We start from the raw sequence: 72,089 nt of genomic DNA on the forward strand, positions 1-72,089 counted from the left end.
TACGACGTTGGAAAGGTATTGAAAGAGGAACTGGAGAAGTCGAAAGCTTCGTCGGCGTGGGAACCGAGTAGCTGAAATGAGGAACTGGAAGTGACAAATGCCACCCTAGTTCCCTCTTTTCCTTTTTTTTCATCCTTCCCAAACAGTCGGTGGCGCTGGGTATTCCCCAGATCTACTTCGGCACCCTCGGACGCCCAGTTTCCAAACATGGCCTTATTTTTTTTTTCAAAAGAAATTGTTCTCATGCACATTCTGTTTTGATCTTGTGGTCCATTCCATTTGAATGGCCCATATCCTTTTACAAGCATTTCTTTTGCCGAAACCTTATTGCATTAGTATGTCAGTTAAAACACCGGTCAGACTGTGCAAAAATGCTGTCCATAGGTTGGGTTACTCTGATTTAGGTGTGGAAAATGAGATAAGTGGCTCGTGGTTTCGGTCATACTCGGCTCATAATGAGCTCATTCAAACTTGCAAACATAGGCTCGGCAAGCCAAACATAAACAATAGGTGTTCAGCTCAGCTCAGCTTGTACAGGCTCGTCAAATACTGATAAATTTTTTCAAGATATATTTTATATCATATAATGTACTGTAAAATAAATAGTTGAAGTGTTTGTGGCTTGCAGTCAATGAGTATAGATTTCAAATCTTATTGCTTTCAGCTTTAAACAATGTATTTCTTTTTTTGTGAACGAGTCATCTTGAGCTTAGCTCAACTAGTCTAGAGTTCAATTCCTACTCATTCCCATTTTGAAACAAGATATATATATATATATATATATATATATATATTAACAAGCCAGCTTAAACTCAGTTTTTTTTAGCTCAAGCTCGGATCACATTCACAAAAATGCGCCGAGCTTGATCACCTCATGTTCAGTTCATTTGGCTCATTTACCAGCCCTGCTCTGATTGCCTCAAATAAGAAAACATGAAATTAGCAGTTAAGATGGGAGCACCCTTGATCATGTGATACGCAATTTCTCAAAGAAAAGAAAAGGAGGCACAGTTTACATCTACAACTCATGTTGCTAGGCCTTGCAGAGTCTCATAAATTGGTTAAAAGTCATGTAGCCCAGTCCTATATCGAACAAACTGTTGCATAAGTAGGTGTTGCATCACATTTCTTTGTGAAATCACATATAATAAAAACCGAACATTTTTTTTAGACCTTTGACCTTGTAATTTGGTAGTGTTTCAACTCGCAGTAGTCAAGTCCTTTTCATTACCGAAACTATCATACTTGGCACATGCTACTTCAAAGCAATTATTTCGTCAACTTCTCACAGAGCTCTTTGGGAAGAAACATGCCCTCATGCTTATGCTGGCCAGCCTGCCTAAAGCAAATCCAAATTCACTTCTTTCCGCACAGGCATAAGAACAAGGCCACCCATGGCCAAGACAAAGTTTATTACTCTCTCTCTCTCATACAAACATAAAACACCCAAATCTTGCATTCACAAAGGGAGATGCTACATTGGCGAGGATCACTTCTTCTTAACAGCATTATGTTCGGGATCACGTAAGGTGCCAAACAGCCAGTCATTGAAAATGGTGTAGTTGCCAAAGTTGTAGCTGTTTCTGCAGTGATGGACCATGTGATACTCTGGGCCCATCATAGGCCATACTTCTGCTTTAATGCTGCTGTGGATATTGATGGCCCAGATGCACTCCCAGAAGAGCAGCAGCAGGTGTGTCAGGAAATGGGTGGGAACCAGGAACAGAGCCAAGAAGAATGGCAAAGCATGCAGAACGCCATCCATCGGGTCTACAGCTAAACCTGCAGTATAAGACAAGCACCACATAGGTTGGCAGGAACATGACACTAACAATATTTATCAGCAACCATATTCTGCTTTTGTTTAGTTAGGATGCCTTTTAGTTACCATTCGGGAAGGTGTACCTTGTCACCTCTTTTTTATTTATTTTTAAAGAAAGTTAACTTTGTTTAGTTAGGATGCCTATCTAAGAAGTTCTAACATCATTTGTTTTTTGAAAGAATTTTTTTTCGAAAGAAAGAAATTCTAACCAGCGTTACGGGAAGCGCCATAGGACCTGAAAAAGTGTGCTTTCTCAGAATGTGTTTCTGAAACGCGCTGGGAAACACCATAATTAAATGGGAAGCATGCTTCTGCTTCTTTTTTCTGCTTTTTATTTATTTTTATTTTTTTCTCTTTTTTCTCTTTTCCTCGCTTCCTATGTTACTTTTGGTCCACTTCTTTTCAGACGATTCCTAATTCGCTTTTAAGTTGTACTGTGCTTTTCACTTTCAAAAAAAATTGGAAATGCCTCGCTTCCTGCTTTCACTTCTCAAATCGCTTTTCGCTCGCGCTTCTCCGACTGACAACTTTGATTTTAATTTCAATTTAAAAAAAAAGTCTTTATTAATGAGGAAAAGTGAGATCCTAAGTTCTTGGTTATTCAAATAGGGATATCACTACTGTCCTGTCAATCAAATCTAACATCCACTCACTAAAATGAAAAAACAAGAGCAAAAGAAAAGGAACTTTTTCAAATGCTAATGAGTGCAATCTTATTAATCAATCACATTATAAGAAAGAACTAATGAATTGCAAGAAAGTATATTGAAGTTAAAAGACTGACAGTAGGGCCAAACCAAATGGAACAATCATAGCTTCTAAAGCATATCTAGTTACCTGCAAATGGAGAAACTTTGTCTTGTTTGTTGTATATGTGATGTTGTGCATGAATAAGCCTGTACAATGGCTTTATGTCATGCAACCCTCTGTGCACCCAATAGATCCCAAGCTCAACCAGTGCCAAGTAAATGAGCATGTGAGCAACATACATGGGCCACCCAACTTCCCCTATAGTTGAATAACACCTCGTCCAGCCCTTCTCCACCATATATTCTGATAGACTCGAGAGGAGAACGTACGCGGGCATAGCCTTAAGAGATTGCCATATATGCATCACAAAGAACTTCTTCTTCGGTATTGAATCTATTGGAGAAACATAACAATCACTTTTTTAGATATCTAAATTGATAACCACAATCCAACTATTGGAAAAATAATTTACATCCAGATTGCTAGATTCAAAGATGCAGTCCCATGTATTGCAAGTACACGTGTCAGATGTACTTAGGGCTGGTAATCAAGCCCAACCAATTGAACAGAGGGCATTCAAGCTTGGCTTGTTTCTTGTGTCGGGCCCACACGAGCTTGAGCTCATGAAAGCCCAAGCTAAATGAGCCAAGCATGAGCTAGCCTAAACTGGCACATTTACAAAATAAATAATTGTGTCAAACTTGCAAGCAATAGAATTTGAACTCTTAACTTATTTCTTGCAAGTCAAACACGTCAACCATCTTCACTCTATTATATAAAATATATGTAAAATGTGTTTGTAATTAATTAGCTAGCTTATACGAGCTGAGTTAAGCCGAGCACTAGTTGTCCATGCTCGAGCTTGCCAAGCCTATTTCATGAATTAGAATGAGATCTTTACGTGCTAAACATGAGTCGAGCCATGACTAGCTCATTTCATTTCCCAAACCTAGATGTACTTCTACTTATATATATATATATATATATATATATATATATATATATATATATATATATATATATATATATATATATATATATATATATATATATATATATATATATATATATATATATATATATATATAGTAATGGGTAAGTGCCTAACACTTTTTTATGCCTACCATTTGCCTATCGACCTTTGGAAAGATTATTTCTATTTTTTTCAAAATCTGACCATGCAGATGTGATCTACATGCTTGATTTTGTGGGAATCAACTTTTGGATCTGATTCCAACACCAAGTTAAGTTTTTATAAGATTCAAAAATAAATGGTTTGTAATTTTAAAAATTATGCAATGCTTAAAAATCATTTTTTTTTATAAATATATTGATCCAAGTGTGATTTTCTAGCAAATCGATCATGCAGAACACATTTGTTGGGTCAGATTTTTGAAAAACAACCTGAAAACCCTTATCCAAGCTCCATAACCATGCGGTAGGCACAAATACAAGGTAAAAAAAAAATAATTACTTACAATATGTTTCTTTTTTTAGGGAAAATTATTAACAATATGCTTCAAAAAGCCAAATCAAAATCTGATTTTCTACAAACATCATAAATGGTTCATTTATGCTAGATAAAAAAACCATAATATTCTAACCGAAATCAAATCACAGAATATTCATGGATTTGTGTCGAATGAAAATAAAAACAAAAAAACAAAAATCTTAAAACTATAAACTAAACATTTATATCATTCTAAAAAAACAAATCAAAACCAATCACTAGAAACAACATAATTATGCATTTATGCTAAGTGATAAAAAAAACACTAATATTCTAACCAAAATCACATCTTGCAATATTCATATATCCAAACCTAATGATAATTGAAACAAAGCACAAAGAAACCCTTAAACCATATATAAATATTTATGTCATTTTAAAAAACAAAACAAAACCCTAAACCCTACAAACATTAGAAATTATGCATTTATGATTAATTAATAAAAAATTCTTAATATTCTAACCAAAATCAAACCACATAATATTCATGGATTCATGCCTAATGGTAATTAAACATACACACACCTTAAAACCATAAACTAAACATTTACTTCATTCTAAAAAAACAAATAAAACCTTAAATCTTAACAAACATCACATTATAAATATGCTAATTAAAAAAAACTAATTAAATAGTTATATCACTTGAAAAACCAAAATAAAAACATAAATCCTAACAAAAATTAAAGATTTAGGGGTTTGATAAACAAAACCAAACATTTATTAATGGAATCATGCTTAATTATAATTAAAAAATACCAAAAAAAACCCCTAAAACCTTCATTATATATTCACGTTATTTTAAAAAATCTAAATCAATACCCAAAATCCTAAAGGAAATCACAGATTTATTCTAACTGAAAAAGGAACAAATAAAATCCTTATTACTCTAACAAAAAAATTAAGCATTCATTATTCATGCTTAATGCTAATTAAAAAAAATATGCACACATACAAAACCCTAAAACCCTAGTTAAAAGTTCATGCTATTTAAAAAAATATCTAAATAAAAAACCTAAACCATAACAATACATTATGCTAATTTAGAAAAAAGTAAAACTCCTAAATGCAAAAGCCTTAAAATTAAGACCTATTAAACATTTTGAAAAAAATAATTAAAAAGAAGAAGAAAAAAAAGGAGACCTAGCGACCACGGCCAGGACGTGCATCAGAGAGTCAGTGGTGGATGGCCAGTTCGAATCCCGCAAAGTTTCAGGCGAGCAGAGAGAGAGAGAGAGATGGGGTCGTGGACTCGGGGGTAGAGGGGGAAATGCATGGGTCGGTCAGAGTGTGCCCATCCTGACCCGACCTTTCTGAGGGTGAGGATGGGCACTCACTGACCAACCTGTTGGGTCAGGGTGGGCCCTGCCCACCCTGATCCGAAAACCCCAATGGAGAAATTCGTGTTAGGGTGGGCACGTGCCCACCCTAGCCCGAACGTGGCTCCACCCTTGGAGCTGTGTATCCTCACTTAATAAGCAGGTGAGGACCTATATGTTGCCATGATTTTTTATAGAGAAATACCAACTTACATGGCCATACGTATATATTAACAACTTCATCACAAATTTTTACTCGATATATTTTAAAATAACAAGCTGAGGTGCATTAGTTTTCACCATTATATTTAATTAATTTTATGAGTTAAAAATGAAGCTTATGATTAATCAAATATCCAATGTAGCAACAATATCCATTGTAGCAACAACTAATGCATGAAATGTCGTTTTTTTTAAAGGCAAGTTGGGGTTAGGCAGACCCCCACCAGTTACTATTCAACGTGCCACTAGGGTTTGAACCTGCAACGTCCCACCACAAGTTGACGTGCACTGACAGCCCCTACCAACCACGCGGAGCCCCCGTTGTTATGAAATGCCAATTTTGAAGTCTCTTGGTGGTATAAATTTGTACTGAGCTTGTTAATGTATACTGTGGACGTCTACATTAACAACTTATCATAAATGAAGAGCAATTGGTTGATGCTTCTGTCAACAAACAAGAAAGAACTGATCGACACTAAACATTTGGAAAGTGATGCATCAAATATTTAAGCACATCAAAGTTTATATTTGTCAAATACACAGAGGAATGTTCGGCTTGACTCAGCTCATGTCTGCTCTTAACTAGTACAATATACACATTTTTTCCCTATATTTTATACCAGAGTATAGATGGTTGAAGTGTTTGACTTGCAAGAAATAAGTTTAGAGTTCCAATCATTTGGCTTACAACTTTTAAAAAAATGTTTGTATTTTGTAAATGAGCTAGTTTGACCTTGGCCCAGTAGGTTTAAAGTCCAAATTCTATCATTTCCAGTTCTGCAAAAACTAATTGTTTGTAAAAAAAATCAGCTTGAGCTCAACCTACTTAACTCCAACTGGCCATGCCTGAGATCGCCTCTGCTCATCACAAGAACAAGCCAAGCTTGAACATCCTATGTTTGGTTCGTTCAGCTCATTTACTAACCTTTCACACACACACACACACACACACACACACACACACAGCGAGCGAGAGAGAGAGAGAGAGAGAGAGAGAGAGAGAGAGAGAGAGAGAGAGAGAGAGAGAGAGAGAGAGAGAGAGAGAGAGAACCTTTCAGGGAATACACATGTGGCTTCAGGTAGTAGGTATAGAGACTCCAAAGCCCAGCAGAAGCAAAATACAAGATGATTAGAGCAATATAGTTCCTAAGCCATGACTGGCAGAAGCGAGGCAAAGCCTTCCATGAATCATAGGGAAGAAGGCTTCCAAGTACAACCTCGTTGTACCACTCTGTCTCCCTCACAAAGCTCAAGGAGTTGCCCTCCATAGTCTCTCACACAGTTCCCTTGAAGCCAAACACACCAAAGATAAGAGTGGCCAGCTGATACATATCTATATATAGCCCTTTGGCCCTGTGATTAAAAGGTTTAAAATATTCGAAAATTTACTGCTACTCAAAACATTTGGTGGGCTCAGAAGTGTAAGAACATGAATTCTGGTCCTAATGACTTTCCAGGCTCAGGCTCAGAAGTCTGTCAGCTTCGACCTGGCCTGACCGTTGGACCCTCCAAAGGATGGCGTTAGTTGTAACAGTGATTTTTTATTTAGAAATCAAGCCACCAATGAACTGATGACAAAATTATATGGCAGTGTATCGGGGACAGCTCACAAAGGCTCTGCACACCTAACCAGATGGATAGCCTTTAGGTGTTCAAATCGAAAACTGTCAAGAGTTCAGCGGACCTACTGACCCGGAAATCCCAAATAAGGGGGTGAGCAAGTACCACCCTAACCCAACCCAAAATGCTATGCCCCCACTAAACCCACCGCCCTCTCTCTCTCTATCTCTCTCTCTCAGCTGGTCCATTGCTGTACACTAAGAGTGTCAACGGGTTGGATTTGGTTCAGACCCAGGTGAAACCAGACCTGGACTCAATTTTCGAGTATGGTATCGGGTCTAGACCCAGGTTTAATCAGGTCCAGTATGAGAGAAATCATACCCGAACCCGATAAGAACTACATGAATCAGATGCGGATCATACCCAGTAAAATAATATTTTTTTATCATTTTTGCAATGAAAAACTGCGGGTCTTAATCGAAACTCGGGCCGGACCCAAGTTTGGTATAAACCCTAAACCCTAAACCATATTTGAGATACATCTTGTAAGATATAAAGTGCAGTGTAATTACACACTTTTAGTGTCCTGCACCTCATCACCCACCATATTTGAGATACATCTTGTCAGCTGTGGGGCGCAACATCAGCACACTTAAAGTGTGCAATCAAATTTCAACTTATCTCAATTTCCTGAAGCATGTGTGCTTTGTCTTAAGGCCACAGTTGAGATTTTATCCTTTGAGTATCCCATAACCTAAACTAGAGGTGGGCAACAAGCAGGTCATATATATATGCCCACGGCTCAGTTTGGGGAGAGCTTCAACCTCAAGCCTGGCCCGTTGCCCACCCCTAACCTAAACCACTGTTTTTCCTTGATAAACATTAAAAAAAATTTTGCAGAGAGAGAGAGAGAGAGAATTTGTTCTGCACATGAGATGGTGGGGAGAGGGGAGTTGAAGATGACATGATTAATGTGGGAGCCTAAATACTGTAGGCCCCATGGGCTCTGTCAGTGAACATGATCTAAAACTAAGCAACTAGCCATGAATTGCTACCGCAGTTAATTCTTTTGCGGTGGAGTCACCTGACAAAAGAAAATGAGTCCCAACCTATAGTCTTTAACACAAAAACTTGGAAACAAATTAAAAAAAACTTTTCATATTTACCAGATAAATATGTTCCAAAACCTCTGTCCAAGTACACTTCTCGAGTCCTTGTTATATCAACACGGGTAGACTCCTTGTAAAATTAGTTGACTCCTATTTAAAAAGGCATTTCTCCTCTATATTTTATATTTCAATCAATAAAAAAGAAAGCTCAGTGCTATCATGGACATTGGCAATTTTTGTCCAACCATGTAAAATCCTTGTTTTCATGTGGCTGTTTTTTCTCCTCCTATTTTTTTTTTACTTGTTTCTTTGATCAATCAGTAAGTCAAAGAGTCATTCCCTAACAGAATGCACATGAACCTCGCTTTCCAACCATTACAGTAAACCACTCCATGGAGTGTGCCCTTAAAGCCAGCGCCCAAGCTTAGGTTTGGGCTTCAAAGGTGGAACGTTGCCAAAATTTAGTCAGGATCTGCCTAAAGCTAGTCATATGTTCAATATTATTTGGATTCACCACAAGCTGAGTTGAGCTAAGGTTGCCTGTCCATATATGTATTGACATTTTTATACTTTTGACCCATTGGAAGAATCAATCATGTAAAATGAAAATGGGTTATGATGTTATTTTATTCTCAAGCTTCCAAGCTTAGGGATCCACTCTCCTTAAATACTACAAGTCCCAAGTCTCTCTCTATATTTATATATACATATATATATATAATAAAATAGAATTGCATACTAAAACCTTATATCTAACTCTACAAGAAAACTCAAGAGGCGTGGCATAGCCACCCAGAAGAGGATAGACTATCTTTTTCAGATAATCCAAGAGAAAAACCCATATTTTATCGACCACACATTGTGATGCAGTGAACAGGAGGGTCTCTCCACAGCCCCACAAGATTCAATATCGAACTATGCCTGAAAAATAACTGAAAACAAGAAAATAATAAAATTTCATATTTCAACTTCACTTTTTGACTATTCATCTACATAAATAGATGAGATATTCCTTAATTCTAATCCAAATAAACTTCCTAATTCGATAACCATCTAAAAGATAGAACTTATCCTAATCTTATAAAATATGGATATTGGATCTACTACATAATCCACTATCTATTACAAATGAACCAAAAATAAAAATGATCCAAATAACAAAAAAATATAAATTATAAATAAGATCCAAATGGATCCTTATAGACCTGTGTCTTCTGCTTCACTCTTGCATCATTCTCCCCTGGTTGGAGAAAGACTTGCCCTCAAGTCCAGATTTGGCTTGCGCTTTTTTCAATCCTGCTCCACCTTATGGGTTATGAGCCCACAATATGGAACCAAACATTTTCTTTGCAACAAATAAAAGAGACTTATAAGATTTTGTCCAATATGTGTTACAAGGCCTAGAGTATTTTTTACAAACCATCCATAGTCCACTAGATCCTTCTGTTGACATGAATCAAATGAGTCGAATGATTCTAGTATAGGCATGATCCAATGTGAAGGGGTCTATGAATAGAGAATTTGGACCTCTTGCTCCGGCATCTCGCATTCCATAAGTTGTTGTCGATGTACTCCCAATAAGTTAAAGGCTTGGGGTAAGTTTGGTTTATGTCATTTGGGGGTAGATAGGTTTTGGATCTGGTTAAGAGGCTTTTGATATGGATATGATTTAGTCTTGAGGAGGTCTACTTGGGATTGAATTAAATGGACCTGAGTTTAGGTTCAAGTTAAGGTTTTCAGATGTTGAGATATGTGGATCTAAAATGGGTTCAGAAGGATCCAATATAAGATATTTGGATTCAGAATATGAATTTGGGTGCAAATCTTTTTTAATTGGATTTGGGTCTTTAGGAGTATATTGGATGGGTTTTATGCAATAATTATCTAAATTGGATACTAATATGGTTTCATCTACTTAGGTTTGGGCAGAAGTTTTGGTTTCACTTACTTGGGTTTGGGTAGAAGCTTTAGGATCAAAAGGGTGCCACTTCCCAAACGTGACTTGCATCAACTGCTTCATCTTGCCCCAATCTTGGATCGACCCAAGTCCATGGTTCTCATAGTTTGTTTGCAACTGATCCCACTACACATGGACCCAACTCCTCAATTGTGATGAAGCCATCAGTGTCTCTCGATGCCCTGAGATGCAATACAGCTTGAAGGATAACTTCATTGAGTAAATCCATCTAAAAAGAAGTTTTGCATCAAATCTACCCATGAATTTAGGTACACCCAACTCATATGCCTAAACTGATCCAAAATTGGGGTTTGGGCAACATAAGTAGGCCTAGGTAGGTCGTGATGGGGTAAAGGCAAGATAGGATCTATGTAGGACTAGTTTAGATTGAGGTTGGTCTAGATCTGGATTAAAGTGGAGTCCAAAATTGAGGTTTGGGTTTGGTAAAAATTTAGTTGGATTATGACAAGATTTGGCATCAGATTAGTCGTAAGACCCAGATAAGAATGGGTTAGACCATGTATTAGATCTTGAGGTACATGGGCATGGTTTAGACCCAATTCAGATCCATAATGTGCATGGATCTAGTCTTGACATTGCCCAAAACATTAATAAAGCTAGGTCTGGATCTCATAAGGTTCGGTTTGAGTTGGATTTAATGCATTGAGACCAAAATAACTGGGTTTGGGTGGATCTAGACTGAAAACCGAATTAGACTCCAAAAGAAAATGTGGATTTTTGGACAAAACTGAATCTCAAACCGTGCAAAATGGTTTAGAAAACCCCAAAATTGATCTAACCCATTACAGGAGGGGAGAATCGATTCTTGTTGGTGCGAACCATCGAGGGTGACCCATGCTCTACGCGTCGCCATAGGTGAGCCTTCCGTAGGGAGCAGGGCGGCCTTCTCGACCAGCCTTTGTAGGCGGAAGGACGGTGGTAAGAGTCATCAAGGCCAGCCAACGATGGGTGGGGGTGAACCCCAACCGCATCCTGTGCGCAACCCTCAGTGGCCCAGCCACAGCAATGTCATACTCTATCTCTATCACCTCAGTTAGCGCATATCCTGCTTTGGCATATCTGGCAATAACAAAACCATATCATGGTTCATCTAGCTGTAATAGCAATCCTCGCTCACTGTATCTTCTCTTGTTGTATTTTGATTGTATCGACATCCTTTGAACTTTTATATACCACTGCTTTCATCAGTGAAGATAATAACAAGAATTCTGAGCTATATGTCTCATTCTATATGGTATCAAAGTCAACCATTTCATCTGCTACAATCTTTCATCAACTGAATCAGCCTTTTCAATTTGTTTCAATTTTTTTTCAGTTATCCTAACTGACCGTGTCAGGGCTTGACACTATTCAGAAACATATAGTTGATCCCCATTTTTTTTCTCATGGCTCAATCAACTCATACTGAAATGCACACTTGTTGCACCATTCTAACAATCCTGGAACCATGCTTGTTTCCTCTGTACTTATAGGCGATAATTACTCAACTTAGCGGCGTGCTATGCGGATGGCCTTGAGTGCCAAACACAAGTTTGTATTTGTCGATGGCTCTCTCCCCAAACCAATAAGTTTCTCACCCAATTTTTTGTCTTGGTGTCGATGCAATGACATGGTGCTATATTGGCTCCTCAATGCTCTCTCCAAAGACATCGCTAATAAAGTCATATATGCAGACACAACTCAAGATGTTTGGGTGGATTTAGAAGAATATGTTTTTCAAGAAAACGCTACTCGGATTTATCAATTAAAGAAACTTATTTTCGACCACCGCTAGGAGCAAAGTTCACTTGATACTTATTTCACCACACTCAAGACGCTCTGGGATGAACTTGGTTCGTATTCTACCCTTTCAACATGCACATGTGGTGCATTCAAAGATTTTAATACTTGCCTTGAGCGAGAAAAAGTATACCAATTCCTCATGGGGTTGAACGATACATTTGCCGCAATTTAAAGTCACATTTTGACTATCGAACCTCTTTCAAGTATTAGCAAAGTCTATTCCATGATTCTTCAAGAAGTCACATTTTGACTATCGAACCTCTTCCAAATATTAACAAAGTCTACTCCATGATTCTTCAAGAAGAAATTCAATGACTTCTCATGCACTTAGTGGGGGCACTAATGATAATCTAGCACTTTCTGCCAATATCATTCATCTTGTCCGATGGTCAACCGTTTTTCTAAAAACAGTAAGCCCCAACCAAAATGTGACTATTATGGGTTATTAGGTCACGTCAAGAGTTGCTGCTACTCACTTCACGGCTACCCGCCACACCATCCAAAGGCAAACCCCAACAGTAAAGGTGCAAATCATGGATCGGTTAATGCAACCTCTCAACAAGAGTATGCACCACTTCTCAATCCCCCTGAGTTCAAAAATTCCTCCATTCTTTCACAACTTATGGAGGATCAACTTGGATAAATCGCTTCTTAGCTTAATGTTGATTCCAAACCCGCCTCTGCCAATCTGACAGGTAATTCATCCTTTCATAAATTTTTCCTGGGTCATTGACAAAGAAGATTCACATCACATGACACCCCATATTCAACTTCTTTCTAATATTACTATGTTGTCTAAATCACGTCCTATTAGTCTCCTTAATGATAAAATTTTGTTACCCATATAGGAAATATCAACCTTTATTCCGATCTCAATCTTGTTAATGTTTTATACATACCTAATTTTCATTATAACATTTTATCTATTCCTAAGCTAGTATCCTCCATTCTTTGTATAGCTACTTTATTTTCTTTTCTTTTTGTCTTTTTTAAGACCCTTTGAAGAGGACAGTGATTGGAGCGAGTAGATTATGTGATGGCCTTTATCATCTCATCCTTCCCAACACACTTCATGCTTTGACAACCTTCACACCAAATAAAGGCATTCTTTGGCATATGTGAATGGGTCATCCTTCACGTGACCAAAGTTCTATATTGAATAAATTTGTCTCAGATTTTGTTTTTGATCACAACCATATTTGTGACATTTGTCATCATGCTAAGCAAACACGACTTCCATTTCCAACTAGCTTAAGTCGACGTGCTCACCCCTTTGATCTTGTTCACTATGACATTTGGGGTCCCTATAACACACCTTCCTATTCGGGTGCTAGGTTTTTTTCTTACCATTGTCGACGATTTTTTTCGCTGCACTTGGATTTTTTTAATGTGATACAAATGTAAAACTTTTTATTATTTTCAACGCTTTTGTGCTTTAGTTGGCAATTTTTTTCAATCTTCAATTAAGTGTATCCGCAGTGATCATGTCACTGAATTCACCTCTCGTTCTTCCAAAATTTCCTTTATCAAAATGGCATAGATCATAAAAAATCCTCTGTCAGAATGCCTCAACAAAATGAGTGGGTTGAATGTAAGCATCACCACCTCTTAGAAGTGGCCAGAGCTTTACATTTACAATCTCATCTTTCGACCTCTTTTTGGGGTGAGTGCATTCTCACTTTTGTTTATTTGATCAATTGTCTTTTCTCTTTGCTTTTGAACAATAAAACACCCTACGAATTACTTTTCAGAAACAAACCTCAGTATCATCATTTACGAGTGTTTGGATGCCTATGTTTTGCGAAAAGATATCCATACTTATCACAATAATTTTTTCTCTCGCACCAGGCGTTGCTTATTTGTTGGATATTCAATTGACCAAATTAAAACGGATATCAACTTTTTTATCTTGAGAAAAAACAACTATTCATTAGTCGCGATGTAAGATGAAAGTGTCTTTCCTTTCCAAGGTCACATTGAAAAAGATAATATACCCATTCTTATGCCTTTCCCATTGCTTAACACTGACGATCCGGATTCAACACCATTATCTCATGATCATGCTCACACCCCAACTACCAATCCACCACCGCCCACTGAACCGGTTCTGACTGATTCCCAACCCATGAGGCGTTCTCAACAAGTTTGCTATGCACCATCTTACCTTAAAGATTATGTTTGTTCGGCCCTCACACCAGAATCATGTAGTCTATCGTCTACTCCAACACCCGCTTCTTCCAAATGTCGATACCCCATTGATGTTTATCAACTTTTTCATTCTCCATCCCATGTTGCTTTCTTTTCATCTCTTCTTTTTTATGAAGAGCCTAGACATTTTGGCGAGGCAGTCAAACATCCAAATTGGCGCGATGCTATGTCCAATAAAATCCGTGCTTTGGAAGATAATCACACCTGGTAAATAGTCACATTACTGCCTGACAAATACCTTATTGGTTGTCATTGGGTATATAAAGTCAAACATCGAGCAAATGGATCCATTGAGCGCTACAAAGCGCGACTTGTGGCCAATGGATACATGCAAATTGAGGGATTCCACTATCATGACACATTTGCACCTGTAGCAAAACTCGCCACTGTTCGTTGCTTATTTTCTTTAGCAACCATGAAAGGTTGGTTCCTCTATCAACTTGATGTCAGTAATGCATTTTTACACGGTGATTTACATGAAGAGGTTTATATGCGGCTTCCTCCTGGTTTTCAAGTTAAAGGAAAAAATCAAGTGTGTCAACTTCATAAATTCATTTATGAATTGAAGCAATCCTCAAGAAACTGGTTTATGAAGCTTACCTCTGCTCTTAAAGATGCTCATTCCATTCAATCTCGAGCTGACTATACTTTATTTACGTGGCAAACATCCAATAGTTTCATTCATATTCTCATCTATGTTGATGACATTATTATTGCTGGGAATAATGATTTGATGATCACAAAAATTAAGAATTTTCTCCATACCCAGTTTCATCTTAAGAACTTAGGTGAACTTAAGTATTTCCTTGGTATCGAGGTAACACGTACTTCTTTTAGAATTTTTCTCAATCAGCGAAAATACATTTTGGATATTTTGACTAATGTCAATCTTCTTGAGACAAGGCCCACAGACTTTCCTATGGATCAGAAATATCGACTTACACCTGATGATGGAGACCCATTACCAGATCCAACACCATATCGACGTTTGATCGGGAGACTCATTTACTTAACTGTGACATGACCAAACATTGTTTATCTTGTTCAGCTATTAAGTCAATTTATGCAAGCCCCATGCACGATACATCAAGATGCAACTTTCAGAATACTTCAATATTTAAAGTCTTGCCTAGCAAAAGGGATTTTTATGTAGTCAAGCAATCCACCATAACTATCGGCTTATTGTGATTTGAACTAGGCCACCTGCCCCACAACTCGTCATTCAGTTACAGGCTACCTCACTTTTCTGGGTCGAAATCCCATCTCGTGACGATCTAAAATGCAAAATACGGTATCCCATTCCTCTGCCAAGTCAGAATATCGAGCTAGGGTTATAGCCACTTGTGAGTTCATTTGGATACGCATGTTACTACGACATCTTGGTTTCTCTTATGTCCAACCTATGGAGCTCTATTGTGATAACCAGTCTGCCCTTCACATCGCTGCCAACCCTATTTTTTACGAACGTACTAAACACATTGAAATAGATTATCATTTTATTCGTGAAAAACTATAAAATGGGTTGATCTCTACACATCACATCTCTATCAAAAATCAACTTGCCGATGTGTTTACTAAGCCACTTAAAAGAGACAAAATTCATGAGCTTATTTCCAAGTGGGGCATCATGCAACTGCCGACTCCAACTTGAGGGGGGCGTAATGGCATACTCTATCTCTATCACCTCAGTTAGTGCATATCCTGGATTGGCATATAGCATAACATTGAATCACTGTATATCACAGTCCATCTGGGTTACCGCATATCACGATCCATCTAGTTGTAATAGCTATCCTTGTTGTATCTTCTCTTGTTGTATTTTGTTATAGCATATCACAGTTCATCTAGCTGTAACAACAATCCTCTCTCACTGTATCTTCTCTTGTTGTATTTTGATTGTATCGACATCTTATAAACTTTTATATACTGTTGCTTTCATCAGTGTAGATAATAACAAGAATTCTGAACTATCTCTCGTCCTATATACAGGGAGCGGTAAAGCCTGTATGGCCAACCTCCTCCAGTGTGTTCTCACCAACGGACAGGAGGTAGGTAGGTACTGGGGCACCGATGTTAGGTGTGGGTGAACCCCACCAGCTTTCAATGTGCCACCATCCAAGGGCCAAACACAGGGGACTGAAAGGTTTCGACCAGCCTCCACCTATGGTTTGTCGTCGATGGATGGACGACAGGAGCCACCCGACGAACCTATGTAGGCAGTAGAACTCATAAATCGACTTGTCCGCTATCGGGTTCTATCAAGGGCCCAACCACCATGGAACAGAAGGCACAACCATTGGATCTGGTTGGGAGGAGTTTATCGGTGGTCTGATGATCGAGGACACCCCTAACCGGTGCTCTCGAGGTGTAGATTAGGGAAGAGGTAGAGGAGGTGCTCCAACAAAGTTCAGTAGAAGAGGAGTGGTATGCCGCCAAGAAGAAAAAATGGGCGAAAGAGGGAGGAGTTCAGGAAGAAAGAGGGTGGGAAGTGTGAACACCCCAAAATTTTCAAAATTTGCAAAAAAAATCTTTTTTGCCCTTGACCCCCATTTCTGAATAATTGAGTTAGTTTTTTATCAAAAATCCATTTATTTCTTGGATTCACTGGAATCCAAATCTATTTTCAATATCTGACCCAATTTCAGATCCGGATCCGATATCAAAATCCAAACCTGAGCCTCGTTATCCAATTTTTAAATCAAAATTATAAAAAAACCAAAAATAGTTTCTGAATGGCTCAATCGGTTCATCCGGTATCCATTTGGATTCATTGCTCTGTATTCCTCAATTCGAGATCCAAAAACTCAAATATTTTCTCAAAATTTTGAATCCAAACCCGTTTTCTAAAGAAATTTTCAAAGAATAACCCTGAATCCTCAAAAAACCCCTTTTTGTAAATATTTTTTTAAATTTTTACAAAATTTATTTTATTTTCCCATAATTTTAGAGTTTTTATTTCAAAAACACAAAAAATGTAGAAATTCTAAGAAAAGAATAAAAAAATAAAAATAGAAAAGAAAAATACAATTTTTTTTTTGGTTTAGAAGCACCTTTTATGAAAATTGTTTTTAGTAAAACTCTTTTTGAGAAAGCTTTTGGAAGGATCCACCTTTTTTAGAATTTTTGAAAATATGGTGGACTCAATTCATAAAATTTCTAATGGTTTCCCGTTACAAAAAGGGAGTCGCAGGGTCACCGAGATCCCATCCGCCATTCACCTCCCCATCTTCCTCTTCTCGATCGTTCTCCTTCCCCTATTCTTCTTCAATAGAGGATTCTCTACGGTAGAACGAAGAAGGAACTCCCTTCTCCAGAACTTCTGCAAACCAGATCCTCCATCGAATCATGGTAAGAACCTCCCCCCTTCACTTTCTTTGATTCACTTTTGATTTTTTTGGTTTTTGCTCCATTAAAGCACCATTGGTGGTGTTGAGTTGCCTGTGCAATATCAACCCATCCTTGTGCAAGAGCAACATAATATTTATTCCTACATTTCCTTTTTATGTTTATTGAATTTTCTCTGGTTTTCGATCAAATATCTGTTTATACCCGATTTTCTTATTTTCATTTTCATTATCTGATTTCCTATTTACGCTTTTAGATTTCTCATGTTTATTATGATTTTCAATTTATGATGAATTCCTGTTTTATTTTGATTGTTTATTGATTTTTAGACTTCTGTTTTCACTTTGATGGCCTATTGATCTTGATCGTCATAGTGAGTTTAAGTTCCTGTTCACATCAGATTCCTTATTTTATAATCGGTGGTGTCCTGTGAGTGCATCTTGAAATTCATTCACGATACTCCCCTTTATTTCATGTTTTCAATTACATTTTAATCACTCTGCTGATAGCATTTAATGATGCTCAATCATTTTTACTGTATTTAGTTTCATTGAACCTTCAAGCATCTACTGTAATGTCAATCTGCATACAACAACATTGAGTTACGGATTGCAACATTGACAGAACATGCATTCCAACATTTTTTCTTTTGCTTTCTCTTCTTTTCGAATTTCAGTAGTTTCTATATATATGCACATTATAATTCTGATTTATGTCCTGTCTTATTTTAATTCCTCTTCCTTATTTCATTTTCTATGCCATATCTTGTAACGACCCCAACTAATACCTTTGAAAAATGCGGATTTTTTTTTCTAAGAGTTGCGGAAAACTTCCCAGAGACCCGAGGTCCTTACAGTTCCAATTTCAGTTGGATAACCACACACCACAAATAAACTTGCATTTATAATCCATAACCAACCAACTAAATTCTTTTATTAATGAATCAATAAGAGTCTCATACTCAATGTCAAAAGTGAAATAACAACTGCAGGAAATAAGAAGAACTAAAAGAAACAAAAGTAGAGTCACTCTGTTCGTAAGTGAAGCAATCTAAAACAAATGTGACCCTCGTATCCCCTCAGAAGCGAGTCGATTTCACTGATCACCTGTGTCTGAAAAAAACCAGTAAAAGAAGAGGGTCAGAAATCCGAAGAATTCTGCGTACAGGTTTCCCTAATGAATCAAATAAGAAAAAGAACATAAATAAGATCCATGTAATATTTTAAGGAATACGGTTATAATCAAATCATAAGACAATTAACCATTCATGCAGAATTAAACATTGAACATGAGGGAACACAAAGTAAGTAACATTGATCACAATTTAATCAATAAGGCAATTAAATGCAAAAGAGATTAACATCATGCAATAATCAACATATAACAACCAAGTAAACAGGTAAACATGCATGAATTAACGCATAACAAGAACATGCATGATTTATTTGCAATGCATGAACCCTTTATTATTTTTCATTTAAGATCCTCTCTTTCCATATGCATGTTCTATTAAATGCACACAACTTTAAATTCCTCTTTTTAATTTACCATTGCCCGCGGATACACCAAACGGGTACAATCCCCGAGGTCAAGTAGGGTTTCCGAGGTAACTTAGCACACAAATTTATATTTTATTACCGGGTTCTAAACTTAGCCCTCGACCGATATCAGGAAACAACACCATCCATCAGAACCTTGGAAAACAGCATTCAAAGTCGGAGACACCAGGGAAAACAACATCCACTGGCGCCACTTTATTGGTATACCAAAACAACAACAGCAGTGTCAAATTACACCACCCCCAGAAAAAGTGGCGGACTCTCCCTAAAACCGTGCCCAGGAGAAGAACCTCAATATCGGGTTCAGGGGCAACAATACGCACACAGAGTTTTTTTGTATCCTCACGGTTTCCCCAAAACTGCAACATCCCAGATTCCCACACTAAAGTAGGGACACCAAGGAGAATATGAATTACACTGTTCTTTACTTCCTTTTATCCGGTTATTAATTCATTTCTTTTACATTTGCAAATTAACGTGCAGAATTAATAACATAAGCTTGCACATCAGCATGCTAAGTTTTTCACGGGATCACAGCCCGTGACAACATAGAACAGTGCGGTAAAACAATAATATCACATTTGATTTGTTGCAATGCATCAAAACAACTAAAACAGAGAACAACTGGTTCTCGAGGCCCACCCAGCCCCTGATGATCCAATTGACCATCAATGCATTCATAAGCAAAAATCATCAATCGCATGCCTCCATGCATTATTTTTCACATGTCTTTCAGTGCACATTCGTGTATGCAATTTTTTTTGTGCATGAAACAATAAATTTATAAGCATATGCCTGAGTTTGCACATATCCAAGTAAAAAAAAATGCATGCTTCCATTCAATGCTCACATTCATGTCCAATGCCTGTATTCACGTCAAATGCATGCTTTCATTAATGAATCATTTAAATTACAACATATAGATTTCACGTATGCACATGTATGTGGAGCAGCCGTGCCATAACATTTGAACTAAGCATGGTCTTTTAAGTATAAGCATGTGATTACCTCATTCTTTGCATAGCCTTGTGCATAAAAGAAAATCACCCGGTAAGCATGACATAAACCAAACATGATGTTGATCGACAAGTCAAACATGTTGTTGAACCATCAACTGGGCTCTTAACACATGAATATATATATCCATGCCAAAAGAACTCAGTATACTCCAACAGAAAACAAAATTGAACCATGAAGCCAACAACACCCAGTCCAAATGGCTTTCACAAAGAATCTTTGTGACAGATCTCATGCATGTAATTTTCTCCTTTAAATCGACGCTAACCAGAAAAAGGATTAACTCTGAGGCTCTGAAGTGCAAACCAATAACTAGGAGAAATCAAGGATTGTAAATGCATGATTCTACTCATAGAACAGTATGCAGTTATTGGAAGTTTGGTTACATGAATCCCTTTAAAGCACTCTAGAAGAACAAGGTAAGTGTAGAAGGACAAAGTAAGTGGGAAAGAAATAAAAAGGCTTAACAGCAGAAGCACTCAGATATGGAGCCCCTGGTAAGTAAAAAAAAAACAGTAAACCCAGTTACTGAATAACTTCGTTATCATAAAAAGGATGAAGAAAAGTAACTAGTTAAAAGGTTTTATTTTCACAAAACCACAAAGAAGCTTAAACGGTGGTTACAGTTGTATATTGTAAAAATTTCCTCAATTAGTCATCAAAACTACCACCAGAAGTTATTACAACCGCCAATACATAATCTGCCAAGGAATATTTCTATGTGTAAGATAACACCAAATCATACAAGTCTTTATGGATCTTAGGGTTCTTATCTATACACCCCAGAAAAAGTGACAATATGTGATATTGTTAATCATTTAAACCCATGGTTTAGGACTCCAGTAACTTAATTCCCCTCCCCCTTCAGCATCCATGTATCAGGGGACATTCAAACACAATATCCAAAACTAAAAAGAATTTCAATAGCAAATTAATAGATAGCTCATGTGCCAATAAAGAAACTGAAGGGAATGTGGAAATTTGTGACACCAAACTCTGGCTTGGCAACGAATGGGACACACCATGCATGTTAATGTTTATCAATAAAAAAAAACAAAAGGAACAACCTGCGTACCAGCTTCTGCCAATTTCATCACGCACTCATAGTAGATACCAAAAATTAAAATCCAAGCAGGAGGGGGTCATTATGGGAAATAGATGGGTCACATAAATGAGGTTCAGTGAATAGCAAATGTGGCATCCTGACATACAACAATGCCACCGTCGATCAAGACATGAAATGCACATACATTAATAAACCGAACCTTCCCATGATTTCAGAAAAGATTTATAGCTGAAAAACAACAGGAAGAACCAATTACACCCACACTATAGAAGATATAGTTTTCCCATAGCTCAAACATAGAAAACAAGTATTCATATATATATATATATATATATATATATATATATATATATATATATATATATATATATATATATATATATATATATATTCTTGGATTCCCTAAAAACAATACCTAAATCGAATTTAGGTTCTTTTTCCTATTCGAGCCAAAAGAAAAACTCGTACCTCTTTCGACGTTCGGGGCTGCTACTATGAGGAGGCGGTATGATTGCTCTCGCTGCTCCTACCGCTGTGAAGGCACGATCGGGAAAGCACGAAAGTCATCGGCTGTTAACAGGGGAGTTTGAGATGGTGTTGTCGGCAGCTAGCCGAGGAAACACATGGAAGAGGGAGAAAGACAAGGTTCCTACCTTTTTTTAGGTGGGAGGAGGAGGTGTCTGCCGCTGCCGAGCTCAGGCCGAGAGGGATAGGGAGAGAGGAGAAACAGGGAGGCCCCTTTTTGTAGAAGGGAGTCGCCCAAAAAGGAAGGAGCTCCCCTTCCATCACCCGGCGGCTACGCCCCAGCGCCCCTCCCCTTTGCGATTTTGCCCAGCGGGGGTTAGGGTTCACTCTGAACCCTACCCCTATTGTTTTTATCGGGCAACCCTTCTCGGGTTGCCTTAAAAGTTTTTTTTTTCGCTACTTACCTGCTACAGGGGCGTGGCCCGGGTCCGAGACCGAGACCCAAGATCCAGACACAGTCTGGATCCGCGACACCCCATTGCGGTGGATCTGTGTCTTACCAACAATGTGGATCCACAAGTTGGATCCAAATGGATCCAACTGTGGATCCCTGCACTAAACTTTTATATTTATTATTTATTTATATATATCTATATATATATGATACTAACTAACTAACTAACTAACTAACTATATATATATATATATATATAGGGCCCCCTTATGGGTCTTGGATCCGAAATATGGATCCTAGGCCCATTCGCACATTTCGCATTATTTTATAAAGGAAAAATACCCGAAAAATTTCGGTTATTACATATCTGATTTTCAGTTTTCCTTTTTCTTTTATTTTTCCTCTGATTTCCCCCTTTTCTTAGTTTTCCTGTTTTACCACCCCATTGAAGCACTCGTGGAAAGGTTGATCTGCTTATAGCAGATCAGCCTACCTCAATGCCATATTAACAGGAATGAACTGATTCCGACATTGTTATTGCTTTTCTCTTCTATTATCATTTCAGTTTCGATGGCAGATTTAATTTTCGATTACATTTCAGCAATCGATCTTTGCGTTGGTCGCCTTCTCTTGAATTCCTCAATTTCTTATTTCATGTTAATAACCTGTTACACCATTTAGTTGATGATTATGCATTTTTATCATGAATCTACCCACCTAAATCCAGTGTAATCGACCCCTGTTTTGGGATCATTAATCGATGGATTGTCTGAGATTGGACCTGTAAATCTCTTACACTGGAAGGATCTTGATAAGTGGGTTAGCATCATACCGAGATATATCACGACAGAGGCATACCGATTCTGAGGATATTACTTCAATGTACATTGATTTTTGAATTATACCTTAAATTTTGGATTCCATGCAAAGGGTAAAAGTTGATCTGAAGATAGGTGTTTGATTTACCTCAAATGACGTTCCAGCCTCCTAACATTTGAATATCTCTCATTATACTTTATGCTTTTGTGTTGCATTGTGTTTCATCACCTCACCTCATCCATCTCTGTTGCACTTGGCATCTCGAGCTTTTTGACAAATTTGCCTTTAAGATTGAGGCGATTCCCTTCTACCAGATCACGTGAGGATGCCCAAGGCTCATGACAATGATAGAGGAGGCATTATGGTTGGCTTTTGAGGTAACAAGTAACTCATCAGGTTGCTGCGATGAAATGAATTGACCTGAGAACCTGAGTGGTTATGGTCATTCGCAGCTTACTTGTTTTCTTTTCATTTGTTGTACAATGCTTACACACTGTATATTATTTCTATCATCAGTACCTGTCATCCCAGCATCATTTCTCATCGCATCTCATAACAATGTGCCATGACCATGGGGGTTCGGTCTACATCAAGGGTGTCATGTTTTAACTTTAAAAAAAAAAAAACTTTTTCTGCATTTGTTATCCTTCAGGCTATTATGGATTTTCTCTTTCTCTATGTCTTGATTCCCATTTCCCTGTGTTGGTTTCCTGTCATTGCTAATCTTCATCCATGTATTGATATCATAGCAATCAAGTTGCCAGAATTGATTGTTTAGATTGATCTATGAAGATCAAACTCACTTGCGCAAATTTCTTTGGCTCTCGTCTCAGAGTGATAGCGAAGCTATTGTGACAATTACTGTGAGGGCCTTTCAGACCACCAACTATAACATTTAATGCTACAACTTTAACAAGCAGCCTGGCACCTGGGACTCCTGTCAGAGCTACAAATATATTAGTTGTTGGGGTCATTGGAACTTTGAGACGTCAGGTGGTTAGGAGAGCACTAGATGAGGGCTATGATGTTAGGTGTCTTGTAAGACCTCGACCAACTTCTGCCTCCTGCTGACTTCCTTCGTGATTCAGGTGCAACAATAGTGAATGGTGACCTTAGCAAGCTAGAGACAATATCGGCCACACTGGTAGGTATCCATACAATAATAGATTGTGCAACAGACATACCAAAAGAACCAATATGAACTATATGTGTAATTCAAATCTTCTAGTTTAGTTCTGTTAATTTGCTTAAATAGCTGGATCTATTGCTTTAAAACTTAAAAAAAAATTTATGTTGTGCATGGTGGCTCACTGTTGGTTGTATTTACTTCCTGTGGATCTGCCTCATCATTAGAAAACCTCTGCAGCAATAACTTTTCTGCAGTTTCATTTTGGCTAATTTGTGAAAATATAATTGATCTTGGTTGCCTATTAAAATCTGGGTTCATTCTAAAACAGTTGAACTCTTTGAGTTGAGTCAGGCTATTTTCTTTGTTCACATAGGTATGTCTTGATATGAATAACTGAAGTATGTTAGAGCTAATGTCTACTATCAAAAGCCTCAATATTTGATATCTTGCAAGGAATATTTTGTGAAATTGTCATCTGGCTAGGGATAGTTCTTATTCATCTTACCAATCTAAAATTTATTTCATAATTTAGGCAAGTGTTATCTCAACTTGGGATTTGGAGCACCCACATGTGCACAATTTACTTTAGTGGAAGGCTAATTATCTGTGTCTTTGATGGAAGAGGTTTCTTAACTGCAGGCTTCTCTTGAAAGGCTACTGATACAGTCAATAGGACCCTAGATACTCCATTTTACAACCTGCACCCCCTGCAGCCCGGCCACCATTTATGATTTTTCTGCCATTGTACCTGCAGCAGGTTCACTACCACTGTACACCCTGAATATCTTCTTCAGCACCACCTTGTGCCATCTACTGTTTTCATTACAACACCTTCCCCAGTTGCACCATTGCAATATCATTGCTGCACAACACATCCATTACCTGCATCCCATCATTTTCACAGCACGTGCACAACTTCCAGCAGTTGTGTGCTGCCACCACTTCCATCTCTAGCCTCCATGCCCACTATGCTATAGTTACCCTACATTCACTCACCTGTCACATAACATCCACCTAACATTCCACAACATGTTAACCTTCATTCACTGTCAGCACCTCACTTACCATGCTGCCATCATTTCCAGCTTCACACACAACTGCACGACACCTTCACAACCTGTCACACACTTACTCACTGTAGCTTCCAGCCCCAGCATAATACTCACTGCTATTTCACTGCAATACATTTTTTCATTGCTGCAATTATATCCAATACACCTCACAGCCCATGCACAATCTTTCCCTGTTATACTGCAATATTGTATCTATATTCGTTTTGCATTTTCACTATTGCTATACCCACCTTATGCCTCCCTGCTGTCACATATCCACTTCCAGCATCATCAGCATCCACCACTTCACTTTAGCCATTGCATCACATTACACTCCATTATACTATACTTAGATACCATCTGTATTTTGCAAAATAGTTCACTTTCATGCAATTAGCACTTGTCCAAATGTATTTTTCCCAAGGTTGCAGGTATATAGGCATTCTTTTCTTTATCTAAGCGTTATATTTAGGAGCATATATATATATGCATTTCAAATTTTCCCATCAGTTTAGAATATTACATGTGAATTCAAAGATGTATCTTCTTATTACTATATGCATTCTTAATCCCAATATAGCATCTTAGCTTCCTTCCCTGTTTTGTATTTTACTAACCCTGTTTCGTAGGAAATACATGAAAAGTGTTATTTTCCTTCCTAGAATTAGAGACTCTTGTAATTTCAAATTCAAGTCAAAAACTTGTAATAGCTAGATGATAATGAGAAACTTTACTTTCAGTTTTAGATTAGAATGTATGAGCATGTAAATGTCATAAATTATTTGTTTTCATTATTCTTTTATTTCAAAAATTCCACAATGGTGAAACACGAATGACACGTGCACCATTTTAATAAAAAGGTAATTAATCCTAAGTAAATGATTCACATTGATGGCCATAGTCAAAATGTGGACAATGCTTAGGATTTTTATCTTTTATGGAATAACATTGGATCCACACTGAATCTCCTTTAAAAATCATCATATTTTTCTGAATTTTTCTTCCTTTATCAGAGTTTGATTTGTAAATTAACTTAAAATATATATCAATGGTCATAGTCAGGATATATTGAAAGTTAATTTCATTTCAAATTTTATAAAGACACCAAAATATATTTTATTCTTTATCTGAATTTAAATACAAATTATTTTATAATACATTTGTGACCATAGTCATGAATGTATTATATCTTCAATCTTTTTTAATTCTCCTAAAAGAATAAAATATGCTTTTCAAATTCAATTTTCAACATTCTTTTAAGTCATTCATCATTTAGGATAGAATTGCATCATTCTTTCAAATTATTTCAAGTTATTTCCAAAATCCAAGTGATTTGTGATAATTTTTTAAAAATATTTTCCTCATTTCTCAAATCAATCTTCAATTCTTATTTATAAATTCAAATTCATCTTGCTATATCCAATTCTATCTTATTTTCAAAGTTCAGACTTCGATTTCTCAATTTCAAAGTTCAATTCAACTTTGAAATTTCAAATTCAATTCTAGATTCAAAATTCAATTTCCAACTCAAATCAAATTTCAAAGTTCAATTCAACTTTGAAATTTTAAATTCATTTCCTGGATCAGGATTCAATTTCAAAATTAATTCAATACTCCAGATCAAATTTCAAAGTTCAATTCAACTTTGAAATTCCAAATCATCTTTTGATTTCAGAATTCAAGATTCAAGTTTTATTCTTTATTTCTCAAAATTCCAAGTCTTATCTCTTAAATCCTAAATCAGATTTTAAAAATCAAAACTTGGTATTCACTCTGAAAATCGATTTTTCCCAAGTTCCATCCTCCTTTCCTTTCCAAATTCAAAATCGATTTAGGATTTCTTAAATCCAAATCCATCTTCAAGTCCCATCTAGATTTCTTAAATTCAACTCTATTTTCAAATTCCATTTGGATTTCTCGAATTCAATTCCATCTTGAATTCCAGATTTCAAATCCAATTTCATCTTGAATTCCAGATCTCAAATCCAATTTCATCTTGAATTCCAGATCTCAAATTCAATTCCATCTTGAATTCCAGATCTCAAATCCAATTCTATCTCGAATTCCAGATTTTCAAACCCAATTCCATTTTCCCAACTTGATCTCAATTCCAGAATCAATTCCATTTCCAAAAACCCATCTTGATTTTCAAATTCCATCTAGATTTCTCAAATCCAAAATTCCATTTTCAAATTCCATCTTGATGTTCAAATCCAATTCCCAAATCCATTTCCCATCTCTAGATCAAAATTTCCTTTTCAAAGTCGATTTTTGAGAATCAAATTCAAATTCAAAGTTCATTTTAACTTTAAAGCTTCATTTTTAACTTCAGAATTCTATCTCAGTTCCAAATCTCCTTTTCTCTTCATTTCTTTAATTTATTTTTCAAATCTCTGATTATTCCAAGACTTAGAACTTTAAGTCTCTTCTTCCAGATTTATTCCAAGTTCTAAGTTAGATTCTAAATCTAACCTTTCCAAGTCAATCTTCAACTTTCAAAAACCATTTCTTCAAAATATTTTCAAACTTATTTCAAAATCACTTGAATAAATCCCAAAAAAATCTAAAATTATTCTTCTTAAAAGCATACATCTCTGCATTTGCATTGCACAAGCATGATTCTTTGTGCATTTTTTTTGACTTAGAATAAATTCTTAGACAATATTTAGGCAAAGCAAAAAGACATAAGTTCGATCCTTAGTTCGATTGCCCCTGGTAAAGGCGACAGGAATGATCGAACCTCATACCGACGAGCGAATCCCGTCTCTTCATCTTTTCTCGCAATTTTTTCAAAAACGGAGGCGAGTAATTTCAAAATATTTTCAAAATTAAGGTCAAGTGAGACATTTGCAAAAGAGTTCATCTCTTCTTTCTCTCTTCTCTCTTCTTTTCTATATTTTATTTCCCTTCAAAAAGGGAATAAATACTAGAAATGAAAAGAGAAAGGAAAGATAGGAACAAGAAGAAAAATTTTGCAATGATCACAGGGCGGCATAGTGGTGTCGACGGCTGGGCCGGTGGTTGGCAGCGGTACTGTCGATGGGGGTTTTCTTCTGTAAACAACACCTGTGAGAGCATTGGTGGGGTCGCTGGTGTTTCGTTGGACTGGAGTGATCGACAGCCCCTTGGCGGTGTTGGTTTTGATGGCAGCCATGAGTGGATATCTTGATTGGTCGTGCCACCATGCAACATTAGTTTTCAACAACCATTCTTGTCATATATCTCAGACATGTAATCATTCAGTGATGCTGCTCCCCAATTTGAATCCTTGAATGATTCTGAAATCCTACAAAATTAGTCCCTTGAATCGTTCGATTAAACGAATCGAGGTGAACCATCTTCTTTTACTCTGACAGGATTTTCCTTGAACTTTGCAAATGAGCGATGGTCCAGACAAGCAAACCTATAGGTCTGATACCAATCTAATGGAGTGAACACGCGGGTCTCTCCTGAACCCCACAAGATTCAATACCAAACTATGCTAGAAAAATAACTGAAAACAAAAAATTAACAAAATTTCATATTTCAACATCACTTTTTGATTGTCCATCTAGAGAGGTTCTCTCATCTATAAAGATGAGATATTCCTTAATTCTAATCCAAGTAAACTTATTAATCTGATGACCCTTTAAAAGATAGAACTTATCATAATCTAATAAAATCTATATGTATTACAAATGAACCAAAAGTTAAAAATGATTCAAATAACAAAATAATCTAAAATATAAATATGATCCAAATAAATCTTTATGGACCTGGGTCTTCTGTTCTACTCTTGCATCACATTAGCATTAACTGGGTCTCTTATTGGTAAAAACCTTTAAGGTCCCGCTGCCCACGGAAGAGTACACTCATCTTTGACCTTGTTAGATAAGAGACGACACCTGTGGGCTTCTAACTTGTAACATCCCGTCAACATGACATTCACAAGTCGCCCCTACCAAACGGGTGGGCACAAGAGGATATACTAACGCAACAAGCTTACCCCATATTCCAGGTGCATTTATCAATATGAGATCCTTCAAGGAAAGAGCCTACCATTCACTTCATCAAATCATAAATTGTGTCTCGACCACATTGAAACCGAAGGTCAATGGAGTTCTAGATAAGGTCGATGAATATATATATATATATATATATATATATATATATATATAGTGTAAATCTCATCCAAAACTGCTTCACAGAATCACACAGAAACAATTCACTCTACTTTTCATTAATGTTTTGAAACCTCCTGCAATATCACTTAGCATCCAAATTTGGGTTTTAAACCTGCAACGTCCCAACACAAGGTGACGTGCACTAGCTGCTCCTACCAGACAAGCTGAGCCACCGTTTGTCAAAATTTTGCAACCTGGTAATCCCAAATTTGGAACCTTCCTATCTTGTCAAGGATTCTCGTAGGAAACATCCTTGTCTATCCCAACTTGTCAATTCCTGGCCACATACCATGTCAGCAACAACCTCCTTTGCCCTTCGTCGGAAAAATCCATCGGAGTTGTCGGAATCCATCCATCTCTGTTTGCAGCTTCATGTTCTTGGCTGCCTACAATACCCATCACTGCCCCCATCTCTTTTCATGTAAGGCTGGGAAACACGATGAGCTGCTCATGGTTCTGCTTGTTCTCGGTTTGTAAAGAGCTTGTTTGACCTCATAAAAATAGGCTGGGCAAGCAAAACACACAACCGGTGTTCAGCTTGACTCAGTTTGGCTTATCAAGTCATAGTAAATATATATCATATTATGTAATGTAAAATAAAAGTCCAAGTGTTTAACTTGCAAGCAATAGGTATGGAGTTCAAATCCTATTGATTCCAACCGCGAAAAAATGAGCCAGCTCGAACTTGGCTTGTTCAGCTTGAGCTCATCAAGAGCTTGAACTTGGGTCAACTTACCACAAAATCAAACCCAGCTTGAACACCTCATGTTTGATTCCTAGAGCACCTTTACGAGCCCTAATCATGTATCGAAGCTGCAAATCCATTAACCACCATGTTAATCTTCTTAACCTCTTGGCAACTTAGACCAAATCAACTTTTTTCCTTGATTTCATCATTTCACTCAAAATAGGCAAATCTCCCAGAACTTCGTTGTTAGGAAGGGATGAGAACATGGCTTGGACGTAAGTTTCTATCTTTTGACTAGTTCTCTTATGAAAAGCAATTTCTCCAACTCAAGATCACATACGATGACAAGTACTGTGGCCTGTGGGTGTAACGGGCAAAGGTAGTATTTTGATGACTCCCATAGCATTAGCTAGCTAGAACAATAATTTTCTCTTGGCAAACAGTGCGGTAGGACATTTAGAACCATTATATATATATATATATATATATATATATATATATATATATATATATATATATATATATATATATATATATATATATATATATATATATATAGAGAGAGAGAGAGAGAGAGAGAGAGAGAGAGAGAGAGAGCTTTAGCTTAAAGGACATTTTTAGAGATGGGAGAACCTTCTTTTTCGGTTGGTGACGGGGGTTTTACCTTGACCTAGCTAAAAAAAAAAACTTTGGGATTCACGACAGTATAAGGTTTTTTCCGAGATGAAAGCATGCAATTAAGCTACTGAGAGCTACGGAACCATGCATAGAATTATGATCTGTGTACGGTACTTTAGACAACAACAAATTATTTCACCTCATAGTTTTTATACTGACCTTCCCACACCTCCCTCTGTGTGTAGGGGTGTGTCAACGGGTTGGGTTTACCTGGAGCTGACTCGAACCAAACCCTATAGGGTCAGGGTATGGTGATAAATAAGACCTGATTAAGAGCTGGTTCCCGACTCGAAGGTTCCATTAATACATGGACCCGGGTATAGATTGTGAAATTTTATACCAGACCTGGGCCCGACCCGAATTCCAATTAAGACCCACAATTTTTTGTAAAAATGATAAAAAATATTGTTTTACCAGGTATGACTCAGGTCTGGTTCATGTAGTTCTTATTGGGTCCAGGTATGGTTTCTCTTATGGTGGGTCCGATTAGACTCAGGTCCGGACCCGATACCATACCCAAAAATCGAGACTAAGTCTGGTTCCACCTGGGTCCGAACCAAACCAACCTGTTGACAACCCTGTGTGTGCACTGACCAAATAAATGTTGAGGGCGTCCAATCCAAAATTAACTTATGAACCGATCAATGGATTGAATGCTCAACATTATCACCTCTACAAGTCATTTATTCCCATTCAAGAGGGAAGGCCAAGTGGTTGAAGACCAAAAGAAAGAAAGGCTCAAGAACCAGAGAAGCCAAGAGTGGGAGGGATAAGAAACTGACTGAAGAAAATTCTTCGGTCATGCTTGATTATCATCTAGTGTTTTACTGCGCACTAATCGTCTAAATCACCAGATCATGATCATGTGATACAAGAGTGGACCATGACATGTTGATGGTCCAACTTTGGTAGCTGATACCATTTCCAAGCTAGCCCAGTAGATCTTGGATTCAACCAAATCTGTGCCTAGATCATGTGGGCAGCCACTTTCCAAGGTTGATGCTACAAATACCTGCACAGACAAGTGAAGACTGCTATACATTGCAAAGATATTGGCCTCCAAAAACACAGTTTTCTCAACAAAAAGATCAGTCATCAGCATCAGACAAGTCAAAAAGGACACATGTAATAGTAAATATTACATTAGCAGAGAGAGAGAGAGAGCACAGAATGGATGAGGATGGACTGCTCAGAAGGCTTTTTTCTCATCAAGCTCAGGTTCAGAAAGGGTACCAAACAGCCAGTCCATGAAGATGGTGTAGTGGCCGTAGTTATGGTGATAAGTGGTGTGATGAATTGTGTGGTATCCAGCACCCATGACGGGCCACACTCTTCCATGAATGCAGTCATGAATGTTAGTCGTCCACACCCCCTCGCAGAATAAGAGCACCTCGTGCGTAAAGAAATGCGCAGGCACGAGGAAGAGAGCAATAACATGAGGCACTGCCTGTAGTATGCCATCTATTGGATGGAATGCCAAACCTGCAACCAGAAAGAGTGACAAAACCATGACAAAGGACAAAAGAAGAGAAACTTGTTTTGTATAATTAAAGAAATAATGACAATGTAAGCACATTAAAGTCATTACTTAAGAGCCTATGAAATAGGGGGGGAAAATCACCATCTTAATATATAAATACCACCTGATGCCACTCATAAGAGAGTCAGTTTTCTCAGAGATATGATGTCAAAACTTGCTCAGCAGCAAGGAAAGAAAATATTGTGCCTTGACAGACGTTGGTTCAACAACAGCACTGGATTGGATGGATTGCTAGCAAGTGATGTAGTAGGAAGACTCCAAACTCATCATCCCCCAAGCAAACCATGACATTATTAGCGATTTGGCAGTTTGTCATGCGGTTTCTTTATGCACAAATCCTAAACATCAGTTTCTTTCGTACACAAGAAATCACCATGGCAACGAGTGTGGCAACTAGTGCAGCAAAAGTGAAATCAGAAGGCAGTTAATCATGTAGCAGACATTTTTTGCTTATTGTTCCAACCTGCAGAAGATTTGAGCCAGAGATGAAATGGTCTCAAAATCCAACTTCTTAACTAACCAAGATGTGAGAGCACCAGGATGCCAAATAATCTAGGAAGCTTTACCTTCCATTCAAGTTTTCGCACAAACTTGTGGCAAAAGCTTTACTTTTGTGCTTTGAGGTGGGAAAGGAATAGAAAATGAAGTGCTTTATCTAGTCACAGAATCAGCAGAAGCAATAGAGTGAAGCGTCACACACAGTACTGCTGCTGCAAAGGCAGGCTGGAGAAAGGAATGCAACAGGCATAGTGAAGTTGGTAGCATAGTCAGAGGGCTATTACCCATTGTTACACTGTTCTCAAGGATATCTCAAGAGGGTTTTCAAATGATGGAGCTGAATGAACACCAGAAGAAGTATGACAAATATTTTATGCTGCCAGATAGTACAAAGGCGACCATGCTTGTGTAAAATGCCAGAGTGTACAAGGCCAAGGACGATATTAATTCTGTGAAGGGATAGGATAAAGGATCTATAGATAAAATTATATGATTCCAAGAGGATGAAGCATGAAGAGATTTCAAAACCAGGCCCCATTTAGGAAAGGTCAAGGGAATGGCAAGAGTTCTAATAGCTCTACTTCCTCAAAGAGGAAGGTATGTTAACACATTGCTGCTAGAGCACAGGAATCAAAAGCAGAAAGCAGTGTGATAATCAAAATCAAGAAGCAGTCATTTAAAATCTTTTAAAGAAATTGAGAAACGGGAATCAAGTAGGATGTGGTATGGGAAATTGATTAGAAAGTGGTATGTAAGATCATGTGAAATACTAATAAATTGATCAATGTAAGAAGAAAACTTTTTAAGAAATGAATGTTACCATAATCACTATATTGTCCAATTAGAAATCTATAGATCACTTAAGAAACACAAAAATATACATTCAATAAAAGTATAAAATATTCAAAAGCAACACCTTAATACAATGTAGTCAGAATTGGTATTGGGCCTGAATTGATTTTCAAAATGATTCAGATCCTGAACCAAACTGAGCAGAATCAGCCAATTTTTAACCAGCAGACGTCACATATCAGTAAAATATTAAAATAATATTAAAAATATTAAACAAATATTAAAAATATTTTAAACCCTTTTAAAAATATTTTAAACAAACAGCTGAATCAGCTCGTTGTGAATCAATCTTTAACCGATACAATATAAATCAGCCTGAATTGGCCGATCCGCAACACTATTGACAACACTGCCTTAATAAGCTTACTTTGGACATCAGACATTGAAATAAAGAAAAAAGATTTGTGCAGAAATTTATGCACAATTCATCTTTTATATTACAAATATAAGAAACCTCAACTAAGCCTAACAGCATAACTTAGAACAACTAAGCCTATAAGTGTTTTATAAATTCATACTTGTAAAATGATATCCAATGCCAATATAAAGTAGAAAATCCTTGATTCTTTTCATCTAAAAGACAAACCTATGAAAGATTAACAAAATATATTCATGTCATCTCAAAACTTACAAAAAAAAAAATCTAATGACTAAATAGTGTCACACTCATATCATTATTATTTTATGAAAAAATCTAACATCCAAATAGTGTCATGCCATGACTGGGAATGGGGTTTCACATGATAGGGAATCGGGATCACCATGACTAAGAATTGGGATTCCCGACCACTTTCACTTCCTTCCTACGAATCAGGCTTCCTACTTACTCTTAAGTGCTTCCAATAACTATGCATCAATATACAGAATCAAGGGACAAGTAGCATAAAACAACAAAAACTCAAAAGAATGAGTACATTCAAGTGCAACAATTTCTAACAAGACATTGAATATATGACAGCTATGCCATTCACTTAGATGTGTATCTGATGCAACATGATATGACACTCGAACACTTCATGGACACGGTCAACATTGTATCATTAACTTTATCTATTTTCTTTTATAATCTTAATTACTTAATTTGTATCCACTTGTGTTCTTTTCGTTTTAAAATTTGTCGTCATTCACATTACATTTCAAAATTTCAATTCAGTTTTATTATTTGATGTTTTTAATCATAGTGATTTAGAATTGCAGTTGTATACATACATGTGTGTGTGTGTGTGTGCATATGGATGTATCCTCATGTCATAACTTTTAAGAATTTTTGCGTTGTACAAAGTGGATCCCCATCATGTCCCATTTCTGTCCATGTCCATGTCACATAGTGCAACAGCAACATACAGCTAGCAAGATAAAAAGCCACAAAAGACAAATTCAAATGTACTAGACTCATGACCAAAAGAGACATGAAAGGATATCTGGTAGACAACATTTCTTTCTGATGCAACACTTTGTAATTGTGAAGAGCAAACTAGATATCAGTAGTTATCTGCATGCTCAACTGTACTTGTATCTTTAGAGGAATTCGGTCCTCTAGTTTATGGTAATCACAAGAATAATGCTGAATCGTCCTCATGTTTCATGAAAGAAACATATCGGTTGCAAGATGCTACATCAATTTAATTTCTTAACTTTTCAACAGTTTTAATATGAATTTGAAAAGCATGCATTAGATAAGAATTTTTTTTCAGTATAGACAAAAATGAAATACAAGATAAACAAAAATGAAATACATAAAATTTATCTGCTAATAGTAGAACCGTAGCCTGCTCAATAGCAATATAGTTCAAAACTATAAGAATTAAAACAGATTCATAAATAAAAACCTTCCCTGCAATAATATTCAAGGTAAGAGACAAACCATCAATTTAAAAAAATAATAATTAAATGCATTCAGACTAACATACTGGCACCAAAGGAGCTCTGACCTAGGCAAGTGCCATCTAAGAGGTATGATGTAATAGATTTCAACTAGGGCAAAAAGAAGGCCATAGATCAAACTCCTCTTTGGTGTGAAAATAGTAGCTATGAATAGCCATCAACTCCTGGGAAAGAGTAGAAGAACGAGACCTATTCTGCGACATGCAATGTTCTTAAACCATGGTGAAAGTAAACAAAAAAAAACACTATTATAATTAAAAGACATCACCGTGCAAAGGGACATAGTGAGGAGTCAAAAGAAAAGAATATATTTTTTCTTCTATGGATATGATAAAAAGTACAAGAATGTTGAGCCCAGCACCTTCGAGCATGAAGAGGAAGAGATGGAGATACATAAAAAATAAGAAGACCACTTGGGATGACTGTTAAAAAGGAAAAAGAAGAAGACCACTTGAGGTGAGTGTTAAAAGGAAAAAGAAGAATAAGACCACTTGGGATGAGTGTTAAAAAGGATAGATTGATGTCCACTTTGTGAAGATTATGGCATGCTAAGGACCAATTTTGAGACTTAGTTGGGAGATCAACGTGAGTAGTGGTAGTAGCTTTTAGCCTTTTGTATCTTATGCAGGGCCAAAGCAGGAATACACATCTATGCTAAAATCAATGATTGAGTATTTGCTAATATATGATTAAGCTAAAGTTCTATTGAAAACAAAGTAAATAACAGGAAAGCAAGACAAAATAGTAACTAGCCCGATAATTTAAACCCAAGTTACAGGGAAGAAACCTTGATAAACCCCAATTCTTAATATGAAATCCAAGATAAATCAGGTATACAAATAGCATCCAAAAAATTATTAAATAGTGTAATGGTTCAGAAGGATCCTATAATATGATACATGTTAGGACCATATCGGGACACCCAATATCATACAATACGCTATGGTACTTACAACACTATGTGCATGTAGATATGCATCTTTTTTATTTCCCTATGTTCAAGACGGTTATAAGTAGATTCCTACCTTTGTAGATGTAGGATATAAAAAATATTATACATTAAGGAAGATATACATGCCATGCCAGCTTTTAATAGCTAACATGATTAGAGCTATCTTCATAATTTTTAAAGGCAACTAAATTGTACTTATACAAATGGGCAAGTGAATTTTAAGCCTGACCAAATGGGCCAAACAGACATACTCCAGGTTTAGTTTAAGGCCTGAACCCAGTAACAAATGTGAATAAGCCCAATCCAACAATATGGCTTGTTCAAGGGCTTGCTCCTAAGAGCACAAACACTTTGCTTGGCTTAATCCATAACCAAATGCATAAAACGTTAAGCCCAATCCAACAATATAACCTTTTGATGAGATTGATGGCCCCCAATAGATCTAAATCTAAGCTTGTTGTACAGAAAATGGATATATGAGGGCTGATTTAGTTTTAAAGGTGGCATGCCTCCAAGCATTGAATTTGGAAGACCAGCCTAATGGGAAGAGTTCAAGACAAACTGCAAAGTAACTATGTTTTAGTAGGAGTACACTGCCCGAGTCTAACATGCTTGGGTACCTGATTGCAGAGGAGCTAGTGCACCTTCATTGTACACAAAAAACAAAATATTAGGACCTTGATTCACACCACTGTCCAACGATTTGTAATTCCATTCTAATTCATTAAATACAATATTTAGGGGAGAACACGCATGACCATGCTCACGTACACACATAAGCACAATCACACAGATGCTTATCAACAAGAGGTCAGAAAGAATAAATCAGCACATTAACTTCTACTGTTTCAACCAAACTAAATACGCCCCACTTTCTTCCTTCTATCAAGACAACAATTTCATCTTTCTTATCATAGTGGGCACTTTCTGCAACACTAGCTTTCATCTTTTTATGCCCATCATCTCCACATTCATCTTTGAGGCCCATCCACTCATTTCAGGCAGAAATTTCTGAGAACTGCATCAAGCCTGCCCACGACATTTCTGATCTAGAATTGGTTGAAATTTCAGTAGATGCATAAACTATAGTGCATATTCTAGTACCAAAGGACCAGTTACAGGTTGACTGAACCTCATCAAAATTATGCAGTTGATGTGAAGGCCACATTATAATTCTTGCTTTAAGATAAAAAAAATAAAATATAGAAGAATTAATTTAGCATTCACAAGTTCATGCCTAGAATACAAGCAGGGCCAAGAAGTAATCAAAATTCTTTTGTAAGAAGCCATTCAACATATCTGCAGCATGCATAAGTTTCAAAATCATGTACATGCATAATCATCAGGAAAATAATACATCTTCCTATTGTCTAGTCACCAAAATAGGTATGTTTAGCTTAGTATTCTAAGCTAAGTTTATCAGATCAAACAAAAAATATGCAAGAGTAACCATGCATGTATCTGAAGTACAAAGTATGCCATTAAATTCCAATTACACAGATTAAACTCTGGAATAGCAGCAATAACAGGATTTTTTATGCAACAAACCATGCAAAAATACATAGATGAAGTAAATCATTCGACAGAATATTTCTTATCATGAAGAGAATCCCTTGTATTCAACCCTTCTCCTTAGGACATTTTTTCCTATGGTAGGCCAGTTTTTGCTTTTGACATTTCTGTATTCATCTCATCAAGACCATAAAAAAGATACTGTCCAATAATTTGTTCTGTAACAGGCATTGTTTTGAGCAAAATAGCAAAGTTCCAAAAGCACAAAGAACTAGCTTATGATAAAAGTATGCTTTTGAAGCTAAAAAACTAGTCTAAGACAGAGAAAAACGTATCTGAAAAAGTTTATGTCCTCATTCATCGTTTTTACCTGCAAATGGAGAAAGAGTGTTCTGCTTGTTGTAGATGTGATGGGTTGCATGCAGATATTTGTACATAGGCTTTATATCATGCAGTTCTCTGTGCATCCAGTAGATCCCAAACTCTGCAATCGCCAGATAGATAATTGTGTAGACGATATACATCGGCCAGCCAACTTCCTCTATTCTTGAAAAACACCGTGTCCAGCCATTTTCAACCATGTACTCTGAAACCGTTGGTAATGCAGTGTACAAAGGCATAGCCTTCATGGTGACCCATATTTGCTTTAAAATGGATTCTTGTGTGGGTACTAAACCTGTAGAAATACGATAAGTAAATCACTTGAAAGGTAATGAAAAACAAACGATAAATTACTAAAGATTTTCATGAAAGAAGACATAATTTATGATCGGCTCAAAAGCGAAAATAGGCCGACATGAAGTACATTTGATCCACATTATGCAGGCAGGTAAATGGCCTAACACCAAATAACCAAAACTTAGGCAAACATATCGAACTAAGAATGCTTAACAATCTCTATTGGGTGGAATCTGCATCTTTCTTTCTCAAAGCCATATCATGGCCTGCCGATTTCAAATTCTTTTCACTTTCATCAACAACAAACCGCAGCAAGATACATGCAACAGCAATTCCTAAATTAATCTTCAGATTTCAAATGTGTCATGAGATACGGAACGAAGAATCGAATGACAAAGAACCACATAAACAACTCGTTCTCAATGTAAACGTTCAATAAAAAAGGAAAAAGAATAGCCCTGAATTGGTTATAAAGATTTAGTGTCCACAATCTTCCTTTTATCTTTACTAAAAAGTAAAAACAAAAACAAAAAAAGGCCCAGATCCATAACCTTTAATCATAAAATATCAATTTCAACAAAACAAAACTTTTGTGAGAGACAGAGCAGTTCGAACTCGAAGCTCAAAGATGAAAAAGTGATTCTTAAATTTGATCCACATAATTAAGATTGGAAAAAACAAAACAAAAAGGGACGCGTAAACGCATCAGAGTTCTATAATTAAGAAAAAGATCCAAACTTTCGCATCAGATTTATAAGTTCACCGGAAAAACTCATCTCCAAATCTCCGTTCCAGAAACTTCAAAGATAGGTCCCTCTTAACAGAAACAATGACCATGCTCTTCAAACGCACAAAGTCTCTAGAAAAGCAGAGAGAGAGAGAGAGAGAGAGAGAGAGAGAGTCGCGGCGCTACCTTTGGGGAAGTAGACGTGGCGCTTCAGCCAGTAGATGTAGATGCTCCAGAGGCCGCCGGAGATGAAGTAGAGGATGATCCCCGCAATGTAGTTCCGGAGATACGTCTGGCCCGCGTGAGGGAGCCTCCTCCACGAGTCCCCCGGCAGCACCGCCCCGAGCACGATGTCGTTGTACCAGTTCGTCTCCTCCACAAACTGCTTCAGGTACGCCTCCTCCATCCCCTCTCTCTCTCTCTCTCTCGCTCACCGTGCGTCAGATTCCGGTAGACCAATCAGTCGGAACCCCGCCGTAAAACCAGGCGGAGGAAGGCAAGCGAATAGCGATCGGAGGGAACGGGCTGCGATCGGAGAAGGGAAGAGAAGACGGAGAGTGAGAGAACGGAGGAGATCCTTTCCCGCGACAGGCAGTTCCCATGAGTCATGACAACGCAGAGACGCGTGTCTATATATGACCCTGTTATTGCCATAAAGATTTTTTTAATTGAGAAACAAGGACATGAAATGACGAAGGACTTACTTTAAAAATATGAAGCACTATTGGGAACTAGTTTCCTCCGTGATTCCTCTGAAGTGGCAATTATTGCATAAATTACCAAAATATCCTTTTTTTTTGGGAAATTTGACTGGACTGAATCCAGTGCAAACGGGTTGGTGCAGTCCGGATCACGGTACTACAAGCGAGGCAAAGCAAACACACGGTCCTTGCTTTGCTTGGACTCATGAAATAGGCTTAACAAGCTGATACGGTCCAAATTTTGGAGGATCTATTGCCCACAAATCGGATCCTATAGAGGACCTCAACTCACATTCATTGACTCAAATAGATCTAAGAAGGTACTTGGATGGATTCAATTGATATTGCCCCCATATCCAAGCTCCAAACAAACCACCTCAAGTAGTACCTAAGCCAAATACTGTCACATTAGTCATGCAAGTCACATTAAGTAGAACCCGCTCCAAAGGTACCACCTCATTTCAAGATTAAAGCCATCAATGAAAACTGAATCTACCAATCTGCCCCCAACCAGAAGGACTAGATACCTTGTCCAATGAATGACTAAAAAAAAAAGAGAAGAAGAAGCTACCTAGAATTAGCTTGGCTAATTTTGGCCAAGTTAAGGGAAGTGTTTACTTGAAATAGACAGGCTAAGTAAGTGTACTTAATTTTAGTTATAATAAAAAAGTATTTTACTTAGTTTTTAGAGTCTCTTTTTTTTTTTTTTTTGAAACCTATCAAAACCCAAATTGAACATAACTCAATCTTAACCTACCCAACCTAACTTAGTCATATGCTTGAACCTAGACCTATCCTGTGGACCCAAGAATATAACATAAGCTCGAGCATGAACATTCAATGTTTATCTCGGCTCAATTCGTATAAGCTCATTTATTAATAATAAATATATGTATATTACATTTATTTTATATTATAGAATGAAGATGGTTGAACTGTTTGGCCTACAAGCAATCAGTTTAGAGCTCAAAACCTATTGCTTGGAAGTTTGAAACAATTATTTATTTTGTAAATGAATTAGTTTGAGCTTGGTTGAGCAGTTTTAGGGTCAAATTTCCGTTGTTTTCATCTTTTAAAAAATATATTTCTATGCAAATGATCTTACTCATGCTCGGCTCACCTCGACACAAGAAACAAGCCAAGCTTGAACACCTTTTTAGGTTCGTTTGGCTTGTTTACCAGCCCTATGGGCAACCACAACATTTGGTCCTATTACCCGTCTGGCATGACTTGGTGGGCCTATGCATCTCACTTCAGTAGATGCAAGTCCAGCTCCTAAAAACTCGGTTAGATGTGATCCATTGAGCCTATATGCTTCGATCCATAAAACAGATGTGGACTAAACCATGGAGAAGTCCATGTATGATTAGGTCAGGTTTTGTTGCCCCTAAATCCAGACCCAGTCTACAATTTGCTTTCACAGAAAGCCCAGTCCTCAGCTGAGGAAATGTACTTATCAATCTGTATTCATCAGAATGCCAGCAAAGTATAAATTGAAAAGGTCATCATTCAATTTGTCATTGTGTCCAAGTTGTTTATGTAACCATTTTGTCTCCCAAATTTCTACTTTCAGAGTGTTTAAGATTTTTTTTGGAAAACTATATACCATTAAAATATAAAATTAATTTTAAAAAATAAAATTCAGAGAAATTCAATACTTAAATGAATGTTTTTTCTCTCAAAATTTTACAAATAAAATTTTAATACAAATATCACTTTTTCATTGTGATATTAAAAACTGTGACATGTGGTTCGCTGCATATTAATCCCCAGTTAATTACATGAATGTTAGCTGATTAAGCAGTTAATTTTTTTTTTATGGAAAAGAACCCTTATCGAGAACCAGGTCACTTAGTGGGCCTGCTCCCTCCCTGTAAGGTAAACCCGGGGTGAGGTCATCAACACACAAGATCTCATGGAGTCCACCAGTTAAAAGGTGACCATGCACTTGGTGCGAGTCGAACCTGAAACGCACTTAAGCCCCATGTGGCAGAGGGATTCGAACCCGAGCCTTCAGCTTGGGACAGGACCCTGCATACCACATGAGATACCACTCAAATTTATGATTTTATCCTTAAGAGAAACTTAAGATGTAACCTTATTTATAAGAAAGAGATTAATGAAGGAAATTTTGAATTTACTAACCATTGTCTATTGCACTAGAGTATATTGCGCACACATAATGAGCTGGGGCATGTGCATTCAACATGATTGATGCAAGAGCAGAACTGAAGGTCCATAAAGATCCATTAGGATCAAATTTATATTTTGAATTTTTATCATTTGGATCATTTTTTGTATTTTGGTTCATTTAAATTGACATTGAATTTATATTTTAGATTCAATATTCAGATCTATTAGATTTAGATAAGTTTATATTTTAATAGAGTTATCATATTAGGTAGTTTTAATTGGTCTAGAATTAAGAAAAATCTCATTTATTTATAGCTGAGAGATCTTTGTAAATGGACAATTAGATATGAATGAATTATGAAATATTTTCAGTGATTATTTTTAATCTTCTATCATTTTTTTTTTTTGTTTTTTATAGTTTCATAGCTGCGCTAGGGTGCCGATTCGTGCAGGGTTCAACTAGGATCCTCCTGTCCACTGCATCAATGATTCATTTACCAACAATTTACACTGTAATCATGTTTTTCTCATTAGCACATTTTTTTTTTAGCCTTGATTAAAAAAAAATGGGCTATTGATTTTTAAGCTCTTAAAAAAACTTGTTCATTAATTTGTCATCATTGGATGATCTAAGAGTTGATTTCTACAAAATCAAGCATGTAGATTAAGGTAATATAAAAAAAGGAACAAGCTTTCCATATAATTTAGGAGGCATAAGTGAATGGTGTCCCGCTTCCGAAACTAATTTCTAAGTGTTTTTGAATCTTCTAAATAACTATGGATCGGAATCACACTGATACCATTCTCCTCACCACAAGGGTGAAATATGAGTAATTGGATCTTATTTAGGGGTGGCAATTTCTGACACGACCCGCCAACCCGACCCACCAACCCGACCAGCCAACCCGTTTAATAAACGGGTCGACCCGCGTAACCCGTTTATTAAACAGGTCGGATTTGGGTTGGGGGTATGCCAACCCGCCAACCCGGCTGACCCGTTTAATAAACGGGTTAGGCAGGTGGGTCAACCCGCCAACCCGACCCGCCAACCCGTCAACCCGACCCGCCAACCCGTCTGCCAACCCGACCCGCCAACCCGACCCGTCAACCCGACCCGCCAACCTGACTACCTGCCAACCCGATCCGTCAACCCGCCAACTCGACCCGCCAACCTGACTACCTGCCAACCCGATCCGTCAACCCGCCAACCCGACCCGTCAACCCGACCCGCCAACCTGACTACCTGCCAACCCGATCCGTCAACCCGCCAACCCGACCCGCCAACCTGACCCACGAACCTGAAAACCCGTTTACCCGACCCAACCCATTTATTAAATGGGTTGGCGGGTCGTGTCGGGTTACCCGTTTATTAAACGGGTCGGGTTCGTGTTTGACACAGCTGACCCGTTTAATAAACGGGTCGGGTTCGGGTTGAGGTATGCTGACACGCCAACCCGACCCGCCAACCCGACCCGATTGCCACCCCTAATCTTATTAGATTAAGGTCAAATTTTGATTATTGGGTGGGACTGCATTTGAATCTCATCCAAAACCAAACCCCCTGCAGTGAAGTTGAGTTTAGATATTTTTTTTAGTTAAGTATGAGAACTCAAAAGCTTGAGAAACTAGAAGTTTTGTGTTTAACAAGATTAAGGCAAAAACAAACAAAAACAATTACAGTTGACAATCACGTACATTTTCATGTTTCATTAACCTTGAAAAAGTATTGTCAATGTGATTTATAATCACAAGATCCAAAAATCACATGGCATTGCAAAAAAATATTAAAAAGAACGGCTTTACACTCCGAGTCCGGATATAATCCCACAAAAAAACTACCAATCCCAGTGCAATTTTGAATCAATAAAGTCTATGAATACGTAACCTTGAATCTGATATGGATATACGTTAAGGTCTTATTCTAACATCCATATCCAAGAATTTACAGGTCTTAGATCCATGGTCCGGCTGAATCCGATCCATTCGCCCGCACCCACTGTTTTCCTGTCCTCCAAAAGTTTGAACGATAGAAGGGTAGTTTTGATATTCTTCCTTGAATATAAGGGTAGTTTTGGAATATAAAAACAAAGTGACAGCACATACCACCCACCATAGTGACAAACGTTAAATACAGCAAAATCTCATTTTTCAAAAACTTGCGTGAATTTGAGAAGTTTTCATAAATCTCCCATTTTTGGCAAAAACTTTCCAATAAAAAAATAAAATAAAAAATATAAAAAAATAATAACAATTATTAAAAAAAATTTACATGGTTTTTTCATGATAAACAGCCATTTAAAATGTAAATATTGCGTCTAAATCATGGTATTTATGTTTTTTCATAAATCTCATCATATTTTGAAAATCTCACGAGGAATTGTCATTTTAAACTTTCAAGCAATTTCTCGCGATATTATCACAAGATTTTCAATATTTGTCACTATGCCACCAACCTCGTAAGAGTTTTATTAAATATATATTTTTCTCTTTTTATTCTCTCCATTTATGAGAGTGAAGGGGCAAAATGCACTTTTAGAAGAAAAATGGTTGCATGGGGGCCTACTCACCGAAAATGATCCCATCCTTTGACATAGGATGAGTTCAATCCTATGTGGTTCCCAGACATCCAGATGAAGCATCTGTCAGTTCACATAAAGTGAAAATATGGATAAATCCTAGCCATTGGAATGGACAGCTATGATTGAATGCAGGATGAATCCCATGGCTCTTGCTTTCTGCAATACACGACACTTAAAAAATAGAAAATCATGATTTTGACTAAACAAAAAAGCAAAATTATCAAAAAAATGATAAATTGGCCATATTTTATTATATTTTTTAGTTTGCAATGGGTTATGGTATTATGCTAAAAAATACTGTCATCAACATCATTGTCAGAAAAAAAAAATTTATAAATGTGTTCAGCATAGTCAATTTACTAAGAATTCACACCTGAATCATGGTGTTTTAGATGAAAACTAATGTTTGGGGCTTCCAAAATTTACAAAGATTTTGGACATTGATTTTTCAAACTTTATAAAGGGATTTTTGGGGCTTAGGAAACCAGGTGAAGTCTTAACACTTGGCCTTTTGTTCTGTTCCACTTATTTTGTGATAGTGACGACCACATAGACCCGCCTGTTTGGAATCTCGGCGATGTGATGGGCATTTATGCATTTAGTGTTCCCGAGGAACGCCACCCTATTCCTCTGTTTGTTTCCACTCCAGCATAATCTCAGCAAAAACCAAATTTAATCGGCACTTAAATCTGGCCCAAACCCCAACCCATATTATATTTGATTCAAATGGAGACCCGATCATATTTTTATATTTGGCAACTCAGGTATCAGCAAAGCTGGCCATCTTTAATTGAATGAGATATTATCTTTTCTGACAAGCTAGATTCTATATTGGCAAACTCACTTGAGTTCTATGCTATCCATGTGCTCTTGGACCCACTTGGGTTTGTCCTGAGCCTCTCAAGGCTTGGACCAAACCCAGTGTGCTCCCTCTTAGGTGTCGATCACGTGTCCTTTCATTAAGATAGAAAGTAATGTTTGGACCTTTCCCCACCAAGTGGAAAATGGTATAAACCAAGACAACCAAAAGATCTGCCAATTTATGGCAATAAGATTTGCACCAGCCCATTGTTTGATGAGTTTCTGTGGGTGTGCCAATGGTTCGGATTTGGGTTCGATATCAATGCATATTTTGAATTCGGAATCACATGAAAAGTGAGTAAAATAACCTCTAAGGATGCAAACGGTTTGGATCCAAAACAGCTAAATACATAGTGATTCAGATCCGAATTGGAAACAGAAAAAAGTTGTAAACCTCCATCCTGGATCCGATCCATTTTGCATCCCCAATTCCATACCATGTTTGTTTGCAGGTGAGAAATGGGACAAATGACTTCACAATTCTCATTCAAGGCCAAGCGAACGTGCCCCAAATCATGGGCCCGGTGGTATCCACAAAAATCAACTTATATCAAACTTGAGTGTTGATTACGAGATTTCCGGATCCATATTTAGGGATGTAAGTGGTTCAGTTCAGACAAGATCTGAATCCGTTTGGTTGGATTCTGTCGCAGAAGGGGGTATCTGATTAATAATTGGATTTGGGCTGTGTAGAGTATTATACTGCAAATTGAATCCAAATCAAGTCCAAATCAGTCATATATCTGAATCCAAAACCATGAAAAAAGTTACCTCCAATTAACAAGTTGAACTAGATGGGTAAATCCAAATCTGACTCCACATCAGGTTAAGCAAAAGTCGATTTGGTTAGATTCAGCAACATCTACATCCAGACCGAATCCAACCCGTTTGCATCACCATTGATATTCACCCAAAACAGGACCACCCAACAGTGAATCTGCTCTGCCAAAAGATGACAACCTGTACCCACCCAAAACAGGACCATCCAACACTGGATCTGCTCTGCCAAAAGAGGACAACCAGGATCCAACCCATTTACATTCATGCATCTACCACATGAAAATGTTGTGGATCTTCATTGTTAACTGGTCCACATGATGCCTCGTGGAGCATAAACAATCACGTAATTCTTAACAAGGACACCTCTTGTCTTCATGTTGCAAAATAAACTCAAAAATCTTGTTTGGCTTACCCAGCCTCATGGTTTAAAGAGTTCCTCACATTTTCCCATTGCTTTCCTAATAGCTCCACTTTGTACTCTTTCTTCAATTGTCTTGCAAGTAGGGATGCACACGACCTGAGTTCGAGCCAAACATTTTTTATTTAATTTTTTTTTTGAACTGAAATGAAAACATTGGGTTTCGAACTATCCACCTCCTCCGTGGAAGGTTAACACCTTACCCGTGCTTGCTGTGTTAAATTTGCAAATATAAAATATACATATACTATATTCTGTGCATTATATAACTAACAAAAACTAAGCTTAATTGGGCTAATAGAGCTCAACCGAGCTTGATTGCATGATCAAGCTCGGCTCGTTTATGTGTACCAAGCTTGAGCTTGTGTTCAAGCTTGGATCGTTTATCTCCCCGAACGAGTATGAGCCGATCTTAAACAAGTCGAGCTCGATATGAGCCGAGCTAGCTCAACTCGTTGTGCATCCCAACTTGCAAGTTACATGTATTAGGGATTTCAGATACCTTTCCGTCCTTCCTAGTTAGGAACTCTTTACACAAACTTATATATTGTAATAAAAATAATATAAAATACATATAATGTCACAGTATTAAATCAGCAACAATAAGACGTATAATCTAGTGTTTTTAAGTTCTCTAAAGAAGAATCGGGGATGAGGACGGGGCAGGGCAAGGCAGGGATCGAGGATCGAAACGTGGCAGAGCGGGGAAAAGCGTAAGTCCATCCCTGCATGGGTTTTGATTTTAACCTCCATCCCTACCTCTATCCCCATTTCATGTCCTCCATCCTTGGTCCAAACCGGGCGAGGCGGGGCGGAACCCTGGTTCCCCCTAGACCACTGCCATCCCTATATGCTATTGGGCTCGTCGACAGCTGACAGGTTATACCCCAAAAATGGTGGGTGATCAAGTGCAGTAGCAGGCTAATTAAGTGTGTGCAATCACAATGCACGTGATACTCCCTCTTAAGTTTGGTTCACAAAATGGTGACACAAAGTCATGTATAAATTATATTGGCACTCAAAAGAATGAAAGAGAAAAAGTTAGCCTTCACAACATGAGGTTGCAATTGCCATTCTAGAATGGCTTGTTAGTTGTGGGGATGTGCTACAAGGAATAGATTAGATGAGGGGTCGTGGGCTTGAATCCAATGGAGGATATTCCACCAACTTGTTAGTGAAGGCAAATAGTTTTTCTGAAAAAGCTACAAGTTACAGTAAAGTATTTTAATTGGATGTGGCATGTAGTTAGTAATAGCCCAGAGTTTTGAGGAGGTATTATCTTTGCAAAAGTTGAAAACAATGGGCAGTTCCTTATTATGGCAAAATAAAATAGAGAAAATTTCAATTAGGGGCCAACCTTCTGCCCTTAATTACAAATATGAACTTCATATTTCTAAAATTCTAAATATCAGCTAAACTTTTATTAGAAATTTTCTATAATCGTAGAAAACATGTTTCCTTTTTGGTTTCTTGTATTGTTCCTTGAAAATTAAAAAGTACTCATTCATCCTCATTGGGAGGAAAAAGTAATAAGTTTAGACTCTTAAGGATGAAGACCACTAATTTGACTTGTGATTTAACATAAGTTAAAGAACAATAATAAATGCAGGCCCTTATTTGACGGTTTTCAAGAAAAGTTTGGCCTATTTTTTAAATTTCAATGTACAAGGTCCATATTTAAACTTAGGGCCAAAAGGTTGTCCCCTAATTGAATTTTTTTCAATAAAATAATAGCCCAACCCCAGATCTGATAACCTTTTATGGATATTGAAAGGGAAAGAAGATCGCAAGGTGTATTGAGCGTGGATCTGAATTCTAATTGAGATCAACATTTTCAGCCAGATCTATGTTTGGGCAAGAACTGGTCCATTTATTCTCATTATTACATATACAAATGTTTTTCTTACTAGATCCAGTATTGCCCATACAAAATTTAGATATTGGTTCCACTCTATTATTTCAGATCTTGTTTGGATCTGGATTTGGAATATGACTTAACTCAGCTCACACTCGAGTGGTCACGATGAAAACATGGTGAGAGAGGGGGGGGGTCCATGCTCCTCCAAAGAGAAATCTTCTTCTTCACAAAAACAAGATTTTTTTTTCTTTATTATTTTTAGGGCTTGAGAGAAGGCTTTAGGGTTGCCGCCCCTATGCCCAATGGGACGGATCCAAACCCACAATCTCTTTTTGAGCCAATGAAGTTCCTTGGTTCTCAATAACCATATTTGAAAACCTAAAGAAATCCAAAATTTTAAATTTAAAGAGAAAATAAAAAAACTACCCAAAACCCCATACACCTTTCAATAGTCCTAATGAACCTAGATTCATATCCGATTATTTAATCGGATTCAAAAAATCTTATTTTAAGAATTAAAAATCAAAATAATTCGTAAATTCTAATGAATAGCATTTCTAGATAAAAGTTAATACAAAAAAATGTAAAAGTTCAAAAATACCAAAATTTTCTATCTCATGAGAGTGATAGATAGTGTTCGCGCGTTCGAATCTGATGGTACATCTTTACCAAACTTGTCTCCAAGATGCGGTGCATCAATCTGCCATCATTCTTGCCATTCCTTGTCTTCCACCTTACCTTCTAATGAGAAGCATCCCTCTCAATGAAGTTCCCACAATATCTTGGAGTGTATCCAAAGTGCTTAGAGGTGTCAATCGCTTGGGTTTGACTTAGACCAGTATCAAACCTTATATTAGGGTCAGGGTTCGGTCCGATTAATATATAAAGCCGGTATGGTTTATGAAATTTCATACCAAACTCAGGCTAATTAAGCCCGATTTCTCATTAAGTTCTGCAATTTTTGTGTAATAAAAATGATAAAAATTATTTTTCACCGTGTATGACCGGGTCTGGTTCATGTAATTCTTGTAGAATTCGGGTGTGGTTTCTCTTATGATGGGTCTGATTAAATCCGGGTCTGAACTTGGTATCATCATCTCAAATCAGGTTTGGGTCTGATTCCACCTGGGTCATAACCAAACAGAACCTGCTGATACAGTGCCATTTTCCATGGATGATTATGTGCACATTCACCTTTATCCATCCTGGGTCTGGGAGCTCCCAGATATAAAAAATCCTCCACCTATCGGCAATCCTGTGGACTGAGCTGTGAAAAAGGATCATTAACTACCAGAAGTATTTCATTATCTATCTGAGTTTTAAATGTTGGCTTTCCCTCAAACATAATTTTATTCCATATCGATCAGGTTTTTCACAGTAAATTTTTTTTTTTAACTCAGAGAAACCACCTCTGTCCTGGCAGCCTAAAACTCTGAGGGCTTGCTTACCCTCACCCCAATGTTTTCAGTATCGGTATCGGCCCTGTATCGTTTGGCGAACGATTCAAGTGAATCCGCCGATATCGATACTCAAGTGAATCATTCTGAATCGACCAAAAAATATTACATGCTAATCAAAACGTGACACATGTTAAAGTCATTAAAATAATATTAAACTAATATTAAATAATAATTTTAAGTTTTTTTTTTTACATTTATTCAGGAACTAATCGTATTGAATTTCTGCCAATACAATACATATAGGCCGATATACGCCGATACTAACAACATTGCCTCACCCCTGGGGAGTCACCACACTCAATTATCAGTATTGGTGCATATCTGCCTGTATTGGCCGATACACATTGTCGGTACGCTGCAGGGCCGAGTTGGCTAATTTTTAATAAATGTAAAAAAATACCAAAAAATATTTTTTACATTATTTTAATGGTTTTAACACATGTCATGTTATGATTGATACGATTCAGCTGAGTATCGGTATCGGACGCCGATACAGCAGCTCAACGATTCAGATACCAATACTAACAAACATTGACCACGCTTCGGCTTGCTCAGGAGGCGACACTCATGGGATTCCACACTACTGCTTGAAAAGAGATATTCCAATTTCATTGAACCAGTTCTTCCCGAAACTTGACAGTACTGAACCACTTATTCAGCGACTGTTAGAGATCACTTGGCACTCTATCTGACCCCAAAAAATGCTGCCACTCTCCTCCAAATACAGAAGAGATGATGACTCATACTAGCCATTACTTGCTCAAATCAATTTTAGAGATGACTTAAGAACTAGCCAGCGAACTAGTCCCAGTCATCTAGTCATGACCACCAAACTTTTTTAGTCTTTTTGCTACCTTCCCTTATGGATCATTTGCATAATAGTCCACTGTCTTGTCTTTGCAATTCAAACATTACATCCATGATTGATGTGACAAAAAGGTCAAGTGTTTAGAAGGCAAAGAAAGAAGTCAATTGCATACTAAATTGATCTTGTATGTGCTAATTCATCACGAAAATTGTTAGACGTGATACCTTGAAATTCGAAGTTAAAGGAGTATAATTACATCAATACTATCAAGGAAAGTAGTAGAGGCCTTGTTGGCTATGAGAGAATAATGGCATCTATCATTCTCACAAGCCTCATAAAAACTTTGTGGGAAAGAAACCCTAAAGTTTTAACAAGATTGCCAACCTTGGATACTGACTTTTGCTTTAATGTTAAACAATCCTATTGATTCAAAGTCTAAAGGAGTATATATTTTTTATTTATTACATAGACAGCTTTCCTATCAAATTTCCAACTCTTCCTAGATTTCTTAAACCTCTTAGGATTTTGGTATTCTTCTTGGGTATTCTAAGGCTTCAGTTCTTTACACTTGCGACTTTAGATTCTCCCAAGTTCTTTGTACTTCTAAGACTTTAGCTTTTAGATTTTCTAAGTTCTTACTTTAGGCTTTTATTGCTTAGAGTTTCCTAGTTATCATTTTGTTAAACTTCTTATGTCCCATAGGATCTTAAGGGGCTTTGTTACACCACCCACTGGAGTTAAGCCACATTCCTATGAAAGGATTGCTCGCATGTTCTTCCCCATGAGAGGAGGTGTGATCTCATTTTCATAGGCAAGAGGCTGTTTTGCATTTATTATGTGAGCCCGCCCCATTTTCCCATGGAGATGTTTGTTTCACCCACTTTAGGAAAGAGACCCTCTTTCATATGAAACGGCATGAAACAAATGATCCCTTAGTATTATCTTCGAGAGATTTTGTATTCCTTCAAAGTATGTTATTTTAGATTTTTTATTAGTTTTTCAAGTTTAGAAACTTTTACTTCCAAGTTCTCATTCTATCTTTAGTATCTTCGCATGATGCCTTAAATTCCTTGAGTCATATGGTATCTCTCATAGTTACCTAATTTTTCATTTCTTTTCAGTATTTTCCCATTTTTTAGTATTGGTGGTGTATTTCACTATGCTGAGGCTCACTTGGGTACTCAAAGTTCGAGGTACGCCTAAAGTAAAGAAGATCTAGATCTAAGGTGTAGCCAAGTTTTATTGGAGTATCAAGGTCTTTATGCATAAACCATATGATATGTTTGATAACTTTTCTTTAATTTCTTAAAATCTTAACGTGAAAATACATAGAAAGATTTATACAGGAAAAATTGTCAAACTCATCCAATGAACCATTTGACAATATCTAACATTTTCTCTACTTAGCAAAATATACTTCAATATTCCGTCAATTTGAAAGTATTAAGCAATATTTGGGCCTTTCATATAAGTCCAATATGGAAGTACATGATACATGAACCACATTTTCAAGAAAAAGAATTCATGATTTTTCTACTTAAAGAGCAAGATTCTTAACGTGGATCTAAAAATAGATGTATCACATTAAAGTAAAATGTACAACTCACATACAAAATCTGTATAAATGAGACCCTAATGTCTAGATAATACAATCCATCTTTCTTTTCATCTTCTTATGAGGAGGGTTCTTTTCTGCATAGAAGATATGGATCATGGTCATTTTTGTAAGAGAGGCCCTAATGATGTACTAGGAGAAAAATAAGGCAATGATGATAACGCTAAATTAACATTTGAGCAAAGTTTTCTCATCAAATGAACAAATGAGCAAAACACACAGTTTGTTCATGCAGTTGGAGAATTTGCACTACAAGAAAATTGTTAATTAGCGACGGAAATTAGCGACGGATTTTTTCCGTCGCTAATTAGCGACAGATTAGCTAGAGATAGAATCTGTCGCTAATTCGCGACGGATTAGCGAAGAAACAAATTTTATCGCTAATCTGTCGCTACTTAGCGACGGATTAGCGACTAAATTTTTTGTCGCTACTTTTTATTACAAGAACACCATTTTAGCGATGGATTTAGAGAGGGAACTCTGTCATCGCTAATCCGTCGCTAATTAGCGACAGAGTAGCGACAGTATATATTCCGTCGCGGTTTTTGTATTTTGATTTAGCGACGGCTTAGTGACGGAATGTTTCCGTCGCTAAGCCGTCGCTAAATATCGCGTAAATCCCTAATCCCATCCCTCTTTCTCTTTTTCCTGTTTCGCTGTATTGCTCCCGCCCGCCGCCCTCTCCCTCCCGCCGCTCGTCGGCTCTCGCCGCCGCCTCGCCGACGATCCTCGCTGCCGACCTCCCTGCTTGGCTAGCGGCTGCGCCAGGGACCCCGAGCACCGGCGACCCGCCGCCGACCTCTTCCTCCTCCCTGCTGTTCCTCTGTGGCTGCTGCCGGGAGGTGTTGTCTCCCCTTTGCCGGCGACTCGCAACCGGCGTCCTCAGCCGCCGACGACCGACGATCCTCCCTGCAGCCACCTCTTCGCCTCCGCTTTGAGTTCCGGCGACCCAGTGGCCCCCGAGCTTCGCTCCAGGTCTCCCCCTCTCTGCTGTCGACTGCGCCGGCCACCGGAGACCTCGCCAGCCGCCGCTCCCCGTGCTTTCCGGCAGGGGGGTCAACCCCTTGCATTTCCGGCAGGGGGGGTCGACCCCCTGTCGGAAAGGCATGGGGGGTCGACCCCCTGCGTTTCCGGCAGGGGTGGTCGACCCCCTGCCGGAAAGGCATGGGGGGTCGACCCCCTGCCGAAAACGCAGGGGGTCGACCCCCCCTGCCGTAAAGGCACGGCAGGGGGTCAACCCCCCATGCCGGAACTGCCTTTCCGGCAGGGGGTTTAACCCCCTTCCCTGCCGGAAAGGCAGGTGGTTTAACTGGCTAGGTTGAGATTTAAAATTCAAAAAAAAATTTAATTATAAAAAAAAAATTCAAATCGAAATCAACTGGCTAGGTTGAGATTTAATCAACTGTGGTTAGTTAGAGTATTTCATAAATTTTTATCAATTTGTTAGTTTGTTCTAGTTAGAGTAGTTCATAAATTTTTATCAATTTGTTAGTTTGTTAATGTCTACTGGTAGTTAGTTTTACTTCAATTTGTTTTCTTGAAATCTGGTTAGTTAGAGTATTTCAATCTATTAGTCTTTTATAATTATATTTTTCTTAGATAGATTGGTATTTAATGTTCTAACAATCAGTTAGTTAGATTAGGGCTATTTGAATTCTTTATGATAGTGGTGGTTAAATGGAGTTCACATCTTTTCTAGTAAACTAATTGATTGATTTACTATTCCTTTGCTAAGTAGTTCAGATTAGAAATTGTTTATGACTTTATGTTAGTCGACTGGTTCAACATGTTATAGCTGGTTTGTTAAATTAGCATCTTCTAGTTAGATTTGGCTTAACATATATACTATTTTTCTTTTCTCTTCTTTCAATTAGTTAGAGTTGTTTTAATTTGTTTTAATTTTTTTAGTTAGTGTTTCATCTTGTTTCATGATTAGTTAGTTTGTTATTTAATTTGTTTTGTTTTTGTGCAGATTTTTCAACGGAACCAACTCGTGCTCGGCCACCTGTGGTAAGTAAATGACAAAAATAATGCAAATCGGGTAAATACCCGTGGTGAGTAAGTGATGCAAACGTATCACATGCTATTTAATTTATTGAATGCAACACTTTATTGTTCACACACTCACTTAGTTGTTGATATCTAGGACTGCTTTGTTGGAGTTCGGAGATCATGCTGAGCATGATTTTAATGTAGAAATATGGAAGTGTTCTTATTTTTGGAGTACGGAGTCCATGCTAAGCATGGTAGTAGTTAGTGAGATATTGAAGTGTGTTTGCTGCAGGTACATGTTTGCCATTTATTTGATATGAATGATTATGATGTATTGCAATGTTTGATGTAATTGTATCCATGCTTGCATGTAGTTACTTTCAATTTGATTTTGACTTCCATGTGAAATTTTATAATAAAAGCATGCTTCAAATGATTGTATCATGTCATTAATAGTTTGCACATGAAAATATTAAGTTATCAATGCATGCATCAAAATTCTTGTTATTGTTTGACATAGTATATTGCATGATAAATTTGATATTTTCTTCATCGTAGCATTCTGATTGTTTTTTTCTTAATTCGTTAGGATACTATTCGTAACATCATACGACAGAATGACTGCAAACCGTGAATGGATGTACCGTAGGATAGTGGACAATGAGTTATCGCATGAATATATGAATGGTGTCGATAGTTTTATTGAATTTGCAACGGCGAGTGTCAGTACGGTAGATCCCACAGGTCGGATTAGGTGTCCCTGCAAGATTTGTAAGAATAATCGATTTGTAGAACCTCATGGCGTTAGACATCACCTATACAGGAAGGGTTTTGTGAGTGATTATCAGAACTGGGCGTTTCATGGAGAAGAATTTAGAAACGATTTTGATGCACGGGTGAATGTGGTGCACGATAATCCATATACGAATTTGATATTTGATGCTGCAGGAACAGAACTGGGTTCTGCTATGAGTTCTAGTGATGTAAGAACTGTCGTAGATGAAGAATCACCAAACGATGCAGCTAGTAGATTTTATGATTTACTTAAAGATGCTGATGAGTCACTTTGGAACGGTTGTGAGAGTCACACTATCTTGTCTGCAGTTCTTCAACTAATGAATTTGAAGTCCGAGTATAATTTGAGTCAATCATGTTTTGACCATTTGTGCATGATTGTGAAGAGTATGTTGCCCAAAGATGAGAAATTGCCACAAAATTTCTATCGTGCGAAAGTTATGGTCAACGCTCTAGGTATGGGTTACAAAAAGATTGATGCTTGTCCAAATCACTGCATGTTGTATTTCAAAAAGCAAGAAAACAACATATCATGCCCGTCATGTGGGCATCATTAGTTCAAGCCAAAGACAAGAGGCAATGGTAGCACGAGATCAAAGGAAGTTTCATACAAGTCGCTCCGCTACTTTCCTATCACTCCTAGATTGCAGCGATTGTATATGTCTTCAAAGACAGCTAAACACATGAGATGACATGCAAATAAAGTTCGACACAATGAAAACAAGATCACGCATCCTGTTGACGCTGAAGCTTGGAAGCACTTTGATCGTACTCATCAGAACTTCGCAATGGAAGTGCAAAATGTTAGACTCGGTCTATGTACAGATGGATTTAATCCATTTGGGGGTAGATCAACTCCATACTCATGCTGGCCAGTATTTGTAACTCCATACAACCTTCCACCAAGCTTGTGTATGAAACGTTCAAATCTTTTTTTGTCTCTGTTGATCCCTGGTCCGACCTCACCTGGCCAAAATCTTGATGTATATCTAAGGCCATTGATTGATGAATTAAAAGTACTGTGGGATGACGGTGTTACCACGTATGATGCCCACAAAAAACAAAATTTCAACATGAAGGTCGCTGTTCTATGGACAATCAGTGACTTCCCTGCATATGGTATGTTATCTGGTTGGAGCACACATGGGAGGTTGGCTTGTCCGTACTGCATGGAGGATTCCAAAGCTTTTAGATTGAGGCATGGAAGGAAGCCTTGCTGGAAGGAAGCCTTGCTGGTTTGATTGCAATACTTGATGTCAATGATTTGAATTATTTGAATGCATTGCAATGCTTAATGTGAATGACTTGAATGCATTGTAATACTTGATGTGAATTATTTGAATGTATTGTATGACATATGTTATTTGTTAGAATATGGTTCGTGGAGGTTATAGTGGTCGCTCATCCAGTAATAGCCAGGCTCAACCTTCATCTTCACGGGCTCCTGTGATAGGTATATCATATAACTAATTAGATGCTTGATTAGTTCAAATGCACATTCTGAGAACTTGGTGTGTATTTTTTTACAGATGATGTTGCGCCTGTACACGACCCACCTATACCAGTTGATCACACAAGTCAACAGCCAACACAGGAAACCGGGTCTTCTCAGGCTGGCACAAGAAGACTCATTCAAATAGTGTATATCGATAATCGACCGTAAGTATTTTGTTTTCAATTATTGCATATCTTTTAAATATTTTATATTGATATTTACTGTGTAACAATTCATGTGCAGCACGAGGTTTGAGCCACAAGAAGTAGTACAGGAGATTAGGAATTCACTTCTTCAACATCTACCAGGACCAGTTGCTCAATGGAAAGAGTACCCAAAGGAGGTGTTAGACAGATTGTGGTCCTCATTCATGGTATACAGTTGTTCCTCATAGTTAATGTGTTTCATATTTAATTTATTTAAGCAATGTCTACTAACTTTCTGAAAATATTTGTAGGCTTCGAATTGCTTTGCAACTACGGTGGAAGAAAATGATGCAAGGGCCAATCGATTTGCAGACATGCTGCACACTATGAAGACTGCAGCAAAAAAAGCATCTGGCGTAGTAGATGATCCATTACTGTGGAAGGGCCATGGTCCTATTACTATCAGGAGAGATTACTGGGATGAAATGTGCGATATGTGGGCGGGAGATGCATTTAAAAATCGCTCTGCGAAGGCTTCACAAAATCGATCGAAGATGCCCGAAGCCCATCTACACACAGGTGGATCTAAGACATTTGGGAGCCACCTAAAGAAAATGGTAACTCATCAATATATAATATTAATTTTATAAGTATTGTTGCAAATTTGTGTACTAAATCTTTTGTCATTTAACTTCACAGGAAGCAGAAAAAGGAGGCAGTGTACCATATAAGGATGTGTTTGTAGAAACACATAAACGGAAGACCACGGGAGTCTTCGTATCAGAGAAGGCGAGAACGACAACGGTATGTATTAATTCTATTAATAATCATTGCAATATATATGCAAGTCATCATAATGTTATCATTAATTATTAATGAATACTTTAAACATTATTTTGTAGGAGGCATATGAGCAACAAATGGTAGAGCGATATGGCGAAGACGCTACTCAGCATCCATCATTTGATCCTACAGCATGGGTGACTGCAGCAGGTGAACCCAAAAAAGGTCGCGTGTTCGGGTTTGGGAGTAATATGAACACTTCACCAGTTATTGGTTCTTCCAGTTACGGCTCACCAACTTCTTGCGCCGACATAAGCTCCAAGCAGCCGACTATTCTTTCCGGTGATGATGTACGCGAGATCATTAATGAATCACTGAATAACTACTTCCAATACACCGTCGCCCCCTTTCTCCGAAATGAGATCAAGGCCGCTGTTCAGGATAGGGGATCTTCGATTCCAGGTCCCTCTCAGGTATAATCACATATATAGTTTTTTTGACTGTCTTAAAGCACATCTGAGCATGGTAGAATCACATATAGAGTTTTTCTAGATGCCTTAGAACACATATGAACATGCTATAATCACATATTCAATTTTTTTACTGCCTTAGCACACATATGAGCATGATAGAATCACATATATATATATATATATATATATATATATATATATATATATATATATATATATATATATATATATATATATATATATATATATATATATATATATATATATATATATATATATTTAACTTTTTGTCTGTCTTAGAGCACATATGAGCATGATAGAATCACATATAAAGTTTTTTTGATTGCATTAGAACACATAAGCATGCTATAATCACATATTCAGTTTTTTTACTGCCTAAGAACACATATGAGCATATTATAATCACATATTCTGTTTTTTGACTGCCTTAGCACACATATGAACATGCTATAATAACATATAGAGTTTTTTAACTGCCTTAGAACACATATGAACATGTTATATATCATTTATGATAGAATCACATATAAAATTTTTGGCTTTGCCTGCCTTAGAGCACATATGAGCATGCTATATTCACATATTCAATTTTTTTACTGCCTTAGCACACATACGAGCATGATCGAATCACATATATAGTTTTTTGCCTGCCTTAAAGCACATCTGAGCATGGTAGAATCACATATAGAGTTTTTTTATATGCCTTAGAACACATATGAACATGCTATAATCACATATTCAATTTTTTGACTGCCTTAGCACACATATGAGCATGATAGAATCACATATAGAGTTTTTTTATTGTCTTAGATCACACATGAGCACATGATAGAATCACATATAGTGTGTAATTTATTTCATTATATTTTGTTTATCAATACTGACTGTTCTTTTCTTGTGTAGGCTGCTAGCGATAATCAGGGTAGTGGAGCTGAAGGGACAGATAAAGACAATGAACAAGAAGACGCACAAAATCTTGGCGATGATTAGAGGACTGTGTTGAAGAAGTTCTATTTTTTTTATTTTTCCTAATTGTAATTGTTGAATTGTAAATAATTAAACTTCTTAGTTTTAAGGTGGAACGATTAATTATTATAGATACTTGTTATATGAATTTTTTTGTGTGGTTTGTTTTTTATTTACAGGAAATATAAATTGTACAGGAAATATAAATTGTACAGTTCTCGGTAATTAATTTTTAAATAATTTTTTTTTGATTTTTTTTCGTTTTTGCGACGGATGATTCCGTCGCTATTCATATTAATCTAGCGACGGCTTAGCGACAGAATTAAATCCGTCGCCACGCCGTGGTCGCCGTTTAGTACCGGCGGATTGGCGACGGAATATAGCGCTCGTTATTCCGTCACAATTAGCGACGGACTTGGCGACGGAATTATTCCGTCGCCAGTTAGCGTCGAAATATTCGCGACGTAAGCATACTGTCGCCGCGTTGTCGCTAATCCGTCGCTAACCATGTTAGCGACAGATTAGCGACGGAATGTGGTCGTCGCTAATCTACTGCTTTGTTGTAGTGTTGGTGGTCTAGAAAGTTGGATCCTCCTCCCCTATCTCTTGAAATTTTTTGAAGTTATTTATTTTTATTTATTATTGGTAGGATTCTCACATAATTTCAGTTTATAATAAGTAGGTCCTATCTGTTTCTTTTTTCCTTTTCTCTTATCAATTTATATTGTGCAAAAATTGACTTGCGAAATATTGGTGATTTGTATAGCACAATTTTTTTATTCAATATTATGCATCTAAAAGCTTTTTTTTTTACTGTGGACACGAACTGTTGTCTAATCAAACATTTTTAATTTTGCTAAGATTAAAACCATTATTTTTCCCTCTATGCCTTATTTTATCCTTCAAAAGATATAATAAACGCAATTATGATATTTTATCCAATATATGACATGCTTTTATTCAATTGATAAGCATGTTTATCTTACAATTTTATATTACTCAAGCCCATTCATGAATCATAGTTTATCAGTTGTGATGAAAAAAATTAAAAGATTTTTTAACAATTGAATAACTTAAAAAGAATGTCTTCCTTTTTTGCAAAGATATCGACTCTGCTAAAATTATAACAAACATAATGGACTATGCAAATGTCTCTTCCCTACTTGGGTTGTCAACTTATTATGTTTCGATATACCCACCCATGGAAAATGTGTATGTGTATACAACTGGATATACCTTATTAATAACAATGTTTTGTCACCATTTGACATCAAGTTGGTAGGAAATTAAATGCAGTTATCCTTGTGTTACCATTACCTTATTTATGATCATTGCAAAAGAAGATCCAACTAACCCTTCTAAACAACTCGATGCACTATCTCCTTTCAACCCTTTGAATGAAATATGGTAAAAAGAATGAAAATCCATAGACTAATCTCATTTCTCTATTATGTAGAACTATATATCACCTAAATGATACCTTCAACATTTAAGGTCATTCACTAACCATGTGCACATATTCAATAAGCAAAAGACATTATAAGTCCACCTTATACTAAGGTGGCATGGGTTAAGAACAAGGTAAAGAGCTCTGAAACTACATGGTCTTTAAAATGAGATTTCAATCTAAAACATTTTGCTTTAAGAAAAATTACTCTTTTGTAAAGCACAATATATAAAGTTATAAGCTTTGTTATAAGGAGACTTGTCTGTTTTTGGTTTCAATAGTAGAATCAATCAAACTGACTTGAGATGTGGTGCATAAATGCACACATAATACATATGTACATATGTAAATATTATATGCATATACACCAGGGAATGAGACATAATAGTTGACCTTTTGGCTTTTGTTTTCAGTGCATAATCTATGTTGTTTCATTCTTACCTCATACCATTGATGAAAAAAACCAAACATATTGTTTATATCAAAGTAAAATAATAAAGATATTTTAAAGTGTATCAAATGCTCTTTAAGGTTCTAACACCATAATTTTTCAACATCACTATACTTGAAAACCATTAGATACAAACTTGTGTATTTGAATGTATCGAACTAGACATAAATACACATGTAAATACACACAAAAACAATCAAAGAGACAACAAACTTTATGATAATAAGGATAACTTTATCTTTACTTAGATTAGAAAGAAGTGTGCACTATTCAGACTATTAAAAAGTTGGACTACTATCAATACTTTTATTCATGACTACAATTGACTAAGTGCATATAAAGTCGATCAATCAAAATCCTAAACATATCAAAAATTAATTGCAAAAAGTTAGGATTTGATTTTAACATGAGCTTGGAACATGGTGTAGTTTTGGAGATTCTAACCTAGTTCATTACCTTATCATTTTTTGTTTTTCAAACAAATAATCTGATTTAGTTTTCATTAGAAGAAGAATTAGGTGCATGTAGTAACTTGACTCAAACCCCACAAATTGGATTGAGGTGCTTGTATCTTGACATAATTCCAGCATGATGATGTTGGATATTATCCCATTTATTAGTAGGTTGGACAAAGAATCGCTTTATTTTTTAATCTTGAGTTATATGCCATTGATGTTTAATGGACATGATTCAAGTAATAGATTTATAATTGGGCCCCTTTGAATAGGATCAAGGTTGATCTTTGACTCTTTTCTATCTATTCTCATAGGGAGTCTCACTTGAGTTTGATCAATTATTTTACCAACTTGGTCTTGAGCTGCTTTAGACATGATTCTTTAATTAGCTATGCATTTAATCATTTCTTTAAACTTGTGTACCATGTCTACTATTTTCGTGTTCTAGTGAAACTAGGTTGCATTAATGATCCATTTATGAAGGCACAATCTTGGTAGATATTTTATAGTACTATATATAATCTTTTTTTGCTAACCAATGAAAAGCTTTCTCCGGTCTAATGTATAGAGTTTGTGAAGTCATGCTATCTTTTATCAACTAGATATCCCCCAACTTTGATATCTAAATTAAAATAAATGAAAAATAAGAAAACAGACACTTCATTTAATTTTTTTGATTTTCTTTACAAAGGGTTGATGGTTACTTTTGTTTGCTCATTCTCTAATTCTGTGTTTTCATATTCAACTATTGTGAAATGATGTTATGTTTGACATCTTTTATATTTTAAGTGCATTTATGTAGTTGTCTATTCATGTTGGTAGTTAACTATATAAATAATGCCTAACAATTGGCTTTATCTTTCATCCTAGCTTAAACAAATTGATTTGAATTGCAATGGCGACACCATAAAAAATACAAAAGGCAATGGATGGAGTAAAAGGTCTTACATTAGATAATTTAAAAAGTCATCTTTAAGTCTTTCTTATATGACATTAACAAAAAAAATTTATGTTTTGTAGGAATCTCAATAAATTTTTTTGAAAGAAAAATAAAATTATGAATTAACTCTCAAGATGAAAAGAATTACATAAGAGATTCTAAGTGATGAGATATCACTCAGGATAAAATGGTAATTACATTAGATGATGCAAAGAGCCAACAAGTTGGAGATTACAATCGTAGACTAAGTACATCTTGAGACCCTTCTCCTTGAACACCTCAGGCATATTACTTATTTACATTTAACATCTCAATTTCAATCATTTTTGGCTTGCACACCTTTTTAGTGCTCTAGAGCACTAGCTTGATAGGGGGCAAGGAATCTCCATATTATGGGCTCAAGTTAAATGTGCAAGTGATATCAAACTATTCAATTAGATTATGAGATTTTACAAGAGATTGAAAAACTATATTAGCATGACTTTTCCATAGTAAGATCCTAAAACCTCATAAATATCCAGTCATACAAGGATCTAGATCCAGTTAAGCATGAGAAGAAGGCCTGTAGTAACATTCCTGATATTGATCTTTGAAAGTTGTGTATGCATATATTACAAAATATTGGGTGCCGACCAAGGAAAATTTTTCCCTTCTAATAACCAAGAAAAAACCACTAATCTTTTGTTTGCCAAGAATACAATCAATTGATCGATGCCTTGTTTGCAGCATTCATCAACATACACCCCAGGCCTCCCTTTCTCTCTAGGGAGTACATCCAGCTTGGGCCCTGCAGCATGGGACACACACTATGAGTTTTGAACTCATGACATCCCTTTAACTTGGTGATGTTATGAAGTGTCCTCTAGCCGTATGAGTGGAGCCCTCATTGTCTTGGACCAATGAATACTTATCTTGGTCTAAGTGGTTTATGGTTTGGTTTGTGTCTTGATGGATGCCACTAGATCTTATCAAAAAGTGGGCCTCAAAGGGCAAGTACAATTTTCTTTTAAGCCACTCTTAGAGATTAAGCACTTTTCATTTTAGCGAGTTCAATTTTAAAAAGTCAGCATAATTGAAGTTTGTATTTTTGGAAATTACTTATAAGTATTTAAGAGTTTTCCTAAAAGTAACCTTAGAATTGGATTCTCTTTTTTATAAAAATTACTTAAGGTCTGTTTGGAAACCGGCAGCTGGGATCAGAGTTTATGCATTTGGCAGACATGGTAAAACTACCTTCATGGTGGGTGTTTGGAAATTGGTAACTGGGATGAGAATTTACGCATTTGGGAGAGGAAGTAGAGTGTCTTCCCTTTATATTTGCACTAAAGAGTGGATTTGGTAGATAGGATTTGGTAGCTACCACTTTTCCATATTCATTAACTCCCTCGACTACCAGTTTCCAAACAAAGCCTTAGAATAATCTAGAATAACAATGACAAGGGAATTAGATTCTCTATTATCTTGCCTGTTTTTAGTCATTTTCTCCTATATACAAAGGGACTTGGGGAAATCGTATCACACACACAGATTCTACCTCTAGGTTATTCAACCTTAAGAGGTAATCCAGGTGCTTTAGAGCATGTTGGTAAGTAGGAAAATAAGCCATTGCCCCTTGGAAAGGGGTTGAGATTTGCTTCCTCAAGACCAAGAGTGGTGAGAACTTTCAGCATATTTTCTCACCTATCTAAATAATGTCTTTTTTGGTCATGTTGCTTTGAGAAAATGAATCACATGTTTACAAAGCCCTAAGAAACTTTTCACTTGAGATGGGTCAACATTTTCAGGTGAAAAGCAGTTCACTAGCTTTGGAAATGTTTGCTTAGCCTATTTGCTTGAAACTTGAGCTACTTTCTCAAATATCTCAAGATTTCCTTTTGTTTTCATGTCCCCCAAAGACAATTCATGTATCCTTTAGGCAAGATCTTGCATGCATTGGGGTTCAAGTAAAGCTCAGAAGAGATTGGTTGCATCTTGGATGTGGTGATACTGATTCACCCCTTGCACTTTTTGATAGCATCTACTATCTTGAAGGTAGGGATTCCAATTTGCACCTTGTACTTGAACTTACTGCAAACAGATCTTTGGATCTTGAAGCTTCGAGCCCATTTGTTGCTTGAAATGAGTCATTTTTAAGTCTATGACCAATGAAACTTGAGAGAAATCTCTTTTTTTCCTCAGCAATTTTTCAGTTTTTAGTGCACTAAAAAAATCCTTAGCATACTAAGGACTGCATTTTTGCATCATAACCTAAATCAATCATCATCTAGACTAAAAATTCAAATTGTCACATTTTCTTTACTATTAATTTTGACCAACTTAGCCAATTGACCTGCTTTTAAACTTCCAGTCAAATGAGTCAATAATGAAAAGGTCTATGTCGTCTTGAGACGTCTGACCAACTTAAAGCCTTGTTTGATTAGTACTTTGACCCCTCAACAAAGACTATGTTACCACTGAATTGCACTATTTCTTAATGTCAAAAATAAAAGCACCGAATGGATGAAAGAAGGGCGAAAAAGAAGAAGGGCAAGGGAGTTCATGCGCACTATAATTATGGTATATCAAAGGACATGGAAGTTCATGCACCCTCTAATTATGGTATGTCAAACTAAGGACTATGTTTTTTTTTCCTTTTTCTTCTGCCTAAATAAAATTTTCCCATAACACCTTCCTAGAAAATATATTCTAATAATTATCATTATTGCCAGGGATGTAAATAGGTTCTTTTGATGATTGTAAGCATCCCATAATAATATGATATAGTTTGTATGTTGCCAAATTGGCTTTGGAATCAAATTCAAACATGTTTGGAGCTAGCTTGTAGTAGATATCCAATCCTATTAGCACTATTTCATATTTGTGCTTGCATTTATTATTAAATATATTTTTTGAGATAGTCCAAGGGAAAAACCCAATCACACATTGGCTGGCATTTGGTTGGTAAAACCCTAGAGGTTTCTTTTACTTTTACTGACTAAATAGAATTTTCCCATAACATCTGAGAAAATATATTCTAATAAATATCATTATTGTCAGAGATGTACATAGGTTCTTTTGATGATTGTAAGCATCACATACCTGATAATCTGATATAATTTGTATGTTGCCAAATTGGCTTTGGAATCAAATTCAAATATGTTTGGAGCCAGCTTAATTATAGTAGATATCCAATCCTATGAACTCTATTTCATATTTGTGCATGCAAGCATTTGTAAATGTAGTTGTTTTTATAGTCCTAGGAAAATACCTTTCCATCACCAACCACACATATTGGCTGGCCTCTGGTTGGAAAAAACCTTTAGGTTCCCCCTGCCCACTATGGAGTGCACCTAGGTTCGACCTTGTGCCAAGGGATGCCACCCATGGCTTTCGAACTTGTGAAGTCCAGTCAACTTGGTGACATTCACAAGTCATACCTGCCAAATGAGTGGAGCCCTTGTGTGCATACGTAAATGTAGTTAGATCTAGTCAAATATTGAGGTGAAAATCAAATTTAATTAACTGAATCCAACTAAACGGATTTCACAAGCAGTGATATCCAATCCAAACTAGTACAATGTTCACATTCTCAATTATTATCTTAATTAGGTGCACCATAGGTTCACACTATCAAGACAGTGACCATAAGTACTACATGCTTAGTGCCACTAGGTCTCTAATCCCGAGGATGGTTTTTCTGACCTTTATGAGAAAAAAAAAGAAAAAATTTCAAATACCCCCAAACTTTTCAATCTAATTCATGCGCACACCAAAAGTTTGAAAGTTTGCAAATTCACACCAAAGTTTTTACTTGGGTTAATCAAATTGCCCCAATCATAAATTAACATTGGGTTGTTCTTGAGTTAAGACTAACTCGTGTTTTGAAATTATCATTTTACCATTACATGTGTGATAAAATTATTAATTTATCCTTATTTTAGAAGTTTGACCGTAGAACCTACCGTTTAAAAGGATACTTAAACTCGTGACCTTTTTAACATAAAACAAAGTGCTAACCACTATACCAAATACACACATGTTAATAATTAAAAAAAAAATTATATAACTATGTATAAATTTCAGCAAACCAGTCAACCCACTAATAGTAAAACCGAGCCCTTGTTTGGTATGCATGAAGTTTCAAGTTTTCAAACATAAATTTGGTTGTGCTATTAATTGGTTCAATCATTGTTATCAGTGTTGGTAGAGGTGTATCTGGTGCGAGCACAACAATATCTCTGCACCTTCCCCTCGCTCCTCCCAATTTGCATACCTCTATTTTTTTTCATCAGAAAGGCCTCCTGGAACTCACCCCCCTACTTCGTCCAAACAACGGAAAAGAAAAGAGTTCTTTGATCTTTTCCCCTCGTTTTGCACCCTCCCCTTTCAGAACAGAGGAAGAAATCCCCAAACACGCCGCTCAATTTTGTTTGGAAGGAATGGGAGGTGGAAAAATGTTTCCCTCTGAATTGGAGGTGTCGGAGTCAGAATTAGAGGTGAGAGAGGTGGCACAGTCGTTGATCGATCTCGTTTGGGAGATCTAAGCCGTGTCGGAAAGCTGCCGCAGCCTCTCGAAGAAGCAGGCCTCCGATCTGTCGGGGAGGGTGAAGCTGCTGAGCCCTCTTTTCGACGAGCTGAGGGAGTGGGATGGCGCCATCGACCTAGACATCGTAGCTGGCCTCGTCGCTCTCAAATCGACATTCGAATTGGCCAAAGTCCTCCTCCAATTCACTAACGAGGGCAGCAAATTGTTTCAGACAATTATCTTTTTCTTCTTCCTTGCTATTTGTTTTCCTCTCTGTAAGTGTTAGTTAGTTCTTGGTGTTCTTTTGGTATCGTATCGGAGATGAGAAAACTAGCTTCTTGTTTTTGTGTTACTTTGATGCTTAAATTGAGGGAACGGCTTGTAGTTTTTCATCCTTATATTGATCTTCGGTTGAAATTTACACTGTTGTTCTTGTGCTTCATTTTTGTCTTATTTTCTTTTGGTGATTATTGTATATTGACGTTGATTAGTAGTTTTTATTTAATTTTTTATTATTTTATTAATATTATATATTTTATTATTTTGATCATGAAGCTTACGCTTCAACGCCTCGAGGCTTACGCCTCACTTCATAACAGGCTCAATGCCTCGCTTCGCCTCATCGCATTTAACAACCTTGATTGTTATGTTAATAGGTGTTAGGGCTTTCAACGGATCGGGTTCTAGACCCAACAAAATCTACCCAATCTTGATAAAATAATAAATTGTTGGGTTCAGGTTTTATCAGGTCATGATCATGCATAGCAAACACAGACCTGAATGTGCTATCAGTGCCTTGCTGGAATTTATGTATTGTTATATAAACTTTTTTCTAAAAGTTGCTAATGAATAAGTCTTTGGTGTAATGGCTAACATCATATTTTATATTAGAGAGGTCAAGCATCATTGCAATCATTAATTTATTTTACATTCTATGTTGAATTTCTAAAATAAAGGCAAATTAGTAATTTTTTCTCACGAGTTGTAGGGGTAAAAATGTAACTTTAAAACATGAGTTAGTTAACCCAAGAAGAACCCAATATTTTCTAAAATAATGGTAAATTAGTAATTTTTTCTCACGAGTTGTAGGAATAAAATTGTAAGGAAGAACCCTTAGTTCATGATTGGAGATATTTAATTAACCCAAGAAAAAACTTTGGTGTGAATTTGCTAACTTTCAAACTTTTGGTGTGAGCATGAATTAGACTGAAAAGTTTGGGGGGTATTCAATCAATTAGTGATCTATGGGCATATGTTCCGTCACAGATTCAGGGGTTATTGAGGGTCAGAACGTTTATGTCCCTCCATTTGTTGAGCACAATGAGCATGTCCCTTCAGTTGTCGAGCAGAAAGTGTATCTCCAGTGGTGGAGCCTCCAAGCCACAAATTGTATCTTATACCAACCTTCTTTTCATCTTCAGTCACCTGACACAATTTTAGCTATTTGTTAAGAAATGCTTTATGTGATAACAGATTGCAGAATGTGTATGTCCCTCCAGTTGTAGAGCCTGCATTCTACAAACTGTAACTATTGCCAACCTTGTTTTCTTATTCAACCACCTATTTTCCCATACATGTGATACAATGTGATCTTTTTTTTTTAATGACAAAGTTCCCGCCAAAGCATGCAACCACTGAGTGGGGTCATCAACACTCAAGCCCTTATGGAGCCCACCAGTGAAAGCCACCTGCACACCCAGTGAGAATCGAACCTGGGACAAAGAGATCAGCACCTTCTCCCCAGGTCAACTACGACTCGGGCAACCCGTACGGGTGTATGTGATACAATGTTATCTGTTTGTTAAGAATTGTTTTATGTGATAACAGATGGCAGAATGCGTATGTCCCTCCAGTGGTGGAGCTTGCAAGCTACAAATTAACTTATGCCAACCTTCTTTTCTTCTTCATTCACCTATGTGCTTAGACATGTAATGCAATGTTAGCTATATATATTTGTCAAGAATGCTTTATGTGATAACAAATGGCCGTACCCACCTGATATAATCCTCTGGGAACCCGTGAGTGTGACGGACTTATTTACTGAGTATGAGGTGTGTAAGTGTTTACATTTCATGTTCTTTTATCATGGAGCTTTGTCACTCAAATTTCTGCATTTTAAGTCAACTATTTTTTTTTTAAATTCTGGACTTGGTGATCTTTTTCACTGGTTATTTTCCTTATTGATCTGCAGATAGAAGTGTTGCAAATTTTTTTGAATGGTAATGAAACAACATCATGAGGGACAGAACAGTAGTGTGCAACCTATCACCTCACAGAATATGAGCTCGAATCCCACCAATGTTCATGTTAATCAAAACACTGTGCAAGCTGTCACCTCACAGAATGTGAGTCCAAATCCCACAAATGCTGTCACCTCACAGAATGAAGATCTGACGACTTCCGACGAAGATGAGGTGAATTTTTTTTGTTTAGCTTTCTGTTCCAAATTTTAATCATGTAACCACTGAGTTTGTAAATTCATCTTAGTTGATTCTTGTGACATTTTGATTGATTTTTTGTTCAAAATGAATTGCAGATGGTTATACTGAGAATATTTTCTTGATTGGTGTTCCGTATGATGGTACAAGGGAAGGGTGGAAGAATCAAGCAACCACATTTTATTTTGTTTCTTTATTTGGCTAGCTTGGTGGATAAGTAGCATCTAGCACAATTAAGGAGATCCAATTGAAAGTACGTGTGAATAAATACAAAAGATTGGTGATGGACATTTTTCAAGATCTCTCATTGTTGCACATGAATAATATATAAATTCAAAATGCTAGATTGTTTTTTTTTTTGAAAACTACAAAATACTAGATTGTTGAAGTTTGAACATGTGTACAACCTCTCATACTTGGGATCTATGGTGTATGTTTTGTAGCTATTCTTTTATCTTTTTTTTTTTGGCTAAGTGGGGGGGAAAAACTACCACGCTTTACTATATTCGAGCTCATTGGTATAAAACCCAAGTTCAGGCTCACCCACCGAGGAGTAGTACACCCAGCTTCGAGCATGTAGCATGGATATGCAGCTCACTACAAGAAAACATTGCATTACATCGTTGCTCTTATCCCGTCAGTAATATGAATAGGAAGACGCAAAAGATGGTTAGGACTAAATAATGTCGACAATATTATCGTCAACTTTAATATACAATGATAATTATTCATTGCCCATTAAGGTATCTAAAACCAATGATAATTATCATCATTAATAAGTAAAAAAAAAAGGTGTGCCTCAGGGCGAGACCGATGATATTCATCATCGCAAATATTATATCTTTGATAATATTTATTGTTGTCAACATAATCTAAAACTGGCGATATTTATGGTAGAAGATATAATAATGATGACAATAAATATCATCATCAACATGTAGATTATTTGTGTACTAGTTTAATAAAAAATCTATGATAATTATCATCGTCAATATTATATCTCTGACGATAAATATCGTCATTAATATGATCTAAAACTGATGATAATTATCATTGTTAATAAGTAAACAAAAATAAGGTGCACCTCAAAGTAAGGCACGCTCTTTTTTTTATTGGGTCAAATGGGGTTTAGGGGTCAAAGCCCCCATTTGTACCAAATTTGAGGACATAGAGAGGGAGCCCCCAACCCTAATTAGCCCACCCCCCCCCCCTCTTTATCTATTTATTTCTCTCCCACTCTACATGCTCTCCCTGATCTCTCTCTCTCTCTATCATCCTCTTGTCTCTTGCTCTCCCTCATCACTTGTCTCTCGCTCTTTGTCTCTCTCTCTCTCTGTCAAAAGGAAAAAGAAGAAGAAGAATCTCACATCTCTTTATCGACAGATACACACTCTTGACTCTCTCTATTTGCCTCTCATCTCTCTCTGTCTCTCGTCTCTCATTGCTTCTCTCTCTCTTGCTTAGCCGAATAACGCGAGCAAAGGATAAGCACTTGCTTAGCTGAAGCTCAACGACTCCTTGAGGCAAGGAATGCACAAAGAGAGAGAGAGAGATGAACATATTAGGCCCCAATCTTTTTCCTTGTGAATCTTTGATAACCTAAAAAGCAAATGCACGTAGCAAAATGTAGCATAGTGCCTTATAAGGTTCTAAAACAAGCCTTGGAGCGTACATTTTGTTATGAATTTTGTCTAAATCTGCAAGCATATTCATGATAGTTTGAATCTTATTTTTATTGACTATTAGTGCATTATGCATTATTTTGATATTTTAATACCCTCTTTCTTATCGACACCCTAAATCTGCAGGCATTTTCATGATAGCCTAAATCTTATTTTTATTGACCGTTAGTGCTTAATTTATGCCTTGTGTGTGGCCATATCTATCTGCTTATCTAGTTGTTTAAGCTTCCACGTTTCTGGCATCAACACTTGTATTCATGTCTCTTTATGCATTGTACCTAGTAGCCCAAATATGTACTCAGTGCCCCTAAGAGAGTAAGGAGAAGTGTTTCACTATAAGGTGATTTCTCGTACCTCTATGCCTGTGGACAAGACTTTGGCATACTGGCTTGAACATTACTCCCTACGTAGGCCCAGTTAGTGGAGTTCACCAAAACACATGATTGCATTAGGTGAATAATGTCAGAGTTTGCCTTATCCTGACAATATTCTTTTGCAAGAAGGAAAGGTGAAGAAAGAAAAATAAAGAAAACTAAGCAAACTTAATTTATTGGAGGCGTTCACAATGGCTTCCCCACTAAACCTTGGTTGGGTCCAAGTGTGAGGAAAGCCTACCACAATTGACAATTGACAATTGACAATCGACCACTTAAGAAAGACTTCAAACTTTTTTGTTTCTTGAGTCCATCTCAAATTGATAGATTTTTCTTTCTTCTTGATTATATGTTATGGCATACAACAATTTTTATTAAGTTTTGTTTTACCATTATAGTTCAAGCTTGGAGTTTTTTAAAATTTGATATATATATATATATATATATATATATATATATATATATATATATATATATGAAAAGCTAGCATGCTTATCTTTAGCTTACTCTACGCATTTTGTAGGCATCCATATCTATTGTTCTGTTCTTGTGATGATGTTAAATTTGCTATATAAA

General features: G+C 36.9%; 1 protein-coding gene and 1 pseudogene across 2 annotated transcripts; both read right to left on the minus strand.

Annotated features, from left to right (window-relative positions):
- Nucleotides 1-1,489: 1,489 nt before the first annotated feature.
- LOC149831934 (delta(7)-sterol-C5(6)-desaturase 1 pseudogene) lies at nucleotides 1,490-6,891 on the minus strand (annotated as a pseudogene).
- Nucleotides 6,892-18,596: 11,705 nt separating this feature from the next.
- On the minus strand, nucleotides 18,597-39,958 carry LOC149831935 (delta(7)-sterol-C5(6)-desaturase-like). 2 transcript variants are annotated; one of them, XM_090012293.1, is made up of 4 exons: nucleotides 39,525-39,958; nucleotides 38,304-38,609; nucleotides 31,929-32,177; nucleotides 18,597-18,717 (listed from the first exon to the last, which is right to left on the minus strand). In XM_090012293.1, exons 1-4 carry the CDS (start codon nucleotides 39,742-39,744, stop codon nucleotides 18,701-18,703), a joined length of 792 nt encoding a protein of 263 aa, XP_089868419.1. In that variant the 5' UTR covers nucleotides 39,745-39,958; the 3' UTR covers nucleotides 18,597-18,700. The 2 variants fall into 2 exon arrangements, with proteins under 2 accessions (XP_089868419.1, XP_089868418.1); XM_090012292.1 differs by lacking the exon at nucleotides 18,597-18,717 and having other exon boundaries at nucleotides 31,748-32,177.
- Nucleotides 39,959-72,089: the final 32,131 nt, after the last annotated feature.

The sequence above is a fragment of the Nuphar pumila genome, chromosome 7 (assembly GCF_984573655.1).
Source record: "Nuphar pumila chromosome 7, dmNupPumi1.hap1.1, whole genome shotgun sequence".
Taxonomy (NCBI): domain Eukaryota; kingdom Viridiplantae; phylum Streptophyta; class Magnoliopsida; order Nymphaeales; family Nymphaeaceae; genus Nuphar; species Nuphar pumila.

Bases quoted from the DNA above. Each gene is read 5' to 3' on its own strand.
- LOC149831935 (XM_090012292.1), bottom strand. From the start codon at position 39,744: ATGGAGGAGGCGTACCTGAAGCAGTTTGTGGAGGAGACGAACTGGTAC. The intron at 38,610-39,524 runs GTAGCGCCGCGA...GTATTTCTACAG, and splicing joins CCACGTCTACTTCCCCAAAG to GTTTAGTACCCACACAAGAA. The intron at 32,178-38,303 runs GTAAAAACGATG...TTCTGGTTGCAG, and splicing joins CACTCTTTCTCCATTTGCAG to GTTTGGCATTCCATCCAATA.